The sequence below is a fragment of the Astatotilapia calliptera genome, chromosome 2 (genome assembly GCF_900246225.1).
Source record: "Astatotilapia calliptera chromosome 2, fAstCal1.2, whole genome shotgun sequence".
Lineage (NCBI taxonomy): Eukaryota > Metazoa > Chordata > Actinopteri > Cichliformes > Cichlidae > Astatotilapia > Astatotilapia calliptera.
This window is the reverse complement of record NC_039303.1, coordinates 38,028,381-38,099,745: the sequence shown is the minus strand read 5'-3', so window position 1 is coordinate 38,099,745 and position 71,365 is coordinate 38,028,381. Positions and strand designations below refer to the sequence as shown.

At 39.8% G+C, this 71,365-nt stretch overlaps 4 protein-coding genes across 5 annotated transcripts; 2 read left to right on the top strand and 2 right to left on the bottom strand.

The window, feature by feature from the left end:
- Positions 1 to 26,463: 26,463 nt before the first annotated feature.
- LOC113009136 (type-2 ice-structuring protein-like) lies at positions 26,464 to 30,064 on the top strand. The gene is made up of 7 exons (XM_026147271.1): positions 26,464 to 26,597; positions 26,677 to 26,741; positions 26,851 to 26,886; positions 27,791 to 27,900; positions 27,999 to 28,127; positions 29,307 to 29,415; positions 29,751 to 30,064. The coding sequence occupies exons 2-7, from the start codon at positions 26,684 to 26,686 to the stop codon at positions 29,831 to 29,833; spliced, it is 525 nt and encodes a 174-aa protein (XP_026003056.1). The 5' UTR covers positions 26,464 to 26,597; positions 26,677 to 26,683; the 3' UTR covers positions 29,834 to 30,064.
- Positions 30,065 to 36,957: 6,893 nt separating this feature from the next.
- LOC113029731 (type-2 ice-structuring protein-like) lies at positions 36,958 to 39,952 on the bottom strand. Its single transcript, XM_026180725.1, has 8 exons — positions 39,858 to 39,952; positions 39,679 to 39,752; positions 39,505 to 39,592; positions 39,264 to 39,326; positions 38,882 to 38,988; positions 38,639 to 38,773; positions 38,440 to 38,548; positions 36,958 to 37,284 (listed from the first exon to the last, which is right to left on the bottom strand). Exons 3-8 carry the CDS (start codon positions 39,563 to 39,565, stop codon positions 37,208 to 37,210), a joined length of 552 nt encoding a protein of 183 aa, XP_026036510.1. The 5' UTR covers positions 39,566 to 39,592; positions 39,679 to 39,752; positions 39,858 to 39,952; the 3' UTR covers positions 36,958 to 37,207.
- A 2,364-nt stretch (positions 39,953 to 42,316) lies between these two features.
- Positions 42,317 to 48,744, top strand: LOC113009123 (uncharacterized). Of its 2 annotated transcripts, none has more exons than XM_026147251.1 (3): positions 42,317 to 42,601; positions 42,703 to 48,574; positions 48,676 to 48,744. In XM_026147251.1, the coding sequence occupies exon 2, from the start codon at positions 43,324 to 43,326 to the stop codon at positions 48,169 to 48,171; it is 4,848 nt and encodes a 1,615-aa protein (XP_026003036.1). In that variant the 5' UTR covers positions 42,317 to 42,601; positions 42,703 to 43,323; the 3' UTR covers positions 48,172 to 48,574; positions 48,676 to 48,744. The 2 variants fall into 2 exon arrangements, with proteins under 2 accessions (XP_026003036.1, XP_026003044.1); XM_026147259.1 differs by having other exon boundaries at positions 42,317 to 43,358; positions 43,905 to 48,574.
- A 12,794-nt stretch (positions 48,745 to 61,538) lies between these two features.
- On the bottom strand, positions 61,539 to 66,709 carry LOC113028465 (butyrophilin-like protein 1). The gene is made up of 5 exons (XM_026178757.1): positions 66,230 to 66,709; positions 65,471 to 65,758; positions 65,030 to 65,179; positions 62,786 to 63,208; positions 61,539 to 61,654 (listed from the first exon to the last, which is right to left on the bottom strand). The coding sequence occupies exons 1-5, from the start codon at positions 66,474 to 66,476 to the stop codon at positions 61,539 to 61,541; spliced, it is 1,224 nt and encodes a 407-aa protein (XP_026034542.1). The 5' UTR covers positions 66,477 to 66,709.
- Positions 66,710 to 71,365: the final 4,656 nt, after the last annotated feature.

The following is a 71,365-nucleotide window of genomic DNA, read 5'->3' as shown; positions in this document are numbered from 1 at the left end:
TCAAAACTTTTGGCCACGACTGTACAGTATAGATTTTTCTTATGCTCAACTTCAATTTTAAAGAATGAAAAAAATAAAATAGAATAAAAGAAAACCACATACTCCAATAAGTACTCACCTTCTGTAGATGGTGGCGGTGTCCCCCAATTGTCTACATCTGCATGAGTTAAAATGTTCTTTGGTTCCAATTAATTTTGTAGTGCAATAACTTCCATTATTTATTAATGGATTGAAAAAATATATTCTCATTAAAAGACAACTTTTAGATTCACCTGGCATGATTGTTTCCTCTGGAAGAGCTGCAAAGACAGTTCGAAAGACGTTTTATTTGAAACACAATTCTTTTTTGTGAAAAATCTAAGATATTCCATTCTCTGGTCATGTGTTGCATGCATATTCTGTATCTGCAGAGTATATAAATGTATGTATAAAGTAGAAAAAGTGAGAGTAAAAAATACTTGAGTTTTAAATACTCACAGAGACTGTGTGTGAAAGTCATCATGACACACACATGCAGAAACACAGTCAGCATCTTCACGGTGCAGAAATGAAATCTGATGATAACGTTTGAAAAACATATTAGGAAATGTTACTTTTGCAGTCAGCTCATAATGCTGTACTGATATTTAATAGATAACTACTAATTATTCATTAATAATGAAGAAATAAATCGACTGTAAAATTACCTTTTGTTTGTCCTTCTCAGTGTCAGTTTGCCTGCTTTGAGCAACTGTATGCAGCTCCAAGTCAGAAAGAAATGACTAATTCAAACACGATCAAGAGCTTTTATTGGCCTGACAACACCCTCATCCTTGTCCAATGAATTCTTTTTGTTCTGGAGGCAGCTCACCTGACCTGCCACCAGAACAAGTAAGGTAAACTTTATAACGTTAATGTGTATTCAAGGCAGTGGATATATAAACTAAAGCAAATAATCATTGTCTATTGTGGATTTCTCTCTACATGTCACTTGACGTGTACAACACATTATGTTTGTGGCTAGTCCTCACAATAATAGACCACAGAGACACCACACCTGTGCAGCATCCTTTCACAAATACTTTCACATGATGAAGCTGACCCTTCTAGAGGCCAGCTGACAACAAGCCCATGGAAGTCAATTTAAGCCGAGCATACACTGAACACTAATTCTTTATAATGGTAGAATGACAAATTGATTATTATTATTAAAAATGACTACATTATATTGTAAATGTTGGAGGCTCAGCCAATGAAATTGGGGCTAGACTACCCTAGTTTACACCTCGAATGGTAATATCTAGCCAAAAAATGTATTTCCACCCTGCCATCTGCATGTTCTTTCTGGGGTAATTCAGTTGGTTCGGTCTTTTTATTTTAGTGTAACAACAAGACAGCAGCAGCTCCTGGACAGACTTCAGGTTTTATAACGTGGTACTTTAACCTCCAAACACCCGAACTCTTTCATGGCATGCATTTTTAATTTCCAGTCTTGGGTGTAATGCGTTACTAAGTAACTGTAATTAAATTACTTTTCCACTGAAAAAGTAGAGTAACTAATTACTGTTCATTTTTAGGTATTTTAATTACAGTTACTTACAATGCACTTGCGTTACATTGTCAAATAATTAAACTCGCTGAATATCATTATTTAGTTTCAATGATTTATCTTCTAAATGTAGAAGTAAACTCTGCCGCTTTAACATCGCTGTAGTGCAGCTGTACGTCATTTCGCGCCAGTTTGCTGCATAGTCGTATTCTAAAGCGGAAGATGTCGGACTCGGCTGAAGCGAGTGTCTGTGTTTTGAAATGGACATATTCCCGTCTCTTCACTTTTCTGAAACAAGCAGACACGAACATTACAGTAATATGTAAGCTATGTCCTGGGGACAAAAAACTATCGTCTGCTGTTAATAGCACGAGTAATCTACTGAAGCGCCTGACACGACAGCATAGACGAACACTTCTGAGTGATCCTTGTTCATCATCCGTGGATAACACCGCGGCAACTCCTGCTAAGCAGGCAAAACGTGATTTTTACTTCAGCAGCACAGAAAGCGTCTGAAGGTGATCTTAAAAAAATAATTGCAGGCTACATTGTGGAAGAGATGCTACCGCTGCGTACTGTAGAGTCTACGTCTTTAAAAATATTATTTATTATTTAAAGAGTTTAATTTCTATTGTTTGCCCACTCAAGGTTTATAGGGATTTTAAGAAGTATTTAGTTAAATTACTTTTTTAGTAATTAACCCTCTGGGGTCGCCGGACGCACCGGCGCATCAAAATCACATGACCAATTTAAGACGACACAGCTACAACATGCAGCATGTCAGAGTCTCCATTTCAACTTGGGTCGAAAGTGCGGACTTCAAACTATATACCAGTTTTTGAATTGTGTCGATGGGCCACGTAAAACCAGAGTTATAAAGTAAAAAATACACGCAATGTTTTTTTTCTGAACAAAACAGTTGTTTACAGCGGGAAGAATGGTAAAAATTGCGTTTTCTACAGACAGCGCTAGCAAACACTCTCCGCTTGCGACTGAAAAAAGAAAAAACACCCCTTCCCTATTGGTGTGAGTTTACCATGTAAGCCAATCAAAAAAATGATATGGCAACATATGACATTTGGTTGTTTAGGGAGAAGGGGAAGTTTTTAGGAGTGACACTCGCAACGGAAAGCGGGCGAGCAAAAGACAGAGAGAGAGAGTGAGTTTTCATATGTGAGACATTAGTGACGTTTAGCATGTTTGGAGGCTGTAGTCAGTGTGTTGTGTAGTTATTGTCTTGTATTGTGTGTCAGTTATACTGATGAATTTCATATTTGCTCTAAAAAAGCCGTCAAAGGCAGATTCCAGTGTAAACTCTGTTCCCACATGGAAAACTGGACGGATGCACCTTCTGCTGTCAGACCTGCAGGGTTTAGTCCTGTGGTGTCCTCCTCTGTCTTATACTGAGCACAAACTACATTTTTGGACTGGCACAAATAATTTGTGTGCCTCATTATTTGATGCAGCACACCTGATTGTTCTGTAAATAGATTTAAATGGTTATATAAAAAACCCCTGAGGCCTTGGCTGCCTTTTTTATTTAAATAGTACCATATAACTTTGTTGTTTGCAAAACTTGTGCATAATTTTTAGAAATGTACAATTTCTATTTGTATTTCAAGTTATGAAAATGATTCGTTAAATATGTTTGTGGGTTATACAGTAAAAAATATAACTTTTTTCTACTCGGATTTTGAATTTTTTGTCTTAATTTAGATCAACTGTGCTAATATAGTATACCAAAATGAAAGAATAACTCAAATTTCAGATATTTGAGGTTGTGCTGAAAATAATGATACCAAACAAGGCAAGAAAAACACATTTTAAAGGTGAAACATAGAGGTCAAATCAAAAGTAGTCAAAAACGGCCAATTATACCCTGGACCCAGGAGGGTTGAGTTACTTTTCTGACACAGTAATTAGATAAGTATTTTAAATACAATATTGACTAAGTAATTAGTAATTAATTACTTTTTTAAAGTAACTTACCCAACACTGTTAATTTATCTTTGATATTTGAGCATATTGGGACCCAGTGAATGTAAAAACAAAGAATTACCAGATTTCTTTCTTTTTTTACCTGATTTTTGTTCCTAAGAAAAAATGACAGCCACATATGAGGATATTTGTTTAAAATTTCAATAGAACAGTAGCAGTATAATGTCCTCGTAAGCAGTGTTGGTCAAGTTACTTTAAAAAAGTAATCAGTAACTAATTACTGATTACTTCCCCCAAAAAGTAATCTTGTTACTTTACTGATCACTTATTTTCAAAAGTAATTAATTACTTAGTTACTTAGTTACTTTTTAAAAACACGATTTATAACCTGAATAGGTAATAAAGCGAAAGATCTTTCAGCCCAATTCTACTTTTTCTGCATAATCTCTTTTTAACTTGTTTTATTAGTTTTAATCTTTTAACTTTATGCATCAAGCAAAAATGTAATTATATGCAACATTCTCTGACTGGAAGAAATTTGTTTAAAATTTAAACCTATTTTCTGCACATTCCAGCACATAAAATAAAATATTTTTTGTGTTTACACTCACTCTTTCAAATAGATGCAAGTAAAACACAGCAGAAAATAAATAAAATCAAAGACTCAGCTGTCCCGTTGCTCTATTTTCACCTGTAAAGCAGGAGTGGGGAAGGCGGAGGTTTGCGCTGGTGCAGGTGTGCCACAGCGATCAGTGGAAGAATCCACGAGTTTCTCTGTGAACTTCCCATTACGTCGTAGTGCACTTGGTGCTTGCTCTGAAGTCACGGTTTTAGTAACGCAGTAACTCAGCGTTCCTACGGGAAAGTAACAGTAATCTAATTACCTTTTTTGCAATAGTAATCCCTTACTTTACTTGTTACTTGAAAAAAGTAAAAAGTAATCGGATTACAGTAACGCGCATCTCTGCTTGTAAGTGGATATCAGACCCTTGTAGAGCAAAATTGATTATTTTGGTCTAAATAACACAGAATGTGATGTCCACATAGGTGGACGCCAGGTCCTAGAGAGTTAATACTCCTCTGTTTTATTATGGAGGAGGAGCTAACCCAACTGCAAGCAGAAAATCGGCAGATGCTACAAGAGCGAGAACCTGATCAACCTGGGACCAGCACTGCTTCCACCAATCTGTCTACTCATAGGTATTCCTCTGCTTCAGTTCCAATAACAGAGAGTGATCTACCTGCCTCATGAAAGGAAGTGCTCATTGTTCAGAGGTAAGACTGTATAAGTATCGTTGAGTGGGTTGAAGAAGTTTAGGCTTAAGGGCATGACCAGTCGAACAAGCCCTTTTCATTTATCATCATCTAGAAGGAGACACTTAAGAGATTAAGTATTGACTTTAAAAGGAAAAAGAAAATCCAGAAAAGATTCCGACTATTTTACAGGAATTGTATGGGTGTACTAAGTCATATGTATCTTTCTTTTCAAGACAAAAACGGGAAGTAGAACCATTGCAGGAATTTTCACATGCTCTTATCTTTCTAATGGATGGAGCTGTAAAACAGTCCCCTCATACTCTGCTGAAAAAAAAGCCTGTTTATCACAGAATTGATTTCTGTGATAAACAGGAAGCCAATGAAGAGAGGACAGGATAGTTGAGATATGTTCATGCCTGTGTGTACCAGGCCAGCAACATTGAACAAGCTGAAGACATGAGATGGATGCTTGGCTGTCTGCAGTATAAGGTGCATTGCAATATTCAAGCCAAGTTGAGATAAAGGCGTGTATTATTTCCTTCAAATCATGCCTTGACAAAACTGGTTTAATCTTTGCTATTTGCCTAAACTGGAAAAGGATTTTCTTCAACACAGAACTGATTTGTTTATTCAGTTTAAAATCCAAGTCCATAATGACTCCCAGATTTGTGACATGCTGTTTGACCTAAGCCAACCATAATTAATAACTGGGTTGCATGAGATATTATTAGGCCAAAGTATAATTACCTCTGTTTTGCTTTCATTCAAGCTCAAAAGGTTCAGAGCCATCTAAGCCATGACATCTTCAAAACAGTTTAAAAGGAATTGGATGGAGCCTGGACTATTAGGTGCTAAAGGCAAGTAAATATGGCATAGATTTGTGTAGCAGTGACAGGATATTTTGTGTTTTCTAAGAATAGAGTCCAAAGGGAACAAGTACAATGAAAAAAGAAGAGGACCAAAGATTGAGCCCTCAGGCACCCCACAAGAACACTGGGCGGACGTTGACAAACATCTTTCAACATAAACACTAAACATTCTGTCACTCAGATAGTAATGAAGCTAATCAGGTGCTGCACCTTTAATGCCAACCCAGTGTTCCAAATGGGAGATGAGAATAATGTGGTCACAGTATCAAATGCTGCAGTAAGATCTAAAAGCACAAGAATCACAGAGCTTCCAGGATCATTTGCTAGAAGGATGTCATTAAAAACCTTTAAAAATGCTGTTTCCGTGGAATGTAGATGCAACCAGACTGAAAAACCTCATTAATACCATTAGTATTCAAAATCGCATTCAGTTGGATAAAAACTATTTTTTCCAATAGCTTTGAAAGGAATGGGAGTTTTGAGATTGAGATTGTTGATTGAGATTTGAGAAAATTGAGCAACCAGAGCGGTCATTGAAAGTTTGTTTGTTTTGTTTTGTAATAAACATATTTAAAACCATCAGTACCACACTGGAAATAATACTGCTATCTATAATAACGTCTGCGGGAGAGCCAGAGAGTTCAATTTGCAAAATGAAGACTGCATTCTGTCTCTGCTTGGGTTTTTTGAGTGGAAAATAATGCCTTTTGGGTTGTGTTATGCCCCAAGTACATTCCAGAGGATAATGTAGTGTTTGGAGGCCAACACTGTCAGTATTCACTGCCAAACACATCATTTGCTAAGAGCTTCCTGACCTGCAGTCTATTTAGACCAAGTGGTTCAGTACCAAAGCCAGGAAAAGACCTCTCCCACCCTGACAATGGGCTCTTCTCACTGTTGAAGTCAGGGAAGCAATTCCACCCCTTGAGCCCAACACAGAGAAAATGAGGAGGAGCTTTTCCTCCCAGGCTATTAAGGCCCTGAACCAGGTGTAGGACTGGACTCTCCACATATCTCTAATCACCATTGCGCATGCACTTAATAACAACAACAATGATGTACTTCTGATGTGGTCTGTCTCACATCACTGTACATGTATTTACCGTATTTCCCGGACTACAAAGTGCACTTGAATATTAGCCGCACAAGCTAAAATCAGGGGAAAATCCTGTTTTGTACATACATTAGCCGCACCTGACTAAAAGCCGCAGGTGTTTCAATGTTGACTTATCATATGTAAGAGAATATGCACAAAGGGAATTGTCAGGAAAGAGATGGCTGTTTGGAGACACACCCCTCTTATTAATATTTTGAAAAACAAGTTATGGGTACATATTTGCATAACTTTTTAGGTATATGTACAAGTAGCGGTAATTACAAGTACGAAACATGTACTGTGCTTCATGAATGAGTAACAAATGTAGTACATAACAATAACCTACAGCACACCAGAAAAATAGATTCAGACTACCTTTTAGGCTCAGGTGCAGCGACACGGCTTTAACAAGAAGAAAAGTCAGTCATTCACCACCATCTTCCTGCACACTAAAACCACCAAAGTCCTCTTCTCCAGTGTCAGATACGAACAGGCTCAGGATGGCTACGTCATCCACTCTCAGCATCTCTCCATCGTTGTCACTTTCAAAACCAAACAAATCCTCGTTGTCAGTGTCAGAGTCGAACACCCTCTGAAGGGCCGTGGCGGTGTCCTCCTCTCCATCATGCAGCAGTCCAGCCCTTCGAAATCCGTTGGTGATCATGGATATTTTCACACTTTTCCACGCTGTCAGATTCCACCGGTGGAGTTGAGCATAACTTGCTTTTTGCAAGTTTATCGCCGCACAACATCCATGACTCCCGCTGAACGCTTAGCGCTACTTTGAAGTTTGTTGTTCGCACTACTTGTACGGCACTATGTTGCCTGGTGGATGGACACGTGACCAACACACCACTCTTGAACCCCGATACTGTGTGTCTGATCACATGCCCTTCCGCCAGGCAACGTAGTGCCGTTCAACAGCGGAACAAACAAAACAAATCGTCTTACGATATGACAAAAATCATGGACAATCCATAGAAAAGCCGCACCTGACTAAAAGCCGCAGGGTTCAAAGCTTGTGCAAAAAGTAGCGGCTTATAGCCCGACAATTACGGTAATAACAGAATAATGTACCTCAATGACACACCTCATAACTGTTTTTGACTGTTCACTGTGAATCTAAAAACACTGCTGATTTGCACACCTTGTTAATTTAGATTTTTTAACATTCATTTTATACTTGATTTTTAAAAGATAAAATGGTCTCACACATTTACACTTAAAAATAACACGAAACTGATTGAAACATTTAAGATGTACTATTCCCCAATCACATATTTTGTATGTAAAATCTAAAAAACAAACAAACAAACAAAACAAAAAACACACACACACATGAAATTTGGGCAAAAGCCATCATGGTGCACACATGCAGAGGGACAGTAAGCATCTTCATCATGGAACCTTAACATTTAACCTTGATAATAACCTAAAGCGGGGTAACATTTGAGTGAGTTTACAAACCAATACTGAGAGCATTCATTTCATTGAAAAGAAAGTAAACCTTTGCAAAATGACCTTCAGATCTTCCATCTTGGTCTCAATCTGCAGATACAGTCTGTCTGTGTGGGGACCTAAAGACAGCTGGGCTTAAGAATCTGAATACTTTATTAATCCCTAAGGAAATTTTGTGCATTACAGTTTCTCCAAGACAGTATCAGACTAAAATATTTAAACGATACAATACAATTCTGAATATGCCTGTTCACAGGGGTGAAAACGAGAAAAGAGGTCATACACACTCATAACACACAAAACAGAAAAGGTAATATGAATTTAACTTGAAAAATGACCCAGCGATTTTACTGGCACATCAACGCCCTCATCCTGTTTCAATGAACTGCTGGAAGATCACCTGATTTTTCTCCAACACAAACAAAGTACAGTTTATAAAGTTCATGTTTATTCAAGGCTTTGCCAGTAAAGAAATGCAATCCATTTATGTTTGAATATGGGAGAGGATCTAACATCAGCCCTGCCATAAACAAAGAAACTTTATTGTTTAATCCTGAGGTGTCTAAGACATCATTGGTGATGCCCCTAATCCTGACCTCTAAGAAAATGCAAAATCTATTTTCAGTTGTTCCCCAGAATCAGCTTGCATGGGGAGCTGTCATTCTAAATGATTATTTAAAAGTGTTTACATAAAAAAAAAAAACATAGAGTTAGGGTTTTAGACTAGGTTGAAGTCTTCATGACATCAGAGCAAAAAACTAAAGTAGTTCAGAAAAGACGGATTAGCTATAACTTTCCAACATCATGACTGTGTGACTACCTAACAGAAAATGACAATTACTTCACACGTCCACATCTATATCTTTACAACTGCTCAGCCACAGTAATTAGCTACATACATCCCTGAACATGGACAAATGTCAGCAGGCATTTTTTTTAAGTAAGGGAGAATTTAAATTAAAAAGAGATGAAAGAAAAAAAACTTAAATTTAGTGAAAACAAATGTACACACCAGTTATGTTTTTTGTGTTTATCATGTCTTTAATTGTTGAATCAATGTTATCCCACTAGACGTCACGTTCTACCTTTAGATGGCGCATAACACTCAGGAGGAATGCAAAGCCCTTTGAGAATGAGGGTTTCTACAAAAAACGTTTTTTCCATGGGCTTCCCGGTGTCATCTATTGTAGTCCGTCTTTAAGTGGGAAGTCAGGCTGATTTGAAAGTCCACTATTATGTCCACTATGAACGACTACCCTTTTTTTTTTTTTTTTTTTTTTGGAGGGAACAGAATTGATCCCATTTGACAGACTAGTTGCACAATATGGGATCAACAAGAAAAAATTCTTAGAATATCAACAAATTAAATCCATTATAAAAAAGAAATTTAACCTCAGTCAAGTTGAATTACAAACACCACCAAGTGCGGCACATTTCCTTACTCTTAAATCCCCCAAATTATTATCTAAAATATATAGAACACTTACTAAATTAGATGAATCAATATCCCTTCCTATTGCAAAGTGGGAAGCAGATTTATCAGTCAGTTTAGACCAAAACTTCTGGTCTCAGGTATGCTTAAAAACTTTTAAATTAATTAAAAATCCCAGTCTGCAATTAATACAGTACAAAATACTACATAGAGTGCACTATACAGGTCATCGGATGTTCAAGATGGGCTTTACATCTTCCAACAACTGCTCACACTGTCAAAACAATACACCAGACAATTACATTCACGCTCTTTGGTTCTGTCCACCAGTGCAGAAGTTTTGGCACGAGATATGTGAAGACTTATCAAAGTGTCTGAAATGTAACATTCCAACTTCCCCCTTAGTGTGTTTACTGGGCAGCTTAGATAATGTCACTTCAGAAAAGAATATAGCCCATATGGTTTTCACTGCCCTATGCATAGCCAAGAAAACTGTCCTCATGAACTGGAAAAATAAAAACAATCTTAATTCTAACCAATATAGAAATTATCTATTAGACTACATTAGTTTTGATACAGCCTCGGCCACCACATCAGATCAATTGCTCTGGGCTCCTTTGATCGGCTCCATCACCTAGTGGGGGTGGGGGGTCATAGTTTGGTCCCGCCTTCAATGTTGTGACTGGTGTGGGGGTAGGGACAGGCTTAGGGCGTCAGGGGATTCCCCGGAGGCATCTTCCTTGGGGGGCTCAACTCGGGGTAGCGGTCATGTCCGGTTGGGGGCTCTTTTCTGACCATTTCCTTGTGGCTGCGTGCAGCGGGGCTAGGGGAGGGTCTGTGGTGATGGACGTGGGTTACTGACCTGGTGGCCTGTCTGCCCCTGGGTGGGTCCGGGATGGGCGTGAGGGTCTGGGGGCGCTCCATCTCTGGGCCGGGGCCCTGGCTGGGCCTCGGGGCCTTGGGTCCTGGTTTGTGTGTTGCCGGGGTTGTGGGCGGGTGGGTGCATGGGAGCCCATCCCTGGCGCAGGGTGCCGCCGGTGTGTCGAATCGCCTGTGGGGCTCTTCAACCGATGGGGGAGATTGTTACACCTTGCAGGAGCTTTCCTCCCCTCAGGAACTCTCTGCAGGAGGGGGAGATACAGGAGAGGTGGAGGAAGATCTCAGCCTGGGCGTCTATTGTCTCATGCTTCACTGAGTGAATGGGTTAAATGCAGAGAGCAATTTCCCCACGGGGCTCAATAAAGTACAATAATAATGTAGTCTGGAAGACGAGTGGATGGTGGGGTGGGTGCAGTTTTCTCTGTGGTGGGGTTGGGTGGACTGTCCCGGGCTCTGTGGGGCCGGGGGGTGCTGCCGCGCTGGGCCCCGGTCTGGATGGGCCTGGGCCCCCTTTTCCCTGGCGGGTCGCGGAGTGTGGGAGTGCCTACTGGGGTCAGCGGGGGAGCTGGCCCCAGGGAGGGGTCACTGCCCCTCCCTTCCTTTCCTCCCCATCTCCAGCTGCCTCCCTCCTCCCGCTCCACCACAACCACCCACACATGCAGGGCCTTGGAGTAGGGGTATGTCACCAGGATGCAGAGGAGGCTACCCCCCCTCTGTCCCCTTCTGGCTGCCTCTGCCTCAATTTTATCCCACAACTTAGACATTCACATTACTCACACCCTCATTACACATACATATAGGATCTTGGGGGTGGGCACAATACACGGAGTCCAAGTTACCATCAGGGTGTACACCTCACCCCTGGCTTCGTTGCCCACCTCTCAATTTTATATACATGTAGACATTGAGGGCCAACAGGAGGGACTATGCGCTTACCTGCTGCTCTCTGGCAGGTAGCTCCATGCCCTCCTGGGTTTTAATTGCACCTTAGAACACACATGCATCAACACTACTATGAGCGGGTGGAGGGAGGTTTGGAGTCTTTTCTCACCCCCGTTCTCTGCGGCCTGCTGGAACAGGGGGGGCTGGGAGGAGTTGGCCGTCCGGCTGCGGTCTGGTGTGTGGGGCCTCCCTGCTGCTGCGGAGTCGGGGCGGTCTGCCTCTCCCCACCGCAGGGAAAAGGGTAACACAACCTGGGTCTGGGTGCAGTTCCCCCCTCCAGGGGCAGGGGTACCTAGACCCGGTATGTAGAGTACGCTTGGGGAGTGTGATTGCGTATACAGCGTCTCTTTATATTTGTCTCCACGTTGGTTGAGTGTAAGGTGCACATGAGAGCATGAGGGTGGGAATGGATGTTTGTGTGTGTGTGTGCCTGTATGTTTGTATCTATATGTCAGGTTGGGTATCAGACGCCACCTCTCTGGGGACATCTCGGGCCTTCCAAGGTTTGGAGGCCTATCTCCACCCACCACCACTTCCCCTGCCGGTGGCGGACTCCCTCAGGTGTCGGTGCGTTGGTGGTTCTTTGTATCTGGGGGTGGGCGTCCGGGTACACACCGGCTCACTCCTTGGCGGCCGCTTATTGGGGCTCGCTCGGGCCATTTTGGAGGTGGGGTGCCCCCGGCCTCTTGGCCTGGGGCTCGGTCACTCAGGCACAGCTGGCTACCGGCGGAGCCCACGGGCGCGTCACTGCAACTCCCCCTGGCTTCTGCTCCGCGGCTGCTGAATGAGCCCTCATCTGGGACTCTCCTTAGCTCCAACTGGGACAGTGGCGCAGCTGCCCCTCTGTGGGTCTTCCTTGGTCTCTTGTGTTCTGGGGGCCTCTGGATGTCTGGAGTTTTGATCTCCTCCATACCCGCTTAATACCATAAAGGACAGGGCTGTGGCTCCCCACACTCCCTAACAGATCATTACATGGAGAAACCTTTGGAATGCAAGCATGCTGATCCACACAGGTATGCACACAGGTGTACACACGGGTATTCACAGACGCGGACTAAAGCTTTCTTGGCTGCTGCCTCAAAGCACACTGTGCGCTGTCTATCTTGCGTAGGAACTATTGATATTTATGACTAGGTAGTTTATTGTGATAGTGCTTTTTTTTTTCTTCTTCTATTTATTATGTTGCTCTTTGTTGTTTGCTGTCTCCTCTGTTTGTTTTTTCTCCATACAGGTGACCCAGGAGTTTGTTTTTTTTTTTGTTGTTTGTTGTTGTTTTTTTTTTTCTCTCTTCCCCCCCTTCTCACCGTCTCTTCTCCCCTTTGGTTTTCTTTCTTTCTCTCCCCCTCTTTCTTTCATTCTTTCCCCCTGTCCTATTAAAAAAAAAAAAAAAAAAAAAAAAAAGATGACAAAGGATGAACTGAAGCTCCGCCATCACGTGATGTCACATGCTGCTGTTTCTGATGTCACTTAAAAAAAAAAAAAAAAAAAATGAACGACTACCCTTGAACAGAGGAGGTGGTTTATGACACCAACTGCCATCTATAATCCAGTTTTGAGATCCCTTCCCAAACACTTTAATGCCCACTCACATCTTGTATAAGATGATCTCAATAAGTCGAGTCTTCAAGAAGTCCAGTCACTTTTCTTTCCAAACTCCTTAATTACGATGACCTGAATGACTGAAAACTACACAGTCACAGTAATCGAGACCACTATGGTTACATTTAAAAATGCTCAAAAAGGAGGTACCGCAGTGTACAACCACAGGACAATTAAACTTCTGATTAGCTAACCCACATTGCACCCCTGACATGTCACAAGAAGGTGACAGGATTTGCCTGTTGTTAGCATTAGAGATTATCTGTACTCAAATCTAATGATAAATTAGCTTGAACATCACCTATTTGCTCTTGTTATTTATTTTACTGACTTTCTGAGAACTTGTTTAACCATCAAGAAGAGTATAAATCAAAATAGAAAACCATTTGCAATGAGATGTTTTATGCTGAATTCGAAATACTTTCAAGCAAATATTTCTGTGAAATGAAAATTTGAATAGTTTGTCCTTACAAAAGCTCCTTTTTTCTTCAATTTCATTTTATACTATGCAGAGTACATCCATGTATGAGACATAAATTATTTGCTGTTTTAAACGAGTGGTGTTGCTGCCACCATCATTGACATCGTTGGCAGGCAAAGGACAAAGGTGGACAATAGAAAGAGAAAGAGGACTTTAAGTGCAGCAAAGGAAATGTTTACATATCAGCTAACTGTAGGACAATAGTAGACTGTTACATCCTGGGAGGCTGTGGGAGTGTGTGGGCGTGGTGTTGTCTTCTCTCTCTCCTCCTCCTCCTTCGTTCTGGCCCCTCCCCTTGTCTCTCTCTGCCCCTGCCCTCTCCTTTAGTTCACACCTGCTGCTCATCTGCTCTCGTTAAAACCAATTACCCTCAGGGGTGATATAAGCTGGAGAAGAGCAGTGTGGAAGAGGAAGGAGAGGTTTCTGGTGGTTTTCCTCTGTGCTGGTCAGAGTGTGCTACTGACTTAGGTGTGGAGCAGCCTGCTGCGTGTGACCAGCCTTCTGGTGTGTGGCTCTGGTGTGTGAGTAGTGCTTAACTGAGCAGTGATTGCCCATGAGTGACGGCGGCCTTCATTAGTTTGTGTGGCCTGCCTGGATATTGTTTGCTGTCTCTTTCTGTTGAAGCCTTATTGTTGCTTTCTTTGTTGAGTGGTCATTACCACTTTGGGTTGACCTCCCTGATTTCTTATTAAAGCAGCGGTGCTGTCTCCTTTTGTTGTTGCCATTTATAATTATTGAGGTGTTTGCCTACAATAAAGATCTATTTTATATTAAATACCTCTGCCTGGCGTTCTTTTCATTCCACCTGGATCTAACTGTTACTATCCCCCCCACCCTCATCGCCTAGACATTTAAGAGGGGACGTAACATAGACCAAGCAAATAAGTGGATGAGTCTTAGCTATATACTTTATGAAAAAGGAAAGTTTTAAGCCTAATCTTAAAATTAGAGAAGGCCTTTGTCTCGAAAATCAAAAGTGAAAGTTTGTCCCATATAACAGGGGCCTGAAAGCTGAAGGCTCTGCTTCACATTCTACTTTTAAATACTCTAGATATCACAAGTATACCACAAGGTCTATTAGTGTGATATGGTATTATGAGAGCTTTAAGATAAGATGGGGCCTGATTATTCAAGACCTATGTGATTAGAAGAATTTTAAACTAGATTTTGAACTTAAAATTAAATTTAACAGTCAAAAAAGAGAAGCCAATATAGGATTCTCTCTCTTTCTAGTCCCTATCAGCACTCCTGGATAAACCAAATGCATTTAATGCATTTTAATGCCTTTTTAGGAAAGACTGATAATACAAATTATTCAAGATGAAAATAAAAAGAGTCCGTCACTGAAGTTATAACTAAGAAGTAAAAAGCTATTTTTTCAGCATCACCCTAAAGTGAAGATGCTTTTTTTTGGTGCATAGAAACTCTGCAACCAATTTGTATGGATTGTTTTCCTGCTGCTGATCATTTGATAACACATTAAAATTTACTTAAATTTAATCAAAACCTGCTGAGCAAAAATGCAAAAATGAATAAGTATTCTCGCTGTTGGCTAAGCAAGCATGTTCTGGATTCCACAGTTAAGCAGCACCTGGGGCAAGTTCTTTTTTTGATTTTACTTACTGTCACTTATGAAAAATGCACTTACTGCACTAGATTTGTTGGCAAACCCAAAATCTCAATTTTAGAAGACACATACTGATAATTGTGGCAAATAATTGATTAATAATAAAAGCGTTTTCTTCAGATGCCAAAAAAATAAGCAGACCCCCTGTCTGAGAAGATTTACCACAGTAGCTAATCAGTTTAAACTCTAGTTTGCTGTGTTCCTCCATGCTTTGTTTATGTGTTTGCTCATACAGCACTGAGCAGAGATCCCCCACCCCCAGCTAAACATCCAAACACTGTTAGTATGCAAATGACCCAGTGTCAGGTTTCATCAAAGTCAGCAACTGGTGAGATTACTAACAGGATAAAGGAGAGTGGAGCTGTTCAGTTGCAAACAAGTAGTTTAGTTCCTTGCAAAACAAACAAGCTTAAAACAAGACAAAAAAGAAATAACTTACAAAGTTCTGTTCTCAATCCGTTGTGTTTGGTTATATTGAGAGGTCTTACTTTAGTCTTACCTTATTTTACAAATTTATTTGAGAATTAGTCAATCCAAATCCGTCCAAAGACATGCAGCTTGTGGGGATAGGTTAATTGGATAATCCAAATTGTCACTAGGTGTGAATGTGCGAATGAATGTGAGTGTGAATGGTTGTCTGTCCCTGTGTGTTAGCCCTGCGACAGACTGGCGACCTGTCCAGGGTGTACCCCGCCTCTCGCCCTATGACAGCTGGGATAGGCTCCAGCCTATCCTCGCCTTCCGCTTATCCTTACCCTGAAAAGGATAAGCGGAAGCGAATGGATGGATGGATGGAATTAGTCAATCCAATGAAAATACATTTCGTCATTATTATTATTATTATTATTATTATTATTATTATTATTTTGTTATTATGATCCTTTGTTCTAGTTTATGCCGACTGTGTGTTTGGGTTTACACCCTTTGGTTCTGCACACTGTTTTGTGTCTGCCCATGTGTTCCCTCTGTTCTGTCTGAACCGCATCTCTGTGCATTTCCTGTTTTATTTTGCAGGTCTGTGTCTTAGTGTATTCAATTTTACTTCTCCCTGTCTCGTTAGCCCTTATTTCTCCCAGTTTCGTCTCCCTCCTGTTTCCCATTCCCTGATTAGGTGTCTGTGTATATAAGCCCTGTGTGTTTCTATGCTCTCTGTCGCACTGTTAACGTTTACTCACCCGCAAACTACGCTGTGGGTTCTGTTTACCTGTGTTGCTTGCCTCTTAGTTTATTTCCCCCCAGTATAGTTAGTCTCCTCAATCTGAAACCTGCAATAAAGCTGTTTTTTTTCGAGTTCACCTTTGCTCCAGTGAGTGCTGCATTTTTTGGTCCTGCACACAGCCATGACAAGTTTTATGTCGATGGTTGTAAAGATCTGGATGGATTTTTTGGGGGGGTTTATTCAATTTTTTTCAGTTTTATTTTTCAAGACTTGGTGAATTTACTTTGTTTTTATAACTTGGCCTACCCTTCTTAGTTTCATTAATATTGGCAACAGTGTGAAGTGTATTGTCAAGGTACATGTCATGTTTTTAGTTGTTATAATTTGTTGAGAAATTGTTTTATTTTTCAGTTTTTCCCCTGAGGAATTGCCACCTTAGCGTGGTCAGGGGGGTTGTGTGGCTCAGTGTCCCTAAGAGCTAGATCGGCAGAAGCTTAGGGCCAAGCTGGTCAGGTCTTAGAGGCCTGACAAAGTGCAATCCGATTACATAACAAAAGCAGTTTTCCAGAGCACCCCACCACCACCTCTTTCCTGCCTCTGTTACCACCATGTGTCCCTATTACATTACTGTCTGCCTCCTCATACGTGCCTGTCTAGAACGGACCCAGATGTACATACATCCACTTCTCACACTAAAATAAAAATTACCTATTAATCTTTAAATAACAATGTTATTGTCAGAGGCTGAGTCTGAGACCCAGCATTTTGTGTTTATTTTTGTATTTGTGACCTCTGATATTATATTGAAAATTTGTTAAGTTCTTGTGTTGGTGTCTTCAGTTAGGATTTAGTTGAGTTTTATTCTAGTTTAGGTTTACATCTATATCCCCTTGTGTGAATCTATCCTTGACTTCTCTGTCAGTATGCCATGAATTTCTGGTTTGTATGTTTCATGTTGTCAAGTCCGTGTTGTCATGTCTACTGTTATTTTGAAAGTCTCGTTTCTATGTTCAGTGTGCTTAGTGTTGCGTTTCTCTGTGGTGTCATGGTGCTCATTTGTGTTAGTTGTTTTCCCATGTGTTTCCATTTCATTGATCTATTCCTGTGTATTTAGTCTATGTGTTTTCCTTTAGTCTTTGTCAGGGCATCTGTTTTGCTTCCCTCAACATCATGTCAGGTTTCTAGTGTTCTCATGAGTCTCTTCAGGGCCTGCTTGTGTTTCAAGTCTTGTTTAATCTTATAGCTACTAGCATGTTCCTGCTCATAAACATGTTCATGCCAGGTATCATAGTTGTCACAGTTTGGTCATAGTTATCATTGTTTAGTTTAGTTCAGTTTAGGTTTTAGTCTAGTTCTGCCCCTGGTTACCTACTGTGTTGATCTCATGTTATCAGCCACAACAAAAGACTCACCTTTTGTTTGAAACTGAGTTCCGTCTCATTCCCTGTCTGCATTTGGGTCCCCTTGCCCTGCCATGACAGTTATGATCTTATAGTTGACAAATAATGTCAGATGTAAAATGCTCTTTCCGCATGAACGTTATCCAAATTTGCAGCTAAATCTTAAACCAGAAATAAAAATCTTGACTTTGGTAGAATGCATTAAATAGTTGTTAACTTAGCTACTGATAAGTTTGTCAACCACAGAGAAACCCTACCTCTTGCACAAGATGTGCAATGCTTTACCAATATTACAAGTCACACAAAAAGCAAGTAAACAAATACTGGCTAAATACTAGCCAACACAAATGTTGAGGTGTTCACAAAATGTCCAGTTTTTTCAATATGGCTACATATCAAAAAAGGGTCCATACCTTGCATTGTAATTTAAAGGAATAACAGCCTGGTGAGCAATTTTGGATAGTTCAATGAAAATGTGCTGAATAGCTTCAAAAGTGTACTTGTATTCCTTTGGACACTTCTTGATAATTTCTTTAAGCATTGGTTGTTTTGATTTATAAACGGTCTGTCTGCAAGAAATGATTTAAGACTACTTAGCTGACAAAGATTAAAAAGAAGAAAACATGACATAAATGCTGTTTGGTAGGCAGTTTGAAGTTTATCAGAATATTGTAACTACAGGTAATGATTTATTACCGAACTCATCGGCACCTTTCAAGCTATCTGATGTATTGTTTCTATGCATCCCTGTTAAACTATTGCTGATAGTTGATATCTTAAGTGTGGACCGCCATGTGTGTGATCTGTAGACCCGTCCTTGCAGGTATCTCTAAATAGAAGGTAAACTCAACAGTATTTTAATGTATTCACCGTTAGGAAGGAACACTATCCTCCTCTCTCCTTTTAGCATTTAAGTTTTGATCAACGTCTGCTGTATGTCACCTACTAACTGGAAGGTTGTTGGTTCGATCCCAGTCTGCTCCAGTCTGCATGCCAAATATCCTTGGGTAGGATACTCACCCCAAGTTGCTCTCCGATGCATTCATCGGAGTTTGAATGTGTATGAATGTTAGTTAGGTAGCACTGAAAACCTAGAAGTGTGATTGGGTGAATGAACAAGTTGTATAAAGCACTTTGAGTGCTCAGATTGAGTAGAACCAGTCCATTTACCATAGAAGACAATAAACAGAGGTTAAATTCACCAAGATGTATTTACCAGTCGCGATAGGAACAGCTGCTCAGATTTGTCATGAAGAAATTTGGGTACCTTCCTGAAACACTACCCTTCAATGCAGCCCAGTTTCAGTTGTCTGATAATAAGAAAACGACACGACTTTTGATTGTAGCAGCAATTAACAGAATTTCAGCATTTTTGAAGTAAGATTAAACTTAATTTCTCAGATGAACAGGATCAATGTCTGGGGGTATCAGATGGATAATTTTACTATTACATTTCAGGCTGATTGTGACTGACTGTCATCAGTCTTAAACATTTTAAATAATAAACTACCTGATAAATGTGCATATTTTTTGAAAAAAAAATAGCTTTTTGAAAGAGAAAACTACCTACTCCTTAAGTCTATTCAAGAGTTCATCCATGTCTTAGCATGGTACAGGTTCAACAGAAGGCTGATCTAAATTACCCAACAGGCCTGTGGTGGTGACATGAAAGAACTCTCTCTCTATATATATATATATATATATCTGTAGACACAAAAGCACCACAGAAAACAAACAAACAAACTAAAAATTTCACATATGTCCAATAACGATATATGACAAAAAGGACCAAACCATGTCTTTGACCTGTTTTATTGTTTTCCAAAAATAATTTCAACTTCTGATATGTCTGACCACAGAACAGTTTTCAATTTGGCCTCAATTTAACTATTGAGCCAAATTATTCGCCTTTCTGGATTATGTACACATATAGATTTTTTTTGCATGAGTTTTAACCAGCAATTGTGGATCACCTAGTGAAATCTGCTGACACTATTTTCCTTGTAAGTAATCCTCCAATACAGTGAACAGAATGTTTTCAATGTAGCACTGCCTGACAGCCCAAAGATCATGTCTATGCAGTTTTTTGTTTGTTTGTTTTTTTGGCCTTTGTCTTGAGCACAGAGATTTCTCTAGATTCTTAAAATCTATTGATGATAAACATAACTGTAGATGATGAGAGACTCAATCTATTTGTATTATTACATTGAGAAAAAAAATTCTAATAGGATTTACTTTTAAGAAAACTGCCTCTCTAAGTTACTATTATTATAGAATATATCATGTTACTACCCTGTTGCCAATTAATCCAATTAGCTGCCAGCTGTTTTTTGTAGTACCACTGACTTTTCGAGCTAGATGTGTTGCTATTAAATTTAAGACGAGTTGTTGTTTTTCATATAATGTTAAGTTTTCTCAGTTCAAGCATTTTTGTATGTTTTCTGTGCTTTGTTATGCATAAAATCTGGATTCATGAGTTTGGGAATCATTCAATTATTGCATTATGTGTATTTATTTATATAATCAAATTTTTTTTCTGTAATTAAACTTCCTTGGAACTGGGGCTGTCTAGACAAATGTCTAGACAATGTTGTTTTGTAACTTCTGTTTTGTTTGACAAAAGGAATTTCATCATAGATTTCATCATACTTTTTTTCAAAAGTTCTGCTTTTTACTTGAAAGTTTTATTAATTTTTCTATGACAAGAAAAATGTAGTTCTCATACTTATCAATTTCTCATGTCTTAAAAAACATTAAAAGTGAAATAACAAGCTATGAAATCCAAATTCAACATTTTAAAAACAACTTCAGATATTCTGTCTGGTTCACTTTCATGAATGAATAAGGGAGTAGGCCTCATCTGGCCATGAAACTGCTTTTAAGGTAATTGTCCAATGAAATACGAACATGGGAGAAAATGGGAGACTGTGTATAAAAATGACTGTGACTGTGATTGTGCTTTTTCTCTTGAGTTAAAGCTAAAGTCTGTACTTCAGTCACATATTGATTTTTTGATGTACAATCCACTGTGGTAGTGTGCAGAGACAAAATGACAAGTGTTAAGTTTCTGTCTCTGTACCCACGCTTCGTGTTGTCTCTTTTGCTCTTTTGTTTATAGTTTAGTGTGCTTAGGTTGTGTGCCTAGTTTTGCTTCCCTTGTCTCGTCCTGCCTAATTAGGCCCAGCTGTGTTTCCCTTCTGTCTCCCATTTTCTCATAACTCTGCTGTGTAATTTAGCCCTCTGTCATCACCTGCTTATTATCGTGTCGTACCCTTACATTAGTGAGAGTACGACAAGCATTATGTGTTTCCTCCATGCTCCTGGTTCTAAGTGTAACTTGTTAGTTTCTTAGTTTCTTAGTTCTCTGTTTCCAAGTTTAGTTTCCTTGTTTCCAGTTATTATGTTCTGTTGCCTGTATTTTGGCATCTGAGTTTTCACAGCACAATAGAAACTGCCTCTTCTTGTTCATCCCTCTTTTTTCCGAGTCTTGCGTTTGGGTCCTTTATCGCAGTGAATCATGGCACTTTCTGCTCCTGTGCAGAGCTGGTTTTAAAATTTAAATTTGTCTCTGGCCACATCTGCAAGGACAGAAACACCAAATTAAAAGACACGCTTGCACTTCAGTAACCCCTCATTGATAATAAGTCCAATATTTATGTGCTAAAACCAACTACGGCCGTTTGGCAGCTTAAGTTAAAATTTATGGTTAAGTTTTCCACTGGTGATTTTTTTTTTAGCAGACTCTTTGTATTTGTTTTGTTGTTGTTGTTTGTTTGTTTTCCTGAGTTTGTTTAAAATGTTCAGGCTAAAAAACAGTCTAATTATTGTTAATTGTTCACAAAGTTACATGAACAGTACTCTGTACAACTTACATCCTTCAAGAGAAATAATTTAAAGCGTTAATATTTGCTGTCAAATACCCAAGCAGCACAAACACCAGTTATGACACCTATGTTGGTGACCATGATGCAGCAGCAGATTGAGCCAGGACTGGAAACTTTTTCCATCATCTCATCTTTGCAGATCTCCATTTAAAAAGCACCAATTACTCAAAGATAAATATTAGCCTGGATAATCTGATAGTATATAAGGCTTTTTTTAAATAAAGTAACAGCTAATGTCAGCTGAAAAACATGTAAGAGTAAAACTTCAGATCCTGATGTGTGTGAGGACATGGAAGGATTAGCTTTATTTCAGATTTGAGAGACACACTTTATATTTCATAGCTTGTGATGATTCTGTTCTCTTTGTTATTACAGAAGCTGGTCTCAGATTCAGACCTCAGGACTTACAACAGTAACTGCAGCTGTTTTACTGATAAAGTTAAAGACAAACAGTCAAAACGATTAAGCATCCATGTAACTGTGACTATATATCAGCAATAGTAGTTCAAACAGTATCTCAGTTTGGTGTTTCAAAAAGCTGCTGATCTCAGATCTTCACAGCTTGTTTTAAATACTGAACGTGCATGAAGAAGACACAATGTTCTCTCTAGCAGCATTAAATAAAACTTTATTTAGGTCAAAGGTCTTCACATGTATGTTGAAATAAAAACTATAATCTGGAATTATTTCACACGTTTTTTTGCCAATAGTGTGTTATTTACCATAACGTAATTCAGAGTCATTCATACCAGAATAACCAGAGAGGATAATATATATTGAATATATATCTTTCTGCAGGACTGAATCCTCTGAGGATTATCTGAGTACTTCTGAAATTACAAAGAGGATAGGTCTCTATCACGCTGTTCATGAAATCTTGGGTTATTCATCTTCTGGGGCAGGTCTACAGTGGAGCTTTGACGAGTTCCCAGGGAGTTGGTGGTGAAGATCTTGAGTCCTGTGTGATGCCTGCGACAAACTTCAGGCTTTCCTGATGTTTCTGAAACGATGCCTCTCTCAATGGGTCAACATGACAGCTGTGATGAAAGAAAGGGAGGAAGTTTCTCCAAACCTCTAGACTCAAGAATCCCAGCTTGGTCTTAATGGTCTCCCTCACTAGTTTCCCCCCATAGTGGATATAGCTGTTGGTAATCAGAATCAGAATACTTTATTGATCCCTAAGGGAAATTATTTTGGTTACAGTGCTCCAGTATAAACAGTAACACAGACAGACAATACACTAAGTACGGAATAGCACAATATATACAATGTATGCATGCATATGCACATATATATACATGTAAGTCACTTATTGATAAATAGCTGAATAAGAAAGAAGAACATGTGCAAAAAGGGTGTAGCTATTGCAGTATACAGTGTGTTAGGTGGAGGAGTTGTAGAGGGAGATGGCCACAGGCAGGAAAGTTTTCCTGTGTCGTTCAGTGGTGCTTTTCGGTACTCTCAGTCTCTCACTGAACGTACTCCTGTGACTGACCGGCATGTCGTGGAGTGGGTGGAAGGTATTATCCAACATTGTCTTTATCTTGGACAGCATCCGCCTCTCCGACACCACCTTAAGGGAGTCCAGCTCCATCCCCACAACATTACTGGCCTTACGGATCAGTTTATTAAGTCTGTTGGCATCTGCGACCCTCAGCCTGCTCCTCCAGCATGCAGCAGCATAGAGGATCGCACTGGCCACAACAGAATCATAGAAAATCCTGCGCATTCTTCAGCAGATGATGAAGGACCTCAGTCGCTTCAAAAAATAGAGACGACTCTGGCCCTTCCTGTAAAGTGCTGTGGTGTTTTTAGCCCAGTCCAGTTTATTGTCAATGTGTACTCCAAAGGTATTTATAGTCCTCCACAATGTCCACATTGATCCCCTGGATTGAAACAGGGGTCAAGTGTTTCCTGGTCTTCCTGAAGTCCACGATCAGTTCCTTGGTCTTTGCCACGTTGAGCTGCAGATGATTCTGCTCACACCACGTGACAAAGGAGTCGACCACAGCCCGGTACTCTGTCTCATCATCCCTGCTGATGCATCCAACCACCGCAGAGTCATCAGAAAACTTCTGAAGATGGCAGGCCTCTGTGCAGTGGCTGAAGTCTGTGGTGTAGAGGGTGAAGAGGAAGGGGGAGAAGACAGTCCCTTGTGGTGCCCCTGTGTTGCTGATTACCTTGTCAGACACACACTGTGGGAGACGTACATATTGTGGTCTTCCTGTCAGGTAATCAACAATCCAGGACACCAGAGAAGCATCCACCTGCATCGCTGCTAACGTATCACCCAGGAGGGTCGGCCTGATGGTATTGAAAGCACTGGAAAAGTAAAAAAACATGACCCTCACAGTGCTCGCCGGCTGGTCCAGATGGGTATAGGCACGATTGAGGTGTCAGGACTCTCACAAGAGACAACAGCGCTATGTGAAGAGAGAGGGAGGTACAGTGGTGTTGTTCTGGATTCCAGGCTGACTACAGGTGAGGTTTTTTTTGGGGGGGTGGGGGGGGGGGGGTGAGAGCAGTCACTGCAGTTTCGAATCTGTTGAAGAACAAATTCAACTCATTAGCTCTATTCTCACCTCCCTTACCTCCCCTGCTGTTGGTTGGCCTGAATCCAGTGATGGTCTTCATGCCATTCGAAACCTCTCTCATGCTGCTTTGCTGGAGTTTCCACTCCAGCTTCCTCCTGTAATTGTCCTTAGCCTCTCTGATCTTGTCCTTCAGAAACACCTGAACCCTTCTCACCTCTTTATCTTAGTCACCCACAACGTGTTATTTGGGAAACAATGAACAGTCTGAGCTGGAACAATTGAGTCTGTGCAGAAAGTTATGTAGTCTGTGATACACTCAGTAAGCCCATTGATGTCCTCGGCGTGAGGCTCACAGAGTATCTCCCAGTCGGTCACCTCGAAACAGCCCTGTAGTTCCGCCAAGGCCTCCTCTGACCACCTCCTAATAAGATAAGATAAGATAAGACTTTATTGATCCCACAGCGGGGAAATTTTTGCGTCACCTCAGCTCAGGTACAGATATATGAAGGAAATACAAAAATACAAATAAGTACAATCAATGAAAAAAGTAAGATAATACACTATATACAATGGTAGCATACACAGTATGTGATTATGGATATAGTTGGAAATATGGAAGACATAAACTATATAGCTTGGAAGGTCATGGAAGGTCCATTATGCATAAAGTGGTGACTGTGGATGTTCACAGTGTCCAGTGACTTATGACATCGTGATTGAGGAGTTATAGAGTCTAACTGCTGTTGGGATGAATGATCTGCGAAAGCGCTCCTTCCTGCAGCGAGGGTGTTTCAGTCTCTGACTAAAGGAGCTGCTCAGCCCACTCACATACTCACGCAGTGGGTGATGTGGGTAATGCTCCTCGTGGTGACAGGTTCCCTCCTCACCATTGGCACATAGTGGGGGGTGAGGTGAATCAGGTTGTGATCTGACCTTCCAAGTGGGGGGAGGGAGGAGGAGCTGTATGCATCCTTAGCATTAGCATACAGTAGGTCTAAGATTCTCTCCCCCCTGGTGGGACAGTCTACATACTGTTTAAATGCTGGTAATGTATTGTCCATGTAACATGGTTGAAGTCACCCGAGATCAGAATGAAGGCACTTGGGTGCTGAGTGGGTAGTGTCACATGCAGCTCTGGGGTTAGCCGAGGGAGGAACGTAAACAGCCAGCAATCTGACGTGAGCAAATTCCCTGGGCAAATGATACGGCCCGAATCCAACAGCACACAGTTCAATATCCGGGCAACAAAACCTTTCTTTTATTGTTATGTATAACAAAAACAGCAAGCCCACCTCCTTTCTTTTTACCACTACTGATGCTGTCCCTGTCTGCCCGAACAGTATGGAAGCCTTCCAAGGATGTGTTATCGTTGGGAATGTCCTGGTGCATCCATGATTTAGTGAAAGACATAAGACTATACTCCCGGTATTCCCTCTGACTCCGTACAAGCGCTGAGAGCTCATCAATTTTATTTATTAACGATCGCACATTTCCCATACGATAGACGGCAGACACGGTTTATACCTCCTCCTTGCTTTGAGCCTCCGCTGTCTCACCGTCTCCTTCTTTCTTCTCTTCTGTCCTTGACCTCTGCATCCCCGATATGTTTTTATCCAAATTTCAGCTGGTACGTCTGCAGGTCTGGCCAGCGAGTAAACAGTCCATGCAGTATATAGGTGTTGTCCCGTTCCTCGACAAAAGTAGCACTTCTGCGTCCACCAGCAGAACAGAAACTCTCTCAATCCACATGATTGAGGGAAAGATAATAAACAGATAAAAGTACAATTAAGGAAAAAAAGCTAAACTAATGAGAAAAAGCAGGACTAACTGTAACAGGCTACATGCTGGTTGGCACATGCGCACTATTATACTATAGTATAATAGACCTTATTACTATAATAATGTGGACTCTATTAAATGAAAAGAATAAATTACACATCTATGAAACCTGCAGCTACTGTCTTTATTTAAAGTTGTAAGTATTTAAAGTCCATGTTACCGGGCTGTGGAGTTCTCTGTTAGTGTAATGGATTTAAAACTGTTTAAATCTTCAATTTTATCTCAAAGGACAACATGATATTTCTTCCAGTTTATATTTAACTAACTGCAACAATATTTTCAGTCACAATTACGTTATCAAGGGGTGGCAATACATTCTTAACTTTTAGAACAGGAGGAAGACGTTATGCATTGTATCTTTTTAAATACTGATAAAGACACTAATTACAATGTATTTTAATATCCTTGATCCTTGTACTCTTTGAAACCTCTCTGTTGACTATCAGTAAATTTCTGAAACCAAGTCAGCATGAAATCAAATTAGGGATGAGGCAATTGGGCTTTTGTTTGTTTGTTTTTTGTTTTTTTTGGTTAAGAAATAAGTCATTTCCTGATTTTGCAAGTATACAAATGTAAGAGTATATAAACACTAGTCTCAGAGCTTTTCATCACCTCTATGGTGGAAGACTGAAGCTACTGGCTCACAGTGAAAAGAAAGAAGACCTTCTACAAAAGGTCTGGTACAAACTCTCAAATTATCTTTTCTCCTTTCTTTAAAGATTTGTCAGTACTTATGTCTTCTGTTTTTTCACAGAGACACCATGAAGCTCCTGGTTGTGGCTGCACTTCTTTGTGGATCGATGTTTCTGACCACTGCTTGTGAGTATTGCCGTATAATGAGAAGTATGTAAATATATGTCAGTATGTACGTGTTTAAATAATCAGTCGCCATCTATTGTTTTGCTGTGTTCATTTCTGCCACGTGAAGACGTCAGCGGTGGTGCAGGAGGTTTAATTCCAACTGGTCAGTGGACATTTCCATATTTTCACCAGAGTTAATCACATTTATAAAGAAAAGAAAATCAATTGTGTCATGCATGATGCGACTCTCAGTTTAGAATGTAGAGAACACATTTTAAGGAATGAAAGAAAAACAAAAATGCATTTTAAAATTTATATTTATATATCACAGAGTGAGAGAGAGAGAGAGATTGTGAAATTTAACTTTGACGTAGAAATAGTGTCCAAAGAAAACGAAAATAAAAACAGTCACAAGCCAATTTAAAGACCTTTTAGATACATTAAAGTTGTTCATTGAATATAAATTGTATAACTAAAAAGACCATATTGGTTTCTCACAGCTGTCTAAGTCTGAACACAAGTTAAATACCAAAAGTGTCAGCCTCATATCAGCCTCATATCAGCCCTTCTGGCTATTAAAAAGTTGAAATCCAAAGCTGACCATACTTTGCCATCATGTCCCCTCAGCTTTAGAATGACTAGAGATAACACTTGCAGAATCAGCTGCTAAAACACATCTGCATTGACTTGTATTTAAGTGATCATGTTTTGTTCTGTTCAGTTCTCTTTGTAAATATACTAATAATCATAAAATCAATAACAATTTTTAATGAAACTTTGTGTTTTGAAATTTTACTGCCTATTACTTGAAATGATTAATTTGATGAAAATGATTAATAATCAATAAAAAAAAGATTACAGCTGCATTGATATAATTACAATATATAATTGTGAGGTAGTCAAAGTGCCCTGTATATTGTCGATCACTTAAATATGTAATATTTAATTGTCAAGCTGGTATTTGTATGGTTTTGTTTTTTTTTCAATATTGTACATGTCATAATAAAAAATCAAACAGTACAATATCAGCTGGAGATACATACATACAGCTATTTATCTGTTCCCAGCAAAGAGTTACCGGTTCAACATGTCCTCTGGTTGTCCTTATGGTTGGACTCATTTCAATCAACGCTGCTTTGTCTACATTCCACGATCCATGAGTTGGGCTCAAGCTGAGGTAAGTTTCTCTTATTTGTATTGTCTTCAAAACTTGATTAAAACACATCTAGCCTCGTTGTGACTTTAAAAACCTCTCTCTGTCACTCTTCACTGAAGAGAAACTGCTTGTCCATGGGTGCACACCTTGCATCTGTGCACAGCAGCAGCGAGTACCATCACATTCTGAAGCTGACTGGTGATCATGGCTACAAAGAAACTTGGATAGGAGGAACTGATGCATCTGAGGTACTTTTTTAAATCATTACGTTATGTTTCTGTTTCTCTTAACCCTTTAAGACCTACCATAGAACCAAGTACGCCAGAGCTTATCTTTATATTTTTACATGCTGTAGTCCCATTTTTGGGAGCATTTCAAGTTGCTATACATCAATACAACCATTATAGCCCAAATTTTAATAATATGTCTGCATTACGTCTATACTAACTTCATAAATTCAAAAAAAAAAAAAAAATTGCAATAAAGTCCACAAAAAATAAAATACTTTTTGTTTTGTTTTTACACATATTTCATATTATCTCTCAAAACTGTAAATACAAAATAGTTGCACAAAATAGTTTCCAACCACAGGAAATTTGTTTTGAGTGTCTTTATAGTTTTATTTTTGAGATTAGTTTTTTTATATACTGCAGGGAAATACTAATAATGATAAATAAATAGTATAATGCAAATTAGCAAAGAAAACAGCATGTGCATCAAACTAAACTATTTCCAGCGCTGAAATTTTAGTTCTAAGCATCCCAGAAACTATACAGAAAAGCACCAGCATGGGTTTATAAAGGTCGTTAAGGGAAAACCAAACTAAGTTTCCCACAAAATATGACGTCACTTCCGGTTTTAGCAGGTAATGGCGGACATGCGACAGTTCGCACCGATGTCTATTCTAACATAGGAAGTGTTACGAACAGCTGATCAGATCAGCAAAGCGTGTTTCTGGAATATTATGGGTTTTTTTTTTTTTTTTTTTTTTACTGCAAGTGCTTTTTATGCAATTTTTGCAAAGCCATATGGGAAAGGAAACTGTGACCTAGAACAAGCTGAATGCATAAGATTTAAGTACAACTTCTCCGGTTTGCTATGCAAAAAAATAAATAATAAAAATAATAATGTGCTAACTTATGTGGTTGCAGTTCTACCGGTATTTAAAAATAGATACGCAAAACGAAGCATTCCTGCTCCAATAGGTCTCAAAGGGTTAATGATGACAGATTACCATTATCTCAAAATGTAAAATCAATTGACATGAATCAATTAAAAGCAGCTTAAATTATATAATAAATAATATTTGAGATTCACCAGCTGCCTACATTGGTTATGTCAATTAAATAAAGCTGATTTCACAAGACTTTGGCTAGGCATGATCTTTTGGCCTGCCCGAAATGATGCTATCAATTTCTGTCTTCTAGGAAAATGTTTGGCTGTGGAGTGATGGGACCCCTTTCCACTATACACACTGGTGCCCCGGAGAGCCTAATAATAGTGGCAAGCAGGATTGTCTGCAGATGAATTATGGCGGTAATTCAAAGCACAATATTTAACATGATTGCCTAATTTCTGAATGATTTTTTTTAAAAATGAATTTACTAGTGCCGTCAGCGTTAATCTCGTTAAAATGACATTAACGCCATTACCGTGGCTCACGCCGTGCATGGGCTGCATGGCATCAACCTGTCAGTGTGGTTGGTTCATTAACGCTTTGCTGCCGTGTGCAGCCCCTTGCATGGGGCGAGCTGCGTTAACTTGCTAAGGGCGATTTGCTGCGTTAATGACGGTATGGCGTTAACGTCATTTTAACACGAATAACGCTGACAGCAATAGAATTTACTGATTTCTGGTTTTGAAATTTGCAGATTCCAAGTGTTGGGATGATATGCAGTGTCACGAAAATCGGCCATCTGTCTGTGCCAAGAAAATATCAAAACACCAGGGCTGAGACTGAAGCATCAATTTTCCAGTAAAACACAAACCGATGTATAATAGTGTTTGTGTTATGCTTGCTCCTACTTCTTTTCCTAGTTACATTTTTCCTTTCTTGGTACCAATCTAAACATCAAAATGACAAATCAGCTAAAGCTGCATTGTCTTTTAGGTCTTGTGTCTTTAACAAGAGCAGACTGATTGTGTTACCACAGCATTGATCCTACAAAACTGTTGTTTCTTTGTTTTTTCTTGTTTTGCAACATTAAAGCTTTCAGTGAAGCATCTGTCTGTGTTACATCTCTTGTGTCAAGGCATATATATATTCAGCAGTCATAATATACATATATTAAAATTAGGGAATTAAATATTTATCTGCACTTGCTGGTGTTAATAATATGTCCTTCTAGTCCAAGACTTTGGACAGTTAGAAAACAATATGTCATCATGGGCATTACAATTTGATCCCCCCCATTTGTTTTGTTTTTTACTACTGTGTGGCTTCTATTAATAATATTCCAAATAAAATGGGCACTTTTTAGATGTCTCTGTACAGTTGAAGTAAGGGGAGACAAATATGAGTCTCTTATTTCCCCTTACTCCTGTGGGTGGTCTTTATCCTTCAAGCTTGGGTTCTCTACCAGAGGCCTGGGAGCTTCAGAGTATCTTTGCTGTTCCTAGGACTGCGCTCTTCTGGACAGAGATCTCAGATGTTATTCATGGTATCTGCTGGAGCCACTCACCTAGTTTGGGATTTACCGCAACTAGTGCTCTGGTTACCACTGGGACTACTGTTACCTTAAACTTCCAACTTTTATTTCTTAAGATAAAGTGAACCAATTTTTTTGGAAACGATCATGACTGATGCTGCTGGTATTTCATAAACTCTCAGCTTGAACTTTGACAATGCTGCTGCCAGTAAATGAACTGGCCCTAGAGAAAACACCTCTTTCACGACCTAAAAAGAGACAACCAAAGGTAAAGACAGAAAACAACAATTGTTGACACACATGACCAAAACACAGGCAGTTCTGATGAAGAATACACTTACCAAAGGATTCTGTGTTAATGTCTGGAATTGTTGTCCATTTTTGTAAACTTCCCTTGCCATCCATCCCCAGAAGTTCTCAACTTGATTTAGATCAGGGGAACACGGAGGATGGTCCAAAACAGTGATGTTATCCTCCTGGAAGGAGTCCCTTGTCCTGCGAGCATTGTGTACTGTAGCCTTGTCTTTTTGAAAAACCCAGTTGTTACCACACAGACGAGGGCCCTCAGTCATGAAGGATGCCCTCTGTAACATCTGGACATAGTTAGCGGCTGACACCCTTGCACCTCCTGAAGCTCTATTGTTCCACTGAGGGAAAAAGCTCCCCAGACCATTATGGTGCCCCCTTCACAGTGGCATGTAGAAAACATCTCAGGTGGGATCTGCTTGTAGATCTGCATCTAAAGCATAAAGGTTACTGTTTTGAGGATGCCAATGTTCACATTTTGGACAGAGAAGACAAATGATTTGTTTTTCCCCAAGCAAAAAAACAAAAAATGAGAGAGAGAGAGAGAGAGAGAGAGAGACATGAAATTAATACTGATTGAGGATAATAATAATTGAGGATTATGGGTTTTTTTTTTAAGCTGGTGACCCTCTGAACGAGGAAGGCATGCCCAAGAATGCATTGCTAGTACAGGACACCACCTCTAAAGTTTTGGAAAAAACTTTAGTTGTCAAGGTAGAAATATAGTATATATAGCATTGTTTCAGATTTCTGCAAAAACATGGCTGCCAATCTATCAGCTACTGACTCACCTCGTCTTTGTAAGTGAATGCCAACAAGCAGTGCGTTAGTAGTAAATGAGAGACATAATTACAGTGTTGCTTTAAAGAATGAAAATTGATGATGGAGTCGAACTCAGTCGAGTTGACCTCTGCTTGCATGAAACAGTTATATAATACACTGCCATTTAAGCGATTATATATTGTCTAGCACACTGTATACAGGAACTTCTGTCATATTATGTACTTTGGTTTACTTGTACTAAAGAAAAGACTGGAGGATTGTTTCGTGTTTCACTCATTTCTAGCTGAAATTACTTTATTTTAAGAAAAATACCCAGAAAGATACCCCCTTGTACTGTATTCATATCAGCCGAGTTAATCTATATGAACAGTGCAGGACACCCTAACTGCTCTCTTTTAAAACCCTCTCACAATGTCTGGTTTAGACACCGGTACCACCTACGTTTAATTATTCTACAAACACAGGTCTACTATGTTTGCATTTGGAAATAAATATTTGTATTTTCTATGTGTCTTTGTGTGTGAACTTTTTGAATTCTTATGTAACATAATTCTCCACCTTGGTATTATATACCAAGGTGGAGAATTGGTATGTAATACCAAGGTGGAGTAATAATAATTAAGCAACATGTCCCTCAGGTCCGGAGATGCACAGGCCTACAATACAGCCAGGGCTAAGCTAAAGAAGGGGTATCAATAAAGCCAAACACCATTTTAAAAACAAGGAACACTTCTCCAACTCCAACCCCCGATGATTGTGGCAAGGATTAATGACCATTAGATCGATGTTCCCTCTAATTTCTCATGTGTCTGAGTGAACACACAAACTCCCTGAGCGGTACCTTGGACCACTGTGAGCAAAATTAGACGTGTGCACTGTGGTCACGCCAGCATCAAATCCATCCAAGTTACATAGTTTATTAAAATAATCAAATTACAGCATTTACATTTATGTTAGATTACTTTTAATTAACTGCTTTAATCCACTTACAATGAAATTTTAAAAACATCTTGTTCATGACCTGTGTAGTATGTTAACACTATTGGAAGTAAAAATAACTTGAACTCCAATTTTGAAAAACAACTTTCTTTTTTATATATATATATAAAGCTCTGACTTGTATTATGAGTATCAATCTGTGGTCTGGGAGAGAGTCCTGTAACTCTGCAAAATACAGTATATAAAGACCAATGTTCGGCAATTGTATAGTTACTTCTTCAAAAAAGTAACTGAGTTATGCAGAAAACAAAGTTTTTTCCAGCTGTTTAACTAAAAATGCAGCCAAGGCATTTTTTTAAATAAACATTTCAAACTATTTACAGAACAATCAGCTGTTCTGCATCAAATTTGATGCCACACAAATTATTTGTGCAACTCCAAAAAATAATTTCTGTCCACTATGAGATAAAGAACAACAGCCTGATACCTGCAGGCCTGACAACAGGAGATGTATCACTCCTGTAACACCTGTAACATTTAGCAGTCGCCTCATTGTTCTGACACACACAACTAAACTATTGACTACACTACACACTAACTACACAGATATGCATGAAATGTCGCAAATCTGGCCTGCTTTAAATCCACCTCCATCGTCCTGATACCCCAAAACTCCAACCCATCTTGCCTCAATAACTACCGCCCAGTAGCCCTCACCCCCATCATTACAAAGTGCTTTGAGTGGCTGGTCCTAGCACACTTCAAATCCTGTCTTCCCCCCACCCTGGACCCCCACCAGTTTGCATACTGTCAGAACAGGAGCACAGAGGATGCAGTCTCCATCGCACTGCACTCTGTCCTCTCACACCTGAACAATAACAACACCTACGCCAGAATGCTGTTTATAGACTTCAGTTCAGCATTCAATACAACCCTCTCCTCACAACTCATCAGGAAACTGACAGACTTGGGCATCAGTTCCCTCGTGTGTAAATGGTTAGTGTACTTCCTGATGAACCTGCCCCAACATGTCCGGCTGGACAACTACTGCTCATCCACCATCACCATGAACACCGGTGTACCACAAGGCTGTGTGATGAGCCCTTTCCTCTACTCCCTCTTCACTCACGACTGCAGACCTGCTGATGGTTCCAACACCATCATTAAGTTTGCAGACACCACGGTAATTGGCCTCATCAGTGACAACGATGAGGCCGCCTACAGGGAGGAGGTGGATCGTCTGGCTGAGTGGTGCGACACAAACAACCTGCTGCTCAACACCGAGAAGACCAACGAGCTCATTGTGGACTACAGGAGGAATGCTGACCCACATCCACCCATCCACATTAAGGGGACGGCTGTGGAGCGTGTGAGCAGCTTCAAGTTCCTGGGAGTCCACATCTTCGAGGATCTCACCTGGACGACCAACTGCTCCAAGCTGGTCAAGAAGGCTCACCAGCGCCTCTTCTTCCTGAGGACTCTGAGGAAGAACCACCTGTCCTCAGACATCCTGGTGAACTTCTATCGCTGCACCATCGAGAGCATCCTGACCAACTGTATAACAGTCTGGTACGGGAACTGCTCTGCCTCGGACCCGAAGGCGTTGCAGAGGGTCGTGAAAACTGCCCAGTGCATCGCCGGAGCACCACTTCCTGCCATAAATGACATCTACAGGAAGCGGTGTCTGAAAAGGGCTGGGAAAATCATCAAAGACCCCAGTCACCCATCACATGGACTCTTCACCCTCCTGCCCTCTGGGAGGCGCTACAGGAGCCTCCGGACTAAGACCACCAGGTACCGGAACAGCTTCTTCCCCACAGCTGTCAGACTCCTGAACTCTGCCTCCTGACATCTGACCCACATTAAACTCATGGACTGGACATACAAACACCCACAACCACCTACTCACACACACACAATGGACAACTGTACCCTCAGACACACAATAATAACATGGACTGACCCACATTAAACTTTTTCATGGATTGAACATACACACACCCACAACCACCTACAACTGAACACACAGACAGTGGAAAAAACAAGCAAATGGACAACTGCACTTTCATACACACAATAATAACATAGACTGAACCATACTAGCACTTTATATAACCCCACTGATCTAAACTGCACTACTGTAAATGCTGTATAGACAATCATTCTGTACAACCAATAATTATAATTCTACAACTGTTTACAACTGTTTATGACTTGCATAGTTCAGATTTCTGTATAGTTTTGTTAATTATATCCTGTTCATAACCTGTACATAGCTTACACACTCACTACAGCCTGTACATACTTATTGTTATATCATATTCATAACCTACCTTCATACCATGTACATTGCAACATACCCATAATAGACCCATATTGTGTACCCTCATTCCTATAATAGACCCATTTCTGGAATATATCTATATATCTATGTTATTGCTGATATATATTTTTGTAATATATCTATATCATGGCTAAAGCTCTTTTTGGATGGATGCAAACTGCATTCCGTTGCCTGTACTTGTGACATGTGCAGTGACAATAAAGTAGAATTCTATTCTATTCTATTCTATTCTATTCTATTCTATTCTATTCTATTCTAATGCTTAATAGATTGATATTATTCTAAAGTGTTGTCCAAATGTATTACTTACTCTGCGGTGGACTATGAATGTAATAGAACTGAAGATGTATCACACAACAGACAAATTTATTACAATGCTAATAGTTTTAATTTGCATGCGGAAATGAACTACAGCTCAATATACAATATAAAGCTTTGCAGAAAGCTTTCTTTTTTTTATCAGGCAGAATTTTAAAGAGAAAACCCAGTTCCAATTTATTGCATGTGATGCTTGATTGCTTGCATCATAGCAAAAATGCAGACATACAGAGAAAGAAAAGGTAATGAAGACATTGTGCTTCTTACTAATGAGTTAGAGAATTATTGCAGGATCATATGATAAGGTTTCCAGTTTCACAGTCCATGGTATCCAAGCATTCTCTCTTTTCTTCTGCAAAAAAACAAACAAAACAAACCCAAAACACAACAAAACTGCAATAGTTAGTCTCAGTCTGTGCCACTCAAAGCTCATGTGTAATCAGAATCTCCATAATAATGAAACACATTTACAACAGAGGTGAAAGTGTTTGGCGAGAAAGTCTGAGTATAGTTTTTCAGTACTAACTGATAAAATGTGTTTTTCTACATCTATATCACCTGAAATATTCATTCAAATATTCTGCAGTGCATCAAAAACAAAAGAAAACCATTAATAAACATATGAACATCACTTGATGCTGCTGAAGTGAAGCAGAGCAAAGTTACAGCGGTTTTATTAGAGACACAGCGTTTTGCAATTTTGCATAATTTAAAAAAATTTACATTTGTTCAGTAGCCTATTGAACGGCAGAAATGAGGTTTTCTTTTCGGAAGTAAGTCAAAGGAAAAAAAAAACAATGGCCGACAGCGCTGTAAGAATGGTAGAGTTGTGCGTAACAAGCAAGCAAATAATGCAGAAAAAAGATTTTTAGACGGGAAACTGTTCTTGAAGTATACTGAGAGAGAGAGAGCTGTGCATGTAGTGTGATTTTATCATGGTGGCAGCAAACAATAAGAGGGAATTCATGACGATGTTTATGTGAAGCATAGTTTGCTGCTTTTTTTGCTGCTGGTTTACTCAATATTGTTTGGAGAGTGATAAAACCTGCAGCTTCAGAATCAGGGCAAAAAAGGCGTAAAGACAAAGCGCGGACCCGCCGAAACTTCAGAATCAGCGAGCTGTCGGCTTTCAGCTCGTGTCCGTGTCCGTGCTGTCGGGAGAGAAAGAAATTTTGTGAGGTTTAACCTGAGACTCTGGCATTTCGGGCAAAATAAATATATATTAAAAAATCGATTCAGGATTTTAATGAATTGATATCACGTTATCCAAGCAAGAATCGATTTTAATCGATAAATCGATTATGAAAACCCACACCTACTTCTCATTATCTCAGACATTGAGGAAGGTGAAGGAGGCTCACTGTGGTGCTCAACAGGGTTAGCACCTCGTTGTTCAGTTCCAGCCCCAGCTCGGACAGTCTCGTTATTGTGTCCTTGGGCAAGACACTTCACCCGTTGCCTACTGGTGGTGGTCAGAGGGCTCAGTGGCGCGAGTGCCCGGCAGCCTCGCCTCTGTCAGTGCGCCCCAGGGTGGCTGTGGCTACAATGTAGCTTGCCATCACCAGTGTGTGAATGTGTGTGAAAGCGCTATACAAATACAGGCCATTTATCCTTTTCAGGGTCGCAGGGGGTGCTGGAGCCTATCCCAGCTGTATAGGTGTACACTAAAAATTACTTACTTCATGTTGTGCTTTGACTATAGTAGAACTATAGCTGTAACATGGAGCAACAGACCACCAGTTTCTTTCAATGCTTTAGTGTTTTAATTTACATAAGAATATGAAATACAGTCCACTTTCCAAAATAAATGTGAAAGCATTCTTTTATTTTTAAAGCCTTTCCAAACATAAAATCCTTCTGCAGTTTATTGTATGTGTCGTTTGATCCCTTATGCTGTAGCAACAGAACAGAAATACCAAGAAAGACTCAATAGCTGAAAAACACGTCAGTGTTTTTACTGATGAAGTGTAGGTTTGCATTAGTGATGAGATCACATGATAAGGCTACCACAGATAGATGGGAGCTTAGTCTCACACTTCTTGTCATCCAAGCATTCTGCCTTTCCTTCTGCAAGAAACACACAAAAAACAAAACAGGAATCAGTCTCAAACAGTGACACTATGACTCAACGATCCTCTTTCATCAAAATTTATAAAATGTAACAAAAACTTTCTGAAATGAGGGGACAATTTTTAGCAAAAAAATGAGTGTAGCTAGTTGCTAAGACACAACTAAATACAATATTTGTCAACTTATTTTAATTAATTACATTTGGCTATATCATCATTGATGCATGTGTACACAGTTAAAAGCAGAGGACAGTTCTGTGGATTCAGAGGAATATGTAACAGTGTTCACCAGTTACATCAGCACATGCATTGACAATATTGTCATGCTACAAAACGTATCCAAACCAGAAGCCACGGTTGAACTGTGAGGTACATGCCATGCTACATGCATGCTCCGCTGCATTCGCCTCTAGTGATGCAGATAGAAACAAAAAGGCCAGATATGATCTGCGTAGATACATCATGGAAACCAAGACTGAAGCTGGAAGGATACTACAACAACAGGAAGGCTTTCCAGCGTGTCATTAAAAAGGCACACTTCATCAGTAGAGTGCCCCTCCCACCACTACAGGACATTTACAACAGTCGGGTCAGGAAAAGGGCACACAACATCATCAAGGACCACACACACGCCCACAACACACTGTTCACACTCCTGCCAACTGGCAGACGCTACAGGAGTGTGAAAGCAACGACAACCCGACAAAAGAACAGCTTCTATCCACAGGCTAGCAGTCTACTGAATCACTAACTAGTTGTTGTTGATTATCTTTGACCTGAAAAATTGCTATTTTGTATTGTACAATCAATACAATACAACTTCATACAATATAAACATGTTAATATTGCATACTCTGTAAATATCACCACTGTGACAGTGTTGCAACTACTTGCACTTTATGCTAAATTACCCACAGATAAGCTACAAAGCTCTTGTTTTACTTTATTATCTTCTGTGCTATGTTCTACGCTCAGAGTTAAGTTTACTCTTTATTTTAGTTAGTTGATTATTTAGTTGTGTGAAGAGAACCTGCAAAGTAAGAATTTGTTTGCTCTGCATCACCACTTGTGTTTTGCAGTGTATATGACAATAAACTTCTTGAATCTAGCAGTTTTTTTTCTTTTTTTTGATGGGGGTTGGGGGTAGACTTACCACCAAAAGTTATCTGCAAACAGTGGTGCTTATGTTTAGCTTCCTGTCCTCTGCAAAACTCAGCAAAAGCAGACACGCCCATATAATCACTCCAGGACCAGGAAGGATTCTGTTAAAGCAAAATTTTAAAAAAAATTGCTAATTCATATTAATTAAAAATGCAATTGTTTCATAAACTGCTAGACACCATGCTATTTACCGCTGGAGTATTATGGCCTCCAACCCAAAACTGTCCATAGCCACGTCCAGCACGTTGCACCTCCTTTTGAATCTCGTAAGCTTGACTGGCACTATACACAGATGCAAGCTGTCCTCCACGAGACTGACAGTTTCTCTACAGCGTAGACAAACAGACAGAATTAAGTGACCAAGAAATTTTACATCATTAATGTACTCCAAGCTTTCATAGTATACTTAGTGTAAAAATCAATATCTTTGTTACTTGAGCCTCAGCCCAGGTCATGTATCTTGGAACAAAGAGGAGGCACTGTTGACTGTGCATACTCCATCCATCAGGGCAAGATGGAACCCAGCCACCAAAAGGGTCCTCTGAGGACAAATGGACAAGAAATGTTGATATTGAGCTGCCAGTGAATAGTTAATCTGTTGTCACTCTTCATTTTTTGGCTTTTACGGGAAAAACTAAAATAAATAAATATTGTTATATTGCATCTGTTGTAAATGGTTTCATTCACCAAATGTCTGCATCTGCATGGGATGAAAATGTTTTTGGTTGCAGTTACTAATGTAGAGCATGTGCTGTTCTAATTTTTTACAGGTGGATCATCGAGATATTCATCCTAAAATAACCATCTTACATTCACCTGGTACAGGAGGAGCATCTGTCAAGGGTATATTACTGTAAACTGGAACAGTTGCAGGGACAGCTTCAGCCACAGACAAGAAATAAACAAGAGAGTTAACACAGTATCATAAATTCAGTACCACAAAGATAAAATGCTCATGAACAATTAACTGATTGAAACATCTAAAATCTGCTATTCTTCAATCACGTTTTGTATGTAAAATCTAAAAATATCTACACATTTGCCTTTAAATACTCACAAGAAACTTGGGCAAGAGCCATCATGGTGCACACAAGCAGAGGCACAGTAAGCGCCTTCATCACGGAGCCTTAACCTCTGATAAAGACCTAAAGGGGTTTCATTTGCATTGGGTTTACAAACCAGTGGTGAGAACATTCATTTTAATGAAAAGAAAAAACTTTTGCAATGTTGCCTTCTGTTCTTCTTTCTTGGTCTCAGTCTGCAGATCCTGTGTGGGGAGCTGAAGACTGCTGGTCTTAGATATGCCTGTTCACGGGGGGGGGACAACGAAAGAGGTCATACATACTCATAACACACAAAGAAAGAAAAGCAAATATAAATTTAGCATGAAAAATGAACCGGGGCTTTTACTGGCACATAAACGCCCTTATCCTGTGTCAATGAACTGCCGGAGGATCACCTGATTTTTCTCCAGCACAAGCAAAGTTCAGTTTATAATGTTCATGTTTATTCAAGGATTTATCAGTAAAGAAATGTGATAGATTTGTGTTTGAATATGAGACATGACCCAGCACCAGCCCTACCATCCACAAAGAGGCTTTATTATTTAATCCTGTGATGTCTGTAACTCTTTGTTAAAAAAGCAGCAGTTAGACACCCTGCATGTCTGTTTAGGGACGGGTATTGATAAGATTTTCACGATTCCGATTCCATTTTCGATTCTGTTTAACGATTAGATTCTTTATCGATTCTTTTTAAAAAAGGAGAACACTAAGGTCAATTAGCTTAGAACTTTGTTTTATATCTTCTCTTTGAACAAGATAGAAATTTACAAGTAACATGGCCTTACAAACCCAGCAGTGAGATCTTAAGAGATCCAGCCTACGGCTCTTCAATGGAGTGTCACAGGGTCCCCAGGAAAAAAAATTGTAAATGTAAAATAATAAAATAAATATTCTTCTGTAGCAATAACAAAGTATAACATAAATTATTCAGTAGCAATTACACAAGAATATCCAGTAATGTCCTTGCCTACAATTAAACACATTCACTTACCAAAAATTGGGGGCATCTGCTGTGGCAAATGGGTGCAAGCCTTTTACCACAAACTTAGTCTCTGCTCGGTGACATTAGTCTATCCTGGCCTGAAAGGAGACGCTACCGGTAGACTGCAGCGAGAACTGCCAGCATCTGAGCCAGACAGACTCTGTCTCTCTTATCATGATCACCTAAATGCACAGTAATGGCAGGTTTTGTAATAAGGCAGATCGCGCTAACATAATATGCACTGTTAGTTGATTATTTACCTGCTGCATTAATGGGAGAGGACGTGCAAACGTTACCGCTGCTGCTGGGTTGAGATTCACGAGTCCGGAGCGGAATTAAAAACACGACATTCATTTAAGGTCATCGCGTGTTTTGTGAGCAAATGCTTTTGCATATTCGTAGTGTTTCCTCCCTTAAATGAAATATCTACTTTTCAAGTTGCCCTGTTGTCATCTGTTCTCATAAAGTATAACCAAACTTTTGAGCATTTGAGCCGCTTTCGCGCCGTGTTTCCTGCCAGGTAAATGACGCTCCGCAACGTGATGACGTCATTCGGGACGACTGGAATCGATAAGGGAATCGTTTGCAAAAATGGCAAACAATTCCAAGGAATTGAAACAGTGGGAACCGGTTCTCAACAAGAACCGGTTTTCGATACCCATCCCTATGTCTGTTTACTTTATCTTTGACCTTTTCCTCCAACTCCATTCTTTTAAATGTTTTCTCCCTCTTTTCTATTTCTACCCTGTCTTTCGCTAGTCTGGCTTATTATTGCAATCAACCAGAAAACCACTCTGCTAACACTGCACATCAAAAATAAACTATGAGCATGTACTGTGTATTTCTCTCCTCTGTGAATTACACACAATATGTTTGTAGCCAATGCTTATAATAACAGACGTCACAGTCATGACTTGCATGTGTTTAAGGTCCCCGTGTTGCATAAACTGTACTTGACAGCTTTTCTGAGTACCCTGTGTCACCCTATCCAGAAAAACTTCTCCACCCATATTTGCATATCCAGTATTTGATATGAGGGTGTCTGTTGGTCAGTGTAGCAGGATGCAGCAACAGTGCCAAACAGCATTATAGTAAACAGTAAACCCTCAAAACTGCAGATGATCTTTGGCGGAATGATTTGAAAAAGTTTATTTAATTGTTTCGAGGTTTAATTCACCGTGTTGGTTAAAGTTGATTTTTAGAAATAACATCTGACGATTACTCCCATTAAAATATAATCTCTTAGAGTAGAGTTATCTACTGTGAAAAGCAACTCCTTACCTTGCATTATCAAAAATAAACATGTCTTTGCATTTAGGTTGTGAACACAGATTAGGTTCAGCAGAATATGTGTAACCTATGACACATTTGGAAATCATTTAAATAAATTGAACCAGAGAGTAAAACTTGTAAAATAAATGACCTTGAGGATGCTACTATTTACAACAGATGTGTATACACAAATATTTATTTATTTTAGAACATCCTGTTCCCAGTTGCACCAGCACCAGGTTTCTTTTTATGTTCTTGGAAACACAAGCAGAGGAACTCTGTCACTGCCACGTGTTACTGGAGCAAACACAGCATCTCACATCTTCACTCTCTATCACACACACACAGTAAGTGCAGAATGATTAAAGACCCCAGTTGTGTGTGTATAGCCTGGAAATAACTAATTTTCAGTTCAAACATGCAATATTCTTATACACAGTCTTCAAATCTTAATGGATATGTATGTTATATATGCTTCTAAAAGTATGTACTTTTTAGTACATATCAGTATGTTTAACTGCCATAAATGTAAATTATGTCAGTTTGTTTAATTTATTGTGTTCATTTATGTTATTTATTTTCTTTATTTATTGTTCCTTTTGGGGTAGGAACTAAGGTTCATTCTGTGTTGCACACAGGCTTTTTTAAGTGACGTAAAGGGAAGTAAAAGGCATGTGCAAGAAGCTAAGTTAATAAGTTAACTAAGGCAGAAGAAGGAATAAATAAGCAGTTTAAAGTAAAAGAAAGCTGCAAAGAAGAAGAAATTGGGAATTATTTTTGTTAAGTTTTGTTCCTGAAGCGGACTCATTCCCTCACGGTTACGTGCAGCCAGCGAGGTACGTTAACTGTGTTTGTTTATCGCGTATTTGTTAACTTGGGTTTAAATGTTTATTTGTAATATTTATGTTGGTCATTCTGTACTTTTATGTAATAACAGTTTGACGGTGGATTTTATGGTGTTTCTGAGGAGAAGTGTGACAGAAGAATAAATCCATCTGTGAATGAAGAACCGTGGTGTCGTGTATTAACTGGAGGGAGTGATAGTCAAACTCGGACCTGCCCAGACTCGCCCTATCAGCGCAAATTCGACAGCTCATCAAGACGGGAACACAGATAAGCCACTGTTTAGGACACACAGGTTCATAAGGTTTTCATGAAGAAGTCTATAAGCCAGACTCTAAAGTTTTTGGTCTGAAAAGTAGCACAAGAGTTGGAAACTAAAAGGAACTGTGTATAGCCTGGCAGCCACGCTGTTTCACGTATATGAATGTGCATTTACGTAAGAGATGTAAATTCATGTTCAGCTGAATAATTATAGTTGGCTCTGAAAGGGCAGAAGTAAACTTTGTACATTTTGACAGAAATTCAGTTTGTATTTATGGTTCAGTGTCTTTTAAGAACTCTGTTAAGTGTACTTACTCTGTAATATTCTACATGTATGGGCTAATTTGAATGAGAGTGACTTCATTTAGTTAAGCTCATTCTTTCAGTATTCACAAATGTTGTTGCAGCTTGCTCTTCTATGCTGCCTGTGTATATTTGTGTCTAAATAATCAAAATGTCACATACAAGTAAAGAAGCTCAGGGTGCAGTAGCTGCTCCGGAAGAAGAGACTGAGTTAGAACAGACAGGTGAATCAAATATCGGGCAAAATATAGCACCACCTGAAGAGCCTCGTAGAAGTGAAAGAGCCCGAACATTAACAGAAAAAGGAAAAGAGTTTCAGAAAGAGCAAATCAAAGGGCTATTGCTTCGCTTTGACAGCAAATATGAACGATGGAAAGCTCTGATTAAGGTAGCTAAAAGATCTGTACTAAAACAGGATCCTAGTGACATCCTACAAGAACACATCACCAGTATTCAAATGGAATTATCTGAGTTGAACATTGCTTATGATGATTACAGAAGAATTGATCAACCAGCCCATGACGTGCGTCGCAAGATGGATAACTGCATCTCGATCACAAAGACTGTAGTACAAAATGCTCAATCTGAAATGCAGGGAACAGCGGAGGAGTTGATTTGGCCAGATAATAGTTCTGTATTCTCATCGTCAGCCTCCAGTGTTTCACTTCCTGCCTCTAATGGTTCTAAAGCTTCTTCTATTCACTCAAACGTATCTTCACTTAGAAGACAAGAAGCTGCTGCCGAGTATGCAGCTACACAGGCTGTACTGCAGATTATGGCTGAACAAGAGGGCCACGAAGAGAAACTGCAAAACCTTGAAGCTGAAGAGAGGTTGATCATTGCAGACCAAGAAGCAGCAGCATTAGCTCGTCGTCTTGAAGGAGAAAGGGAAGAAACTGAACGTAGGCTAGAAAGAGAGAAACAAGAGGCTGCTCTCTTAAAGAAACAGCAAGAAGAGAATGCTGCAAGAAGAAGGTCTGTAGAAAACCTAAAGAGAGAACTTGAGCGTTTGGAAAATTTGAAAAGGCTGAATGCAGCCAAAGCAAGGCTTCAAGTATATGATGAGAGTGAGCTCAGTCCAGCCCAAGGGAATGCTGCACAGAGCCTGGATCTACATAAGGTTATGCAGCCACTCAATCAGGTGAAGACTGAGGACCAGCACTCACAACCACCAAAGGATGCAGTGCTAACACATGTGCTCCACGATAGCACAGGAGAGCTCGTGAAGGTCTTAGCTGAGGCTATATCAGCAAATAGGCTACCCATTCCAGAGCCCACAGTTTTTAGTGGTGATCCACTCAAGTTTAATCATTGGAAGTCATCCTTCCAAACTCTTATTGAAAAGAAAAACATTCCAAGCTCGGAGAAAATATTCTTCCTCCAGAAATATGTTGGAGGAGCAGCTAGAGAGGCATTAGAAGGTTATTTTCTGATTGGTTCAGATACTGCATATGTTGCTGCATGGGAACTCCTCAATGAGCGATACGGCCAGCCTTTTATGATTGCCAAAGCCTGCCGAGACAAATTACATGCCTGGCCAAAGATAGCATCAAGAGAGAGCGCTGACTTAAGGAAATTTGTGGACTTTTTACGCAGTTGTGAATGTGCCATGGCTCACAATGAGAGTCTGCGTATTCTTGATGATGGCATTGAAAACCAAAAACTGACAGCCAAGTTGCCTGATTGGTTAAGCAGCAGATGGAACCGAAAAGCCACACAGTATCAGCTGGAGCATGGAAGGTTCCCAGATTTCAAGTATTTCGTAACTTTCCTGACTTTGGAGGCTAGTATTGCTTGTAACCCTGTTACATCTTACTATGCTTTGCGGCAAGGGGAGCCAGAAAGGACAAGATCTAAACCTCAGAATGTAGTGACCTCTAAGAACCAAGCAGCAAATGCAAGGATTTTTACAACTAACACCACTGAGAAGAGCATAAGCACATGTATGTTTTGTAAGAAAACAGGGCATGTCTTGCACAAGTGCCGTAGACTAACTGCAAGGCCAGTTGCTGACAGAGTGAAGTTCATACAAGGTGAGAAACTGTGCTTTGGCTGTTTGAGTCCTGGCCATCAATCCAAGCATTGCAGCAACCGGATGGTCTGCGACACCTGCTCAAAGCGCCACCCCACATGCTTACATGAGGGTCGTTCAAAGCAAAAGGAAAATGACGAGACAAGTTGCAGTAAAGAAAGAAAGCCACAATCGCCGCAAGACACCACTCACGAAACCACATCCAATAGAGTTGTGCATGATGGTAACAGTGCTCAGACTTCAGCAATAGTTCCTGTTTATGCATCAATGCCAAGTGATTCAAACAAAGAAGTCCTTGTCTATGCTCTGTTAGATTCACAAAGTGATTCTTCATTCATTCTTGAAGAAGTGGTAGATGCTCTTGATGTTAATGCAGAGCCAGTCAAGTTGAAGCTGTCTACAATGTCTTCCAAGGAGACAATTGTACCATGCAAAAGACTCAAAGGTCTACAAATAAGAGGGTTATCTTCTTCTAAGAAGATCACAGTGCCAACGGTCTACACTCGTGAATTCATACCTGCCAATCGTACACACATTCCAACACCAGAGACTGCAAAGGCATGGCCTCATTTAGAGCATCTTGCGGAACACATTGCCCCGCCGAAGAAATGTGAAATCGGTCTTCTTATCGGGTATAACTGTCCACAAGCACTAATGCCTAGAGAAGTTGTATGTGGTGAGGACAACCAGCCCTTCGCACAGAAAACTGACGTAGGCTGGAGCATAGTGAGCTATGGTGATCCAGGTGAACACTACAGTGATGCAATAGGAGTAAGTCACCGCATCATTGTAAAGCAAGTGACCCCTGAACCCAAAGTAACAAGTAAGTTGAAGAGCGAAGTTCATTATGTTTGCAAAACAAGAATTAAGGAGATGACTGCTCCAGAAGACATACTTAAGGTGCTGGAATCTGACTTCAGTGAAAGGCTTGGAGAAGAGACAAATCTCTCGCAAGAAGATCTCCGGTTTTTGACTAAAATGAAAGAAGAAATTAAGCACAAAGAAGACGGACATCTTGAAATGCCTCTGCCTTTTAAACAGAGCAGGCCAGAGCTACCACATAACAAGCCAAGTGCTGTTCAACGCCTCATGTGCTTGGAAAAGAAGCTCAAGAGAGACCAGAAATATCGGAGAGACTACATGAACTTCATGGAAGACATTATCAGTCGTGGTGAAGCAGAAAAGGTCCCAGAAAAAGAGCTTGATAAACGATCAGCTTGGTATATTCCCCACCATGGCGTATACCACCCTCAAAAGCCAGAGAAACTGCGAGTGGTCTTTGATTGCTCGGCAAGATTTCAAGACATGTCATTGAATGACTACCTTCTTACAGGGCCAGAGCTCACAAACACCTTGGTGGGAGTTCTTTGTAGATTTCGAAAGGGCCCAGTCGCTATTATGTGTGATGTGGAACGAATGTTTCATCAATTCCATGTAAAGCCTGAAGACCAAGACTACTTGAGGTTCTTATGGTGGGAGAATGGTGATCTTGAGTCTCCGCCATCAGTTTTTCGGATGAAAGTCCATTTGTTTGGAGCAGCTTCCTCACCTGGCTGTGCCAATTTTGGACTTAAACATCTAGCCACAGAAGGTCAAGATCGATTTAACCAAAGCACTGTCAAGTTCATCCGAAGAAATTTTTATGTTGATGATGGACTGGTGAGTGTAAGGTCTGATGCTGAGGCAATCAAGCTGATCAAGGAAGCAAGAGAGCTTTGCAGCACAGGCAAGCTTAGACTACACAAGTTCATTTCCAACAGCAAGAAGGTATTGGAGTCAATACCAAAGGAAGAGTGTGCAGACAGTGTCAAAGAACTGGACATAGATTTAGGGGAGCCACTCCTAGAAAGAGCACTGGGCGTGCAATGGTGCGTATCCTCTGATGACTTTCAGTTCAGAGTAACTGTCAAGAAACACCCAATGACGAGAAGGGGAGTGCTATCCACAGTAGCTTCCATCTACGATCCTTTGGGTTTCGTAGCACCGTTTGTTTTGCGTGGGAAGTTGATCTTGCAACAGTTGAGTCGAGAGAAAGCTAGTTGGGATGAACCACTTTCAGAGGAGTGCAGATCACAGTGGCAGTCATGGTTACAAGATCTCCATAACTTGTGTCAAGTAAAGATTAAGAGGTGCTACATACCAGCAAGCTTCATAGATGTCAAGCAGTACGAGTTACATCACTTCTCAGATGCTAGCTTCACAGGTTATGGGGAGTGCACTTATCTAAGAGCAGTGGACTCTAATGGCAGCGTACACTGCTCACTTGTCATGGGGAAAGCACGTGTTGCCCCCACTAAGGTCACAACAGTTCCAAGGCTTGAGTTGTCTGCAGCAGTGGTTGCTGCGAAGATGGGTGCCATCTTAAAACATGAGCTCGAAATAGACAACCTTAAGGAATATTATTGGACTGATTCAAAGGTTGTTCTCGGGTACATTAATAATGATGCCAGACGCTTTCATGTTTTCGTGGCAAATAGGATCCAGAGAATCAAAGCCACCACAGATGTCAACCAGTGGTATCATGTGCAGTCCGAAGACAATCCGGCGGACCATGCTTCGAGAGGGTTATCGGCAGATCGGCTCGTTGCTTCAAATTGGTTCACTGGCCCAGACTTTCTGTGGGAAAGGGAGCTACCCACAAGAGATGCTAAGGTGGGAGAGGGTAGTGATACTGATCCAGAACTTCGAAGGGCTCAGGTGCTCAACACCAGCGCAAGGATAAATAGAACATTGTTGGACCGCCTGACTAAGTTTTCTGACTGGAAAAGAGTTGTTAAGGCTATTGCTTGTCTTAAACGTCATGCTAAGCAAGTTAAGGGTCTTAGTCCCAAACTCAATGGAAGTACAAGTGTTGAGGAAAGACAACAAGCTGAACTTTTCCTAATCAGATTGGTCCAAACAGAAGTATTCAGCAGTGAAATCAAGAATTTACAGCAATCCAAGGACGTAAAATCCAAAGACAAATAATAAGCATGTGTTAAACTAAATGCTTATAACTTGAAGATGCAAATCTGGGAAGAAATCTCAAGTTGAGATTTGGTGGGAGTTTAACTGCCATAAATGTAAATTATGTCAGTTTGTTTAATTTATTGTGTTCATTTATGTTATTTATTTTCTTTATTTATTGTTCCTTTTGGGGTAGGAACTAAGGTTCATTCTGTGTTGCACACAGGCCTTTTTAAGTGACGTAAAGGGAAGTAAAAAGCATGTGCAAGAAGCTAAGTTAATAAGTTAACTAAGGCAGAAGAAGGAATAAATAAGCAGTTTAAAGTAAAAGAAAGCTGCAAAGAAGAAGAAATTGGGAATTATTTTTGTTAAGTTTTGTTCCTGAAGCGGACTCATTCCCTCACGGTTACGTGCAGCCAGCGAGGTACGTTAACTGTGTTTGTTTATCGCGTATATGTTAACTTGGGTTTAAATGTTTATTTGTAATATTTATGTTGGTCATTCTGTACTTTTATGTAATAACAGTTTGACGGTGGATTTTATGGTGTTTCTGAGGAGAAGTGTGACAGAAGAATAAATCCATCTGTGAATGAAGAACCGTGGTGTCGTGTATTAACTGGAGGGAGTGATAGTATGTGTTTATATATTGTATTTTTATTGTATTTATGTCAGTAAATGTCAGTGTTAAATGTTAGCTAGATGTCAGTAAAGTGCAGATATCAGGTCAGATTTCTTATCCCTCCAGATTAAAAGTGTAAAGTCCTAGTTATAGGACATATGTGTTTTAGTCAGCCAAGAGACACAAAAACAGTGCTGTGTAACATTACAGATTTTAGTATTGATCTGATACCAAGAAAATACAGAGGCAGTATTGTTGATGCCAGTACCAATACTGATACTCTTAACCAAAAAAAGGCAGCTTGTACAGGAGAGCACTGTGTCATGATTTTTATTTCTATTTGGAAATTATGAACGGATTTTAATGGCCACTAAAATCCTTAATTTTGAATTACAAGCTTCCAGGCAAACATGGTCTGGTAGTTTGTGGCTGTGGTAGGAACATTGTTGAGCATCTGTGAGTAATGATGTCACTAGAGGGAAGCAACAATCGCCTGCTCTTCAGTGACTTACCGTATAAAAGTAGAAATTGCGATATAACCACACAAAGGTTCTTTCTCTAACTTCGAGTGGTTTAAATTCCTTCAATCTTACTACACTCTTGGTGTCTTCTCTCAGTATAGCAATCAACAATTGATTCCATTAGGAGATCAGGTTGCCTTAATCTTACTACATTATTAAAATAATTTAAGATGTTTATGTTTTTTTGGCATTCCTGTTTTCTATAATTTTCTTAAACAAAAGTTAAAAAGAAAAGATTTGAATCATGTTTGAGGTTGATGTCTTAAAATATAATATCAATAATGCAAAAGTAAGGCTCTGGCTAGACAGCTCTAAATGTTTAAGCCTTCAGAAAAAAAAGAAAAGAAAAAGAAATCATCCGTAACAGTAAACCTGAGAGTCTGATTTATTCATATTAATATTCAAACTAGAAACAAACAAACAAACAAACAAAATCCCCCCACAAATTTCACATTATGTGGCCTTGCAGCAACCAGCAAAACATGTGTTAAACATGTACTATAGCGTCACCTTGTGGAAAAAACTGGAAATAATTAAATCAGAAGCGAGCCCATTTAAGCTGTACTGAGGTGTAACCCTACTAAAGGTTTATTAGCAAGAAAAGTCCTAAAAGGCCAGTATAAGATGATCTAGGATTGGCAGGAAGCCAAGGTATAAACATCAATAAGGAAGGACCACACCAGGGTAAACAGTGCACAAATTGTTATATTTGACTATATCAGCTGCAAATAAATGTACTTAAAATAATAAAATAAAATGCTAAATACCCCCCCCCCAAAAAAAAAGAATAACAAACTAAATTAAAGTATACATATAGCTTTTCTCTGAGTCATATGTATGAATGAATAATGTCTGATAACTGATGGATCATTGGGACCTGTTCTGTTTATTTAACTGTTGTCCTACTGCTGAAAAAAGAAAGTTTGTAGTCTTGCAGGTATCTGAAACTTTGATGGGAACGAAGCTCTGGATTCGATAAAACCTCAGCAAATCCTATCCACTTTTGAACAATAAGTATCAGTGTAACTTTTATCTTAATATAATAACTATTATATTGGCCATATCATATTTACACTGACATAAGTCTCATGAACAACATTAGCTAATTGTTATTTACTAGCTAATCTTAAATGACTCTTCAGTACAGAAATGAAGCCCAATAATCATGTTTTACAATCCTGTGGCCTCAGCCTCAGATACTTATTAGATCACACAAAGCTTGTGTAGAAACAAACAAACAAATGAACAAAATATGCTCTCCTTCATTTCTGTCAACCACACGTTTCCAGCTATCATGGTTGCTAGGCGACCTGGGCAGCACGACAGAGGCTAGACCGTCCCGTTTCACAAGCCTCGCACTTCAGGCCTTAGCGGTCTTTGAGTACATGGCCCTTGAGGACCGTTGAGGCTGCGTACTTTAAGGCTGCAGACCCTGAATTGGGATACAGCCTGTGTCTGAACTTCTCTGTGCCATAATGGTTCTGAGAACTACTCACATTTCTGTTATGTTGCCTTTGTGTTTTTTCTAGTTACGATTGTCTCGTCTGTCTTATCTAGATTCCCTGGTCCTGTCCTTGTTCCCGGTCCCTGCATTAGTTGAGTGCAAGTGTGAATCGCAAGAGTGGAGTGAAGTGGAGCATGGCAGAAGAGGATCGTGTGTCGAATTCCCCTCACCATTCCCCGTGGAGCCTTGGACCCCCTTTCCTTCCCTCACCTCTTGTATATAGTTACAGCAATGAGTGTTATCAAACAAAAAAGAACGAGAAACAAGAATAGACTGTCCACTTTCACTCTATGATGCAAGTGGTTCATGGTTGGCTAGCTGAACTGAAACTAGAAGATCCACCTGTTAGCTGCAGCATTAAGGTCGATAGAGCACTCTCTAAATGAGGACTGTGTGAGGACTGCTTGTTTGACACGGGTGTTGATTCCTGTCCCAAAGAATCTGGGGGGAAAGCAGCCTAGGTACTTCTGTTGCATGAGGAGTAATAAGTAACTGAGTTAATGATAGAATGACTTTGAATTGAACTTTGAATGGGGTGATCATGGCTCAAGAGTTTGGAGTTCGCCTTGTAATCGGGAGGTTGCCGGTTCAAACCTTGGACAGTCTTGTTCGTTGTGTCCTTGGGCAAGACACTTCACCCGTTACCTACTAGTGGTGGTCAGAGGGCGCCAGTGTCCGGCAGCCTCGCCTCTGTCAGTGCGCCCCAGGGCAGCTGTGGCTACAATGTAGCTTGCCATCACCAGTGTGTGTTAATGGGTGGATGACTGGATGTGTAAAGTGCTTTGGAGTCCTTAGGGACTAGTAAGATGCTATACAGGCCATTTACTATTTGAATTTAAAAATTGTTTCCTCTGTGAAGATCTGACTCTTACTCCACATTGTTTGTCCTCCATTTTCCACAGAATCCTGGGTGTTGGGTGTGTAATCAGGCAGCGGAGGCGACGTCTGGGTTCAACACTTTATTTTAGGCTTTACAGCGGAGCTCCATCTTGTTCTCGCTCTCTACTTTCTTCTTCTCCTCTTTCTCTTACCCAGCCTCATTAGCGACACCCCTGGTCTGACAGGGTAACAGCATGTACTAATTTTCTTCATTTATTATAGAACCTTTTAAACACAACATCTCCCCCTTTTCTCAAATAATACTCTCTCCCTTGTAGCACAACATGAAACATTCAACAGCCTTTTACTTTTGTGGCAATTAGTAACTTCAGAACAGTATTAGATATATATCCTGATAAAAGAACTGTAATGGCAAAGTAAACGTGCCCCGGATCAACCCTGAATCAAAAGGAACAACCATGTGCCCTCTTCTCAGAAGTCACAGCTGGACTTAAAGATAACTAATGAAACTCAAATGCACTTTCCCTTCACAGTCATTTCTCACATCTGCATATTTCTCCTTTCTTTTTACCTCTGGACTATTTCATAACAAAGTCTTTTGTCCATCTTGGTGGTTGTCTGTCCCTCTGCAGTGTGGGACGTGTAGCAGTCTGTGCTGAGCTGATGTTTTCTGTCTCTGTATCAGCTCTTTGTGTGTGTTTTGAGTTCTCTGGGACAAGTGAGAGACGTGCTGCATTCCATCTTCTCCCATCGCTGAGGATGAAAGAACTCTCACCCGTCTGCTGCTGTACCTCCAGCGGCTTGGTGTATTGTGGCTCTCCTTTTCCCACATGGAATGGCTTTCGCACTCTCACTGAAGCACCCACAGTCACTTTAGTAGGTTTAGCACCTCTCTTTATGTCCGTATAAAGTGCACTTCTTTTCTGTGTCAATGTCACTTTGGATCTGATGTGGTCATATTGTCCAGCATCCTTTGGTGGAGGCAGGATGTTGAGTTTAGTCCGCATGGCTCTTCCTCTGAGGAGCCGGAAAGGGGACTCACCGGTTGTAGCGTGGGGAGTCGCTCGATAATTTTGGAGCAGTTCTGTAACCACAGTTTTCCATGGTCGCTGAGTAGCTTGTGCTGTCTGTATGGAGTCCTTCAGTACTCTATTAAAGCGCTCCACACATCGATTTGCTTGAGGATGATGGACGCTTGTCCTGATGTGTTTTATGCCCCTTTCAGCGAGAAACTCAGCAAAGGCAGCTGAGGTGAACTGCGGACCATTATCAGTTGTAATTTCATAAGGGTTTCCTTCACGGGCGAAAATGGAAGTCAGGAATGCAATCACTGTCGCAGTTGAGGCATTTGGTGTGAATGCGACTTCAGGCCACTTACTGAAATAGTCAACTAGTGTGATGGCAAACCTGCAGTCATAGGTTCCTTGTTCAAACGGACCAACAATGTCGACAGCAACATGTTGAAACGGACCCTCTGGGAATTTGATGGGTTGTAACGGTGCAGGTGAAACAGCTGCAGTCTTGTCACACGATTGGCAGGTTGTGCATGTGGACAATATTTCGTGGACCAATTCATCCATGTTTGGCCACCAATATAGGTCTCTCAGGCGTTGTTTGGTTCGGACCATACCTTGATGTCCTTCATGGGCTAGGTGCACTACTTTTCCTCGCAGAGATTTGGGAACAATCAGCCGTGTTCCTCTAAATATCAGCGGTGATTCTGCTGCCAGTTCATGTCGGACCAGGAAGTAGGGTTTGACATCATCTGGTAAGGATTTGCTTACTTTCGGCCAGCCCGAAAGAACGATCTGTCTTAGTTTTGTTAATTCAGGACAGTCTTCACATTCTGCTTTGAAGTCAGCCAGTGGAAGCGCTGTTAGCTGAGGAGAAATTTCAGCAATCTCTGTGATTAAGTCCTGTTCAAAGTCTTCATTTCTGTTTGTGGTATGCAGGGGAACACGGGACATACAGTCAGCTATAACATTTTGGCTTCCTGGACGGTACTCTAAGTCATACTGGAAACACATCAGTCTGGCTGACCAACGTGCTATCCTCATGCCAGCTCTGTTCATCCCCTTAGTACTTAACAGGGTGGTGAGGGCCTGGTGATCAGTTCTCAGAGTAAATCTGCGTCCCCATATGTACGTCCTCCATCTTTCAACGGCCCATACGCAGGCGAGGGCTTCTTTTTCAATTGTTGAATATTTCCTCTCGGCTGGGGACAGGGTGCGGGAACCAAAAGCAACAGCACGTTCCTCATTGTTTGAGTTGATCTGGGTCAGAACAGCTCCAAGACCATAATCTGACGCATCAGTGGTGATGAACGTTGGCAGATTTGGGTTGAAGATTGCCAGTGCTGGGCTTTTTAGTAGCATTTCCTTCAGTTTGTTGAAGCTTTCATTTGCTGTATCAGTCCATTGAAGGTCAGCCGTCTGACTTGTCCGAAGTAACTCACGGAATGGTTCAACCACAGTTGCATAGTTTGCTAGGAATTTGCTGAACCACGAAGTCAAGCCTAAGAAGGAACGAAGAGCAGCCATGTCCTTTGGTGCAGGGGCTTTGGCAATGGCAATCAGGTGGTCTGGGCTGGGACTCAGGCCATCCTTGGAAATGACATGTCCCAAAAACGGAATAGATGTCTGTCCAAATGAACTTTTGTTGAAGTTGATCTGCAGACCGACATCCTTCAGGCGTTGGAGGACAGCCTGTAACCGTTCATCATGCTCTTCTCTGGAATGTCCATACACTATTATGTCATCCAAGTAGTTCTGTACTCCTGTCTGGTCTTTTAGGACTGTTTGCATCATCTTTTGGAAGGCAGAAGGGGCTGAAGCAAGTCCAAATGGAACTCGGGTAAACCGGAAGAGTCCCTCATGGGTTATGAATGCTGTGAGGCTTCGGCTATCAGGGTGAAGAGGCAGTTGGTGATAAGCTGAACTTAAATCAATCTGGCTAAAATGTGTAGCCCCAGCTAGCTGTGCGAACAAATCCTCCATGTGAGGAAGAGGGTAACAGTCCATGATCACACTCTTGTTAGGTTCACGCAGATCCACACAAAGTCTTAAGTCTCCCTTACTTTTTCTTCCAACCACCAGAGGACTCACCCATTCAGCTGCATCCACTGGTTCGATGATGCCAGCTGACACCTCCTCGCGTATGCTGAGTGGTAGACGCCGTAGTTTTTGGCGAACTGGCTGTACTGTCTTGTTCACTTGAACTTTGTGGATAAACCCTTTAACAGCTCCGAGATGATGGGAAGAAGAGGAATCAATGTTATTCACCATGCATGTTTGTTTACTGGCTGGTGCTCCTCTTGCAGGGTCCTCTCCTTTGTTGATGACTTTTCCAGCAATGATATCAATGTTAAGTGCTTTAATTAAGTCCAACCCCAGCAAAGGTGATCCATCTTTAACTATGAAGAATGATCCTGGCACTTTTCTGTCATTGTTTGCAACCCTCACTGAAGCCTGTAGGCAGCCAATGACAGGCAAGTCACCTTTTGCATAAGTGACAAGCTTAACTTTCGGTTCAGTCAAAGCACAGGGTGCAAAATGTTCTTTGTAGATGGCTTCTGGAAGGATAGATACTGAAGCTCCTGTATCCACAATTAACTCCAGAACCTGAGAGTTTCCCTGTGGTGTTTCAATGTTCATTTTGCATGTAATCTTATCACATGCTGCAGTCATCAGTTTGTGATCATCGACACATAAAACTGTAAACTCAGGAACAACTACTTCCCTGACCACTGCTACAGCTGATTTACAAACTCTGGCGAAGTGCCCTTTTTTGTTGCATTTATCACAGTTTACTGTTGCTGCTGGACAGTTTTTATCATTAGCCAGGTGTTTCTCGGATCCACATCTGAAACAATGACGCTGTTGCTCTTTATCACTTGCCTTGTTGTGCCATTCTTTAGATGTAGGTCCCCGAGCTTGAGCCGGTCGCGCTCCTCTTTTTCCCCGAAGACGTGCGTCCTTCACCTCCACAGCTTGTACTGCCGCAGTCTGGGCCGTGGGCGCAGCAGAGAGGAGTGTAGCATTCTTGACCGCAGCCTCCACCTGACATGCAATAGTAACTGCCTTGTCCAATGTGAGGTCCTCCTCCAGCAGCAATTTTTCTTTAACAACACTGAGATTAGCATTAGCAACAAGTTGATCCCGAATCATTTCACCCTCCATTATTCCAAAACCACATGGCACAGCTAACGCTCTGAGGGTGGCAACATACTGGGTCACTGTTTCATCAGCCCGCTGAACTCGCTGTCTGAATGTGTGCCTGCATGCCACTACATTCACTTTAGGGACAAAGTGGTTTTCAAGCGCAGTCATGGCTTCAGCAAACGTTGTACCTTGATTCGGCAGTGTGTAGAACAGTCGTTGTCCCTCTGGTCCCAAGCAATGTAATAAGACGGCTCGTCGTCTTGCCTCCGGCCATGCATCTCACGTAGCATTTATCACTAGCATGTAGTTCTCAAAGAATTTGCGCCACGTCATAAACGGTATTGGCGGCTCACCCGCATGTTGCAAAAAGGGCGGTGGGCTCGGTACTGAAGCGCTCATCTTCGTCGCCAATTTGTTGGGTGTGTAATCAGGGAGCGGAGGCGACGTCTCGGTTCAACACTTTATTTTAGGCTTTACAGCGGAGCTCCATCTTGTTCTCGCTCTCTACTTTCTTCTTCTCCTCTTTCTCTTACCCAGCCTCATTAGCGACACCCCTGGTCTGACAGGGTAACAGCATGTACTAATTTTCTTCCCTTATTATAGAACCTTGTAAACACAACACTGGGGAAGTGACGTCCCATTACGCTTATTATTGACTTTGTTAACACAATTATAACAGACAACAATGCTTTCTATTATTGCAATAAATTTGGGCTTGGAGGCTTAAAATCCTTAAACCTCAATCCATTGCTAATGCAATTTAAAGATGAGTCAACTGAAACAAGTGTAGATTCCTCAATGTGTGCAAGGAAAAGCTATTTGCAGGCATGCAACATTTATATGTTTAACAGTTTATATGTTTTAAATTTGATAAATAATTAAGCATGGTACAATTTGTTAAATATATTATGTCGAAGACTTAACGGTAGTCTTACTAATAATGTATTGCTCTCAAACCGCCCAGCAGAAGGCCAACAATGTATTGTATCCATCGCTGTAATTTTAAGATGCGTACATGTTGAAAGATGCAGGAATCACTCACAAAGGATTTACAGAACACTGTTAAAAGCAATACATATGGAAATTATAACAGAGTATAACTAAAATACGCAGAATTTCTACTTAATGGAATGACCTGACAAGCAAGAACATATCCATTTAGTTTCTTTAGGTCCACTCAGAAAGAAAAAAAAAGTTTTCAGTGCAGAGATGTATATAAAAACTCTATCACCAAAATATCCCTCTTTTTATATTGGGGGTAACTGTGAGAGCATGTACTCTTTTCCTTTTAAACAATTTTACAAACAAAAACAAAAATTTAATATCAAGTAGGAAAAACTAGTGGTGTGCGATACTGCATATTTTGGTATTGATCTGATACCAAGTAAATACGGGCCAGTATCAGCAATTCCGATACTGATACTTTTCAATAAATACAACAGATGCGTCATTGAATTGCTAAATAAAACACTAAAAAAGTGTTTTTTGTGATGTTTCCTTTTTTATTATTAAATAGTTAAAACCCAAGACATAATTAGGAGAAATAATTTATTTATAATTAAATAAAAAAATGCTTTATTATTGTGGCAGGTCGTGGTCTGCGATGTTGCTGCAGGTGAGATGGACTTACCTTCACGGCATCTACAATCATGCCGCGCCGCCTTAAAACCTGTTCTCTGCTTGTGCTGTTGTTGTTTTTGGTGTTGATGTGTACTGGCAGCAGGAGAGCTGCAGCCGTTGAATGTACTGTTACAGCGACTGTGTGATTATTGTAAGAATAAATGATGCTGTGAAGCATGAAAATGCCATCGGGTCTGCTGTGGTGGCGGTCTTTTTTTTTTTTTTTTTTTTTGAAAAATATTAAGTGCACTCAAACCAGTAAAGAAATTAAAACAAATACTGTTGATAAACTATAATACAAAAATTACAATTAAAATTTTCAACAATAAAAACAACTGGTAAAAATATAATTAATATGTAAACAACTTAACAACCCCCAAAGTGTCTAAGTCATGTGAGTGTCAGCGCAACACCGAAACATAAGAGTGGGGGAGAGGGAGCAAAGTGTTCCTGCTCTTCGCTGACACAGGAGCGGCGATCTGGCTGTTTCGTCTTTGCCGAAAGCACAGTGTTTTGAAAGAGCAGTACTCAAAGTAAAGAATCGCTCTCACCAGACTATCAATCCGATGCCGACTTGGTATCGATACTATCAATATTTTGAATGACCCGCCCACCACTAGGAAAAACTTACATTTATGGAATTTGGGTAGTAGTGTAGATGCCACGTCGTCCAGTGTTACGTTTTAAGGAAGGCACCATCCTCAGTCTTGTCACACAATCCCAAAGAAATAATTCCACAAAACTCTGTCGAAGCAGCTGAGAAAAGTTACACACCCATGCATAATCCATCAACACTTGCCTAAACAAATTTCAATTTAACAGAGCTTGAAAAAATATTCCTCTCTCAGATACAACTATCAGACTAAAAATTTGTAAAAAAAAAAAAAAAAAAAAGGCAGCGAAGGACCAAAGAACAACTTTGAAAATCCTTCATAAAATATATAGAAAGGATGAGTACATTAACATGTATGCACAATATTAGGGTTTAAAGAAATCTGAAGAATAATTTCAAATATTAAGTTCTAACCAAATAGAAAAAAAATATATAAGCAATCTTAACAAGTAACAACCAAGCAAACAATAAGCTGAATAGAAAATTAAGTTCTATACGTCTTAGAATTGTTCTCAATTATTTGATTAGATTGAAGTGGACAAATAAAGAACTGTTTATTAGAAATAGAGGCTTGTCAAACAACAAGGAACCATTTACTACTTCAGTGACAGAGAGTGAAAGAGGGCAGTATACCCATTACTTCTTAACATAAAACTCATTGTTTCAGCTACAGGCAACAATAAAGTGGCCCCATTAAACTGAATTCTAGCTTTAGCGGCCTTATTTCCCCCTGAGTTATTGGTTCTGTTACTAGTTATCTAACACAAACTAATGCAAGTCTATTACCAGCAACCAACCAAACCACTGACATAGCGTTCTGTACTAGCACAAGCAGCTGTGTGCTCTCCCGCGGACGGTAATCACAATCACTGTCTAGCACAACACCTGGAGCTAAAGGGGCAAAACAATCGCATGAGTGCTGCTGTTTGACTGAGGAAGAATAAAGTAGTTGTGGTGAGCCAATCACATGACCACTTAAAGACAAAGCAACAAGGTGATATATACCAGTTTATAAATTGTGTTGATAGGCCACGTACAACCAGAGTCATGATAAACTATATATACGCGGCGTTTTTTCCTCAATAGTTTCGTCACGTTTACTGTCTAAGGACAGCGCTAGCAAGCACTCTCTGCTTATGAGAGAGAGAAAGAAAAACAGGGCAAGTTTTAGGAGTGATGGCGAGAGAGAGAGAGAGAGAGAGAGAAAGCAGAAAAAGAGAGAGAGAGAGAGAGAGAGTTTTGAGATGTGAGAGATTTGTGACGTTTAGCGTGTTTGCAGTGTGTAGTTAATGTGTTGTCTTGTGTAGTTAGTGTGTAGTCTTGTGGATAGTTTTGTGTTGTGTCAGAACAATGAGGTGACTGCTGTCTCCAGGTAGAAACAGGAGTGATACACCTGCTGCTGTCAGACCTGCAGGTATCAGGCTGTGATGTTCTCCTTTATAGTGGACAGAAATTATTTTTTTGGAGTGGCACAAATAATTTGTGTGGCATCTTATTGAATGCAGAACATCTGATTGTTCTGTAAATAGTTATTTACCAAATCAAGGTAAAAGGTAAATGGATGCAAATAACTTTGTTGTTTGCAAAACTTGTGCACATGATTTTAAAATTGACAATTTATATTTGCAGTTAAAGTTATGAAATATGATTCATTAAACATGTTTGTTGCTGTTACAGTAAAAATATAACATTTTCTACTCAGATTGTATGTTTTTTGTCTGATTTTAGATCAATTGTGTTAATACAGTATGTCAAAACGAAAAAATAACTGTAAATTCAGACACATGAGGTTGTGCTGAAAAGAATGATACCAAACAAGGTGAAGTAGATAGATTTTAAAGGTAAAATGTGGAGAGAAAATCACAGAGTACATGCAGAACTGAAGAATATGATATGAACAGAAGAATTATGTTTTGATGCATTAGCAGATATATTTATTCAAAAAAATATCAACATGAAATAAATTAATTTTAAAGTTGAATATTTCCAAGTCACATAACCTTCAAATTGACTTTCTCTTTGCAGCAGAGGTTTTGAGTTTGAGCTAAAACAAGCTGCTCTTTTGTTCCTGAATGTTAATCCACCTCCATCTGATCCTGCTGGTTTTCCTCTCTCTGTTGTTCTGCCTCCAGTTTTTCTCTCTGTGTCTCCTTCTGTGCCACAAACACAGAATAAAGATTGTTTACTTCACCACTGTTTTCCTCTGCTCTCTTTTTCTCGGTGTCTGACTCTTTCATGTCCACATTTCTCTCCATCTGTCTTTTTTCTACAAGCTGTTCTTGTTGTGTCTCTTTTTCTCTCCATGGTTCCTGATCACTGCTCAGATGAAAAGAAAAATTAACGGACTTTTCTTCTCCTAATGGCATGGGCTCCTCTTTATGTTCTTCTGAATATTATTCAACCTCCATCTGATCTTCATCGTTTTCTTTCAGACATTCTTGTGGTTCTGTTTGAACTGGCAGCATCTGCTGATCTTTGGTCCATTGCATGGGTTCATACGATTGTGATGTTGCAGCATATTGACTGTGAGCTGCATCATGAACATTCATATGATCATCATTTTGTTTTTTCACATACTTTTTTGGCTTTTTAAAATTCTGATGCTTGCTTGCTCTTCTTTCTTCCTCAACTTTCTGTTTCTTGACTGGCAGTGTGCAGACCTCATTCAGTTTCAGTGCATTTGGACGATTTCTACTCTGGATATTCTTTTGATCATCACATGTTCGTTGCATCGGCTCCTCCTCCTGTTTTTCTTCCACACAGACGACTCTCTCTGTGAGACTGACAGATTCTTCCAGCTGCTGTTTTTCCTTTACCTTCACTTGTTGCTCCGCCTGCAGCTCTCCTTCATGTGGGAGTTGTAGTTTTTCTCTCTCCTTGTCTTTCCTCTTTGTTTCCTCAGATCTGAGCCCTTCATTAACCTCCAGCTTCTTTCCCTGAGCTCCTTCTTTCCTCTCTGCTCCTCTCAGTTTCTCTGGCTGCTCTCTGATTTGTTCTGGGCTCTGTTGACATGTTTCCTCTGGTTGTTTCTTGTGGTTTTGTCCTTGTATTTTCAGATGTGTATCCAGTGGAACTTGGACTGATGAAATCATGCTTTCTGTCTGACCCCTCTGTTCCTCTGGTTGGTTTTTATTGTCTTTCCTTATTTTCAGTTCTCTCTCATCTTTCTTTCTTTCCCTTCGTGTCTCTGATTGAAGCCTCCTCTGGTTTTCCTCTCTCTGTTGTTCTGCCTCCAGTTTTTCTCTCTGTGTCTCCTTCTGTGCCACAAACACAGAATATAGATTGTTTACTTCACCACTGTTTTCCTCTGCTCTCTGTTTCTCGGTGTCTGACTCTTTCATGTCCACATTTCTCTCCATCTGTCTTTTTTCTACAAGCTGTTCTTGTTGTGTCTCTTTTTCTCTCCGTGGTTCCTGATCACTGCTCAGATGAAAAGAAAAATTAAAGGACTTTTCTTCTCCTAGAAGCATGGTCTCCTCTTTATGTTCTTCTGAATATTCTTCAACCTCCATCAGATCTTCATCGTTTTCTTTCCGACATTCTTGTGGTTCTGTTTGAACTGGCAGCATCTGCTGATCTTTGGTCCATTGCATGGGTTCATACGATTGTGATGTTGTAGTACATCGACTGTGAGGAAAATTGTCAACGTCCATAAACTGATAATTTTGTTTGTTCTCTTTTACCTTTTGGGAATTCTGATGCTTCCTTGCTTGCATTTTCTCTTCCTTGACTGGCAGTGTGCAGACCCCATGTGGTTTTCTGCTCTGGGTGTCGACCTCCATGAGCTCCTCCTCCTGTCTTTCTTGTAGACAATTTTTTGTTCTTTGATTCTTCCTGTCTGTTTTTTTTTCTGTGCGATATTGGTTTTTATTGTCTTTCCTTATTTTCAGTTCTCTCTCATTTTTCTTTCTTTCCCTTCGTGTCTCTGATTGAAGCTTCCTCTGGTTTTCCTCTCTCTGTTGTGTCTCTTTTTCTCTCCATGGTTCCTGATCACTGCTCAGATGAAAAGAAAAATTAAAGGACTTTTCTTCTCCTAATGGCATGGGCTCCTCTTTATGTTCTTCTGTAAATGCTGAAAACTGAAATCCTAAATCAGTTTTTCCTGCTTGCATCTGTTTCTCTCTTTCACTTTCAGCCACCTCAGCTTTCATTCCCCTTCCTGGCATCTCCTTTTCTTCATCTGTTTCTTGTTCTGTTGTAGATTGAGACACTTTTTCAGTCATAATAAACTGATTTATCCTGTCCCTCCCTGTCCTCTGTGTTTTTATGTCATCTTTATTTATCTGCTCTCTGGTGTCCACATTATGTGTTTCATGTCTTCCTCTCCTGCTCTGCTCTTCAAACTGAGGCTCATTCACAGTCACAGCAGATGTTTTTGTTCCTGGACTGTCAGTGTTGCTCCTTTGCTTAGTTTTTTTTGTTTTTTGTTTTTTATCATGATCATTTTGTTGTGTCTCTTTTTTCTGTTCTTCTCTTCCTGTCATGTCTTGTGTTTTTTGTTCTACTGTAATCAAAGACTCTTTGTCACTAACAGTTAATGGATTTATTCTCTTTTCTTCTGGCCTGTCAGTGTCCCTTATTTGAACTGTTTCTGTCACAGGCTGATTTTGTTGTGTTTCTCCATCTTTATTTCTCTGCTCTCTGGTGTCCACATTATGTGTTTCATGTCTTCCTCTCCTGCTCTGTTCTTCATGTGTTTCTTGTTTCATTTTCAACTGAGGCTCAGTTTTAGTCACAGCAGATGTTTTTGTTTCTGACCTGTCAGTGTCCACTTCTTTGCTCGGTTTCTTTTTGGTTTTTTCATGACCATTTTCTTTTGTCTCTTTTTCTTTCCACTGTTGTTCACATCACCCTTTTCGTCGCTTCCTGTCATATCCTGTGTTTGGTGTTCCATCTTAATCAAAGTCTCTTTGTCATTAACAGTAGATGCATTTATTCTCCTTTCTTGTGGACTCTCAGTGTCCCTTCCTTGCTCCGTTTCTGTCTCATGAACATCTTGTTGTGTTTCCCTTTCCGATTTAAAGTTTTTCTCTTCACTGTTGCCCACATTATCTTCTTCTTCTCTTCCTGTCATGAGTGGTTTGCCTTGTTCTTCCACCACCTGCATCCCACTGTTTTTAGGGCTGATCGTGTTTTTCTTCCTGGCCTGTTCAGCTCCGTCCTCCTCACTCTTCTTTTTTTCTGTTAAATAAAAGAAGCAGGAGAAATGGATGAAGAACAATATGAAACAAAGTTCTTGTTGTTTTTTTGTAAATGGGTAAAAGTGAGAAAAAATAAATAAATAACACATTAAAGTATTTGAAGCAACCTCAATAAATGAGCAGTGATTGAGATTTGGTGCCATCTAGTGGTGAATTTACAGATTACAACCAACTGTTTGCCTTGCGGATGCACAGAAACAGCGACAGACATCACCAGTGTTGGGGAGTAACGCAATACATGTACCACCGTTACATATTTAAAATACACAAAATGAGTAACTGTATTCCGCTACAGTTACCGTTTAAAAAGGTGGTATTCAGAATACAGTTACTCTGTTGAAATAAATGGATTACACGGCGGTATTTTCCTGTTTCATATGTTAATCTATGCCCTCTCTATTTTTGGTATTTCCACATCGTGGAAACCAAACAAAACATTCATTAAGAGGCTCTAATGTCTGTGTCTCAATCTCACAGCCCATGTCACCTCTACTTCCGGCCCACATACTGACCTGAAGAAATATTTTTGAAAGTGATTGTTCAAAAACGTATTCAATATGAAGGCCTGTAACACACCACATGTGTTACAGGCACAGCCCTAAAGAATGTAGCCTCATGTTCAGTGTAGCCCAGTTGTAACTAAGCTATTAAGACTCGACTGCAGCCTTTCAACGCCTCTTTCTGTCTCTCGCTAGCAAAGTTGACCCAGACAACAAAGTAAAGCTAGTTTTCGGCTACGAGCCCGACATGAACCCGACGTATTAGCCAGAGGTCCGTTTACTACGGTTCGGCGCCGCAGACCTGTTTTATATACGCGTGGAATAGTTTTATATACGGGATCACTCCAAAAAGGCCAGTCTTACCTAATGTCCACCCTACTCTTACTCATTTTATATTAAGATTTAAAAATCTAGTTGGTATTGGTATGGCGAGTATCCTTCAGTAATAGTAATAAATCACACAGCCATAGTACATGCATGTAGTTGTAAAAAGCATGATTAATCCAAAGTATTCTGTTACGTTACTCTCATTGAGTAACGTAACAGAATACATTACAAAATACTGTTTGGGGCATGTATTCTGTAATCTGTAGTGGAATACATTTTTAAAGTAACCTTCCCAACACTGGACACCACACATGAGTAGTCATCTATATTCTTGAACTTTTTGGCTCCATCTATCTTAATGACCTCATAGTACCAAATCACCCCAATATAACATGTTGTCATGAGACTGATATCTAAAATATTCCCTCTCTCATGCTGTCTCCCTCCTCTCCCTTTGTCTTTAACCAACAGTAGCACTGTTTCCATGAGCACCCTGTTTATCAACAGCTCTGGAGATACTTGTTGTTAATCCAAGCCTCAACAGATCCAGTATGAAAATATGGGACCGGCACTGGGAGTACATTGATTTTTTGGGGGGAAAGTTTGCGTCCTGTGGGTTCCTAGTTGGTGACAGTTCCTGAATATGTTTTTCTTTTATTCCATTCATTCATTCATTCAAGCCAAAATACATTCTTACAGCCAAAAAATACAATACACTAGAAATGTTGGTGGATTTTGAGTTTCTCTACTAATAAACAATGATGAGCAGAAGACAACAATTCTACTCTTCAGGTGATTTTTGTGCTAATAGATCCCTTTAAATCTTTCACACTGGACTCAGAAATATTTTTAGAAGTAACACATAAAATCATTTCTTGATAGATTGATTGATTATATGAGAAATAATATTAATTATTATTATTATTTACGAGGTTAAAACAATTATTCATCATTTAGAGAAAACAATGACTTACTGAATTTGCCTCTTCTCCACTTCCATACAAAGAAAACTGCACCAATTAGAAGAAGAACAACAGCAACACTGACAGCCGAGGCAACAGTGACATTTGGATTACTGATTGGACGACTGGGTGGACCAGAAGGACTGACCAAGAAGAAATCATCTGAAATTAATAAAACAATTCATAATTCATTGTTTACAATATATATTATACATAAATACTTTTTTGCCCCACTGTATATATTAGTATATCATTCTTTGATTCATATCTTTAACACTTCTTCTCTCAGACCTTTATGGGTCACCAAATCATATGCGTCCATCTCTCCCCATCCCAGCATCCTCCTCTGTCACCTCTCTTACGCACTTGCCATTGCTCGTTGTCCCCCCCCCCCCTCAGTCCCCCAATTCACAAAAATTTAATTCACACCATTAAATAAAACATTCGATTTACCTGGAACATGTATGTGTGTCTCTCTGCGCTGGTTGGTGTTCCTCTGTTGGACTCTGCAGGTGATGTTGTTGCTGTGTCTCTTCTCCACAGTCACTCTGCTGCTGACAGTATAGAGGTCATCAGGACCTCTGAGGGTCTCTGTAGGTCCAGCAGAGAGGAGGTTTCCCTCAGCGTCCAACCACAGCAGCTCAGGCTCTGGATACCAGCCTGCACACTCACACTGTAACACCACTCCACTGATGGTTTTATTGAGGCCTGCAAAGCTGATAACAGGTGAGGAGACGGCACCTGGAAAAAGAGGCTTGTCTCACTTCACAGCTGGTGGACTTTGAACATAGTTCTGACTTCAATCTTTTCCTAACTGATAATGAGTTGTGTAACTTAATGAATGATAAGGCTTGTTTACTTTGTTGTAATATTTGTAATACTGGACACTACTACCAGAGAATACTGGAGAATAGAGAGATTATTTCTCAGCATAAACAAATGTTTTTGTGATATGTACCAATTGCTTGCCATGAAAATTGTCATGGAAATTGAAATATTGTCTTTATCTTTCTCTCTGCTACTAGCGTCTGAGGTGTGTGTTATGGAGACAGATTTTGGCTTTTTCAGGTAACTTCATGGTTCAATTCTTATCAACTCTGAGTTTCAGAGTTTTCTATTCTTTTGGCTAATGTTAGCCAATGTTAGCTGATGTTTAATAGTAAATGAATTGTTCTTAATAGAAGAAGCTAAATAACTTAGACATCCACTTACTAACAACAAGTTGAACATTAGAGTCTTTACGCAGGTCTGGAACAAAGCATCTGTATTTTCCCTCATCAGACGGTTTTACTCTGGAGATCTTCAGAGAAAGTTCTCCATGTTTCATTTCATTAATAAACAGAGATGTTCTGCCCTTGTAGGATGGATTTTGTAACTCAGGTCTCTCCGGCCACACATGGACTAATCTGAGGTCCAGGTCAGGTCTACTCCACTCCACAGTCATGTCTGAAGCATCCATGGTTGGGTAGAGGTAACATGGCAAAATGATGTCATTACCAATGGTTGCAGCAACTGGCTGATTCGGACCAATCACCTCTGACTGACCTGAGACAACAAAGGCTTCTGTTTTTATTTCACACAGAAATGAACAACAAACCTTGTTATTACTGTAAGCACATAACAGTTTGGTATAATTCCAGTGAGTCAGTGACTGGCGAACTTAACTAATGTGGTAACTTTGAATGTCTAAAAAAATAACATAAGCAGTTATGGATATTATTAATTAAATAATATAAATATCACAGATGGGGCCAGTTCATCGTGTTATTCCCAGTGAGAAAAGTAATAAAGAACTTAACCTTGAGATGAGAGTATGTCATGGCTGCACTTACAGCCACACAGTGGCAACATAAACCATATTAGTGTAGAGGCTTTTACATAACATTGCATTTACATTTGTGTTTAAATATAGGAATTAATTTACAGGACAATGAAGTTTGGTTTAGAATTAATTCACATATCCACATAACACTGCGTGTGTTACTGCGTTACTAAAACCGTGATTTTTTTTTTGCGACAATGTCTCATGACATTGACGTAAGCGAGTGCGACGTTCATGACAACAGATCAACAATGGATAATAAGCTGAGTGCGGGAGAGAGTATGACTGTGCAGCGTTTAAAGCGTGGAAGTACTGACCTTATTTTAAGTTTGATTCCATAAAAAGTGACAAAAACATTAGTGTCCGTTGTGCGTGGGAAGAAAACTTCTTTTTACAGCGAAAAACCCCCCTAAACTTCCAAGCAAGCTCCAAGTGCGCTACCACGTAATGGGAAACTCACAGAGAAACTCGCGGATTCTTCAACTGACCGCTGCAACACACCTGCACCAGGGTAAACCTCCGCCTACCCTACTCCTGGTTTACAGGTGAAAATAGAGCAACAGGACCGCTAGTCTTTGATTTTATTTATTTTCTGCTGTGTTTCACTTGCATTTATTTGAAAGACTGAGTGTAAACACAAAAAAAATATTTTATTTTATGTGCTGGAATGTGCAGAAAATAGGTTTAAATGTTAAAGTAATTTCTTCAAGTCAGAGAATATTGCATATAATTTAATTTTTACTTGATGCATAAATTTAAAAGATTAAAAGTAATAAAACAAGTTTTATTGTTTCATTAGTTTTTTATTATTTTTTAAAAGGGACTTTTCCATTTGATTACATTTTGTATGATCGATTATGCAGAAAAAGTAAAATTGGGCTGAAAGATCTATCGCTTTATCACCTATTCAGGTTGTAAATCGTGTTTTTAAAAAGTAACTAAGTAACTAAGTAATTAATTACTTTTGAAAATAAGTAATCTGTAAATTAACGGTATTACTTTTTGGGGGAAGTAATCTGTAATTAGTTACTGATTACCTCCCTGAACCTGGTTTCTGCCTGTTAAAAGGGGATTCTTTCTTCCCACTGTTGCCAAAGTGCTTGCTGATTGGGGGTCATTTCATTGGTGGGGTTTACTCTGATCTCTCTGTATTATTGTTATCTTTACCTTTTAATACAATGCACCTTGAGGCAACTGTTGTTGTAGAAATAAAACTGAAATGAAATTAATTGAAACAAAAGTACACTGAGAAATTTTACAAGAAAAAAAAACATTAAGGCAGTTTTTTAAACAGAAATAGATTTTGGGAGTCCTATGATATAAAATAAATACAGTATCTAAAGTTGCTTCTATGAATAAATTTGCTCATAACCTGCCAGAAAAAAAAAGTACTTGCTTGTTTTGGATCTTGACTTTGTCTCTTTGTTGATGTTGCTGGCCTTTGCATTTTATTACTTTTAGAGTAACATTTTGTGTCGGTTTTTTAAACAGTGTATGAGGTATTTGTACATGGTATATGGAAGGCTGTTAAGATGTTTTTAGTATATTATATGTGTGTGTGTGTGTTTGTGTATGTTTATGTTTGACCACACACAGTGCTAATAAATTATTATTAGTAGTATTATTAGCATCATTGTTATAGATTATTAAAGATTGTTATTTACTTGCTCTAAATTGTAGAATATTTAGTTTATTTTGGGTTTGGTACATTTTTTAATGACTGTTATTTGTAATTTCATTTTCATTTTCTTTACACCACTAGAAGGAGATCCTTTCAGATTCAAATCACCATGGTTAACTGGAGTTTGTTGGATTTTCCTCTGTAATTGTAAAGCTTCTACTTTGGTAAATGTAGCACCACCACTGTTTGTGTGTCACCATTGTTTTTGGACTTCTGGAACTCATTGGCGCACGTGATTATGGTCACGTGATCCATGTCAACCCTTGACTGTCTAAAAAGTAACTCATTTTCAACTCATCAGACATGCACTGTCCAGACTTAATCCTTAATCTGAGAAACTGGGCCCTATTTCAGGAAGCCGGTTTAGAAAACTCAGAGTGAAAAACGATACTCAGGGTTGAGTAACCCCGAACTGTCCAACTCGGAATATTCGGTTTCAGAAAGGCTGATAACAAGTAGTTCAATCAACGCGGAGTTGCTTTAACCCCAAGTTAAGCGTGCGCACGAGGATACATAAAGCCCTGATTAGTGGACCAAAGATTAAGCGAGTCACCATGGAGACGGAGGGAAAGAAGGCGCGGTCAATGTATTTTACAGCGCTTGAGGCCGAAATTCTGATGGCAGCATATGCCGATAACATGCAAATCTTGCAGGAAAAAAGTAACACAGCCACAGCTGCGAAAGAAAGGGAGCATGCATGGCAAAACATAGCCGACAGAGTCAATGCGTGAGTGTTAATTTAAACATTGATCTAGGGATTTCCACCCATTTAACACGTTATTTATTATATTTCATTTTTTATTTTATACATTTTATTTTGTGATGTGATGTGAGCGCAGGTGCAACCCAACAGGCCCCAAACGTGCCTGGCAGCAAGTAAAAACGAAATATAAAAATATAGTCCAAACAGGTAAGGTGTATTATGAGCCATAGTGCTTGGTCTGTTTGTCCGATGTAAATCAATTGCAGTTAGAGGCTACATTAATTTTCTTTCTGTAAGCACTTATTGAAATCATCTGAGCACATTACAAGTACATATCTGCTTACTCTGTATGCTCAAATGTGACCTGTTATAGCCAACAGAAAAAAAGCGGAGGCCCGAAAAACAGGTGGGGGTCCTCCACCACCACCACTCACAGAGCCTGGCCACTTGGCTTCCACATTTGTGATAACGTTGGCAGCATCACATATGATCTTCACAGTGCAGAGAACAAAAATTAGCATCCATTACTATAATGAAATAATTTGTTAGTTTGACATGCTACAGGGAACTATGTACCTGCACATTAATGCTGTGGAAAGACTTCCTGTTCACATAGTCTCCTTCATTTACTGAAGGAGCAATGATTGGAATGTGAGTGCCATCTGTACAGCCAATCACGCCTGGGAACCCTGAAAATAAATGTACAATTTAAGTAGTAGTTCAAGTATCACCACATCATGAATTAAGTTTCGTTCATCCTGATACCTGCAATTTTGTGGCATCCCTCTTTGATAAATCTTGTGGGTCTATGACCGGGGAACACAAACGAGTACAGGAGACGTTTCAGTGCAACTGTAACATTCCTGACTGCCCGACAGACAGTAGCCTTGGAAACGTGCTCAGCGTCATCAATATTATACAGGAAGCTCCCGTTTGCAAAAAACCGAAGTGCAATACAAATAATATGTACAGAACTGAGAGGATGTCCGCGATGTGTCACATGCGTAATATATGGCCTGAGGATGTTATTCAAATAAATTATAGATTGTGCTGAGAAACGGTAACGTTCGCACAGAAAATCATCAGGAAATGATAAAATTTCCAAACGCGCTCTAATCACTCTCTCCCGGCGGAGAGCTCTGCGGAGAATTTGGGCTTCACGATCTACTGGCTCTTCAAGGAAGGGGCACGCCATGTCCGACACTTCCTACAGTCAGGTCAAGGGTTAGTTGAAGTAAACCTGCTAGGGGGCAGGTTAGCTTCACGGAGTGTGTCGTCATAGTAACTCACTCAGGATTAATCTAAACTCGCTTTGTGAAACCGAAAACCCAGAGTTTTCGTTAACTCAGGGTATACTTACTCAGTTTTTCCACTAAACCGGCTTCCTGAAACAGGGCCCAGGTCATAGATTTTGTTCCATCAAGTGTACACCCATAAGGAAGAGGATTTCATAGTTAAAATCTCATCATGCTTTAATATTTTCATAATGGTTTAACTATGTGTCAGTAAATATTATTATTAATAGAATTATTATTTTGCAGGTTCAACAAACTCACATAGCTTGATTCAATCTTTAATATGTACAGTTATTTCAACTGCTTCAGATATTATAAGTCCATTCAATGGGTGTCAGAAATCAGATTCTAAATTGACTGATAACATCCAAAGCCAGTGGTTATTTAGCAAATAACAGACTTTGATATAGTCCCTCAATACTATAACATTTGTGAATTAATGTGTCAGATGATTTGTAATACTAATGCTCTTACCATCAGAATTAAGAGATATCAAAAAATGTGTTGCCACCATGAAATTATACTAGTACTACTTGCTAGTCATGACATTTCATGATCTGATATACAAACCCAGCTTCCAAAAAGCGGGCATGCTCTAAAAAGTAATTAAAAATAAAATGCAATGATTTGCCAATTACAGAAAATCATTTTAATCATAATAGAACATAGAAAATATTGTAAACCTCAGACATTATGCTATTTGACGAAAAATATTAGTTCATTTTGAATTTGTTTGCCGCCACACGTTTTAAAAACATTGGACCAAGGAAACACAAGGCTGGAAATGTAAGTGATATTAAAAAGAAAGAACATCTGGAAGAACATTTTTCAAGTTATTAGATTAGTT

What these genes read in the sequence shown, in the direction of transcription:
- LOC113009136 (XM_026147271.1), top strand. Translation starts at nt 26,684, where the DNA reads ATGAAGCTCCTGGTTGTGGCTGCACTTCTTTGTGGATCGATGTTTCTG. An exon ending in TGAGTTGGGCTCAAGCTGAG is followed by an intron (nt 27,901 to 27,998) that starts GTAAGTTTCTCT and finishes TCTTCACTGAAG; the next exon opens with AGAAACTGCTTGTCCATGGG. An exon ending in GAGGAACTGATGCATCTGAG is followed by an intron (nt 28,128 to 29,306) that starts GTACTTTTTTAA and finishes TCTGTCTTCTAG; the next exon opens with GAAAATGTTTGGCTGTGGAG.
- LOC113009123 (XM_026147251.1), top strand. Translation starts at nt 43,324, where the DNA reads ATGTCACATACAAGTAAAGAAGCTCAGGGTGCAGTAGCTGCTCCGGAA.
- LOC113029731 (XM_026180725.1), bottom strand. Translation starts at nt 39,565, where the DNA reads ATGAAGGCGCTTACTGTGCCTCTGCTTGTGTGCACCATGATGGCTCTT. An exon ending in GGCTCTTGCCCAAGTTTCTT is followed by an intron (nt 39,327 to 39,504) that starts GTGAGTATTTAA and finishes CTGTGGCTGAAG; the next exon opens with CTGTCCCTGCAACTGTTCCA. An exon ending in TTTGCAGATAACTTTTGGTG is followed by an intron (nt 37,285 to 38,439) that starts GTAAGTCTACCC and finishes TGTTTCTTGCAG; the next exon opens with AAGGAAAGGCAGAATGCTTG.
- LOC113028465 (XM_026178757.1), bottom strand. Translation starts at nt 66,476, where the DNA reads ATGGATGCTTCAGACATGACTGTGGAGTGGAGTAGACCTGACCTGGAC. An exon ending in GACACACATACATGTTCCAG is followed by an intron (nt 65,180 to 65,470) that starts GTAAATCGAATG and finishes TATTAATTTCAG; the next exon opens with ATGATTTCTTCTTGGTCAGT. An exon ending in GTGGAGAAGAGGCAAATTCA is followed by an intron (nt 63,209 to 65,029) that starts GTAAGTCATTGT and finishes TTTATTTAACAG; the next exon opens with AAAAAAAGAAGAGTGAGGAG.